The following is a 72,089-nucleotide window of genomic DNA, read 5'->3' as shown; positions in this document are numbered from 1 at the left end:
CAGTAGAATCCTAGAATCAACTGTCAAATGTTTGTAAATATTTAGTTAGGCCTTCACTTATGCGTGAGGGAATATATGGGCTGGTATACTGGGAAACAATTTTCTTGCTTAATTATTACAATAAGACACATGGAATTTCATATTCAAAAAGAAACAGGGAAGAGGAGGGAGCATACACAATTTGAATACTGCAACATCAACCTGTTTTTACCTATGCATAGATTCGTAGAGCCAAGGAGAAGTAATTGTGCATTCTGACTGATTTAACATCAATATTTCTAATCCTGAATCTTTTTAAACCTCAGTGACTCTAGAGTGCAGTATTTAAGATAAGATTATCTGAAGACTATAATAAGTGTTCATGCTAATATGCCTTGGCATCATTTCTTCTAGGAATCTTGAATTCATCCATTAAATCCTAAATTGTACAGTGCATTCAGAGAGACATGTGTTCCCTGATGTATGCCATTTACATGGCTATTTTGTAAATTCTCAAATGATGGTGACATAGTGGTATTCCCTAAATAAAAACATTATAATGTCAGTGTTTCCAGTAATAGTAGCTATAGTAAAAGTTCCTTTGGATTATTGATTTCTAACCTCACTGTGAAGAAGAGATATTAATCTCAATCCATAAAAATTTAGAAACTCAGTATCAGAAAGGTTTTACTATAGTGATGATATAATATTAATGAGTAGAATTAATATCAGTAACATTAAAAAGTATTCATTGAACATTTCTCATGTACCATGCACTGTGCTAAGCACTTTATTTAAGTTACCTAATTTAGGCTTCTTAAGAAAAAATTGGCTCTTACTCTTAATTTTCAGATGAAAAATTGGAAATATAAAAAACTTAAGTAACTTGTCTCAGCTCAGTAATTAGCTGAGTTCAAACATGACCTGTGTTTCCCTGAAACTGCTTTGCTGTTCTCCTCTTGGACATTTATTTCATTGAGTTTTGAATAGAACCTCTCTGCCATCTTTATGCCCATCCAAGACTGGACACTTAGGCCCTACTGCCACCATCTACTCTCATTTGATCTCAAGAGAAAAGGGGAAATCCTCTTTTTCAACAACCAATCTGGAGACTGATGCATGCCCACACTACACAACTGTCAAATTTATCTTTGTTTACCTACTCTTCTGAAATGCAAACCTATTTTAGCTAAGTGAAAAATAAGAAATGCTAATTTCATCTACCAAAGCTTAATAGTAAATGTAATAATTACTATTAGAAGTGTTTCAATAACTGATCTTTCCATCCTTTAAATAGAAAGCTAGGTTTTCAGGGGTGCCTAGGTGGCTCAGTTTGTTGAACGTTCAACTCTTGGTTTCAGCTCAGGTCATGATCTCGGGGTCCTGGGATTGGGTCCCACATTTGTCTTTGTGCTCAGTATAGAGTCTGCTTGAGGATTCTCTCCCTTCTCTCTCTCTGTCTCAAGTAAATAAATCTCTAAAAAAAGAATAAATATAGAGAAAAATAGGTTTTGAACCCATAGAAAAGAGATGCCCAAAGTTGTGTGCTATTCATATATGGAAGAATTGTTTTTCTTTCTTCATACAAAGATACAAAGCAGAACTATACTTCTTTCTTGAGCATGAGGCTCTTTCTTGAATGTTTCCATAAACACTAACTTATAATAGTACAGTTATTGGAGTGAAATAAAGAAATTTGAATCATTTAAATTTACTCTTTATTTAAAACTTGCTTTTCTTGCTAAGGCCATGTGTGTCAGGGGGCAGGGGCAGGGCCTCGGGAGAGAACCTTTCAAATGAGAGAAAAGAGCATGCTTAATAGGGATTTGGAGATGTTTACTTACATAACTGTTGTGCAAAACCACACAGCCAAACTTACACATGGCTTCAACAGAAGGAATAGGAGGTGATTCATTTAACAATAGGACTGTGAGAATTATGCGACTAGTGAAGAGTTCCAAGTGCTATAGGCAGAGAGCCAGGTGAAGAACTTTGGTTCCCATCAATGTGATGTGACATACTTAAACACATGCTCCCTAGGGTATCTAGCAGGCACAAAATGAATTCTGCCTGAAACAAAACAAGCAAACAAAAAAAGTGGGTGTAGGTCTCTAAACTCATAATATTGTAAAATGATCTGGGATTTATAACACGCACCAGAGAGTCTTTTATACTTGCCAATGTCTGTTTAGTTGATTCACAGCCTTTTTTTTTTTTTTATCATTTATTGTTGAGGTTACAGTAAACTTAGAAACATTTTATTTGGAGTAGTGCCTAAGATAGTGAACTAAGTATCTATCTTATTTCTGAAGAGAAGTTTTACTCCTGGATAACTATATAATTAGAAAGATGAAGAAAGTGAGTATGAATTTCTAACACTGTGCTGCCGTTTCCTGTTCAACTTCCAAGACAAGTGAATGAAATGTCAGCAATTTTGAGAATCCAACTCTTCCTGGGTGATAATTACAATAACAACTGCAATAACAGAATTCTGGGGTTAGTGTCACTGTTTCATTTCTTCTGTATCCAGGAAGCTAAGTCATATCACTTTTCTTTTTTTCTTTCTGTTATTGTTTTATAAAAAAATTTTTGCAAAAGGTATACATATACAAAAAAATATTATATGGAAAAGATAAAATTAAAGGTGTGATCTTTGTTGATGGCTTTATGTATCTGAAATGTGTACCATTTCAGGCCTATATTTTATTTTGTTATTATATGTATTTTGCAAAATAGTAATCATACTATTTATGTTTGCTTTTTGATGTAGCAATACATGGCAAGTATCACTTTATGTGAATGCGTCAAAATTTACTTCATTTTTTAAAGTACTACATATAATTTCATGATATGAATGTACTAAAATTTATTCAATTTCCCCCCTATTTTTGGACATTTAAGATGCCTCTAATTTTAGGGGCATTTACAGATAATCCTACATTAAGCTTCCATCTGCATCTGGGCCAGAACTGTTTAGTTTATTTACTATAGTTTCTTCATGTACATTTTTACATCTGGTAGAACAATCTCTATCCTTAGAATTTTCTCTTAAAATTTTTTTGATGATTTTGTTCCTATTTACTCCTCAGAAGAACTTTAAATGGATTTAAACAGGTCTAAAAATAATCTGATTAGATTATTCAGTACATTTGTAAAGATTCTGTATGAAATAAATTCTGGAAACTCAAATACAGTAATACTTATAGACATGAATTTTGCAAACGGGTATGAAAAAGTGAAAATAGTAGGCCTGAGCAGGTGAGTCCTTTCATATAGTGTGCTGTTAAATGAGGAAATCTCAGATTTGGTTTTGGATTTGGAAACTAGATAAAAATAAAGATCTATGCAAAGGATGGTTACTGAGGCTTCTTTCAATAAAAATGGCATGAACAAATAATTACTTAATATTGTCCAGGAGTCTTTCTGTTAAGACTTTTATATAAAATTTTAGTTTTGCATGGTATTTGACATGCTGAGCTCTGAAGACTATATTTCTCTTCACATCTTAATGTGCTTCAAAAGAGAAGGGAGTGTAACAACTTCAGAGTTAGCATGATTTTTCAAAGGGAAGGAATGATAAAATTGGGGATTACAATCGCAAATATTGGCAACACTTTTTCTACCTGTTCCCATATATTAGAGTAAAGGAACTGCTATACAGTTTAAACAAATTTAGTACTAAAATATTTGGGTTTTCTCTTACATTTTTCTGGTGACTCACAAGCTCTTCTCAAGGAAAGTGTTAGCCCTTCTACCATTTGTTATTTTTTTCCCCTTTTGTTTTTATTTATTGCTCACACAAAATCACACACTTATTTTAAAAATAGGCAAATTATTTCTTGTGGATTCAGCTAATTCTGAAATTGAAAAGTAACTTTTTTTTTTAATTTATTTGTCACAGAGAGAGAGAACACTAGTAGAGAGACAGGGGGAAGATAGCCAAATTTTGTAATGGATTTTTTTTTTTTTTTAATTTATGGGGCCTTCCATGAGTGTATAAATGGGAGATAGATGCTGTTTTGTCTGGGGATAGGGCTTGTATTTGCGTCCTCTTTAAGCCTTTGACAAAGGCTTCTAAACCTTGACTGACCTTCCCCAACCATGTTCTTCCAAAGCCACAAGGCAGTTCTCCTGAATTCGCTTTCTTGGGAGCCTGACAAAAATTTCTCCAGGCACTGAAATCATGATTTAAACATATGGCTGTCAGACTAACTTAGGACAGTTCAATCCCTAAAATAGCTAGTTTTCCTAGAGGTATCAAGTCTCTCAAGGTCACCCAAAGAGTAACTATAATATTTTAACATGGTTCACAGAACTAATAATGAAGGAAAAGAACAGAACAGCAATCTAGTGAAGTTGCTTTTCAAACACTTTTTTTTTTAATTCTGCCTTTATTCCACTTTGGCAGTTTAGAAAAGCATACTTCTAACTGAAATTAACTTATAGAAAGAATTGTAAAACAAACAAAATGTGGTGCATGATTTTTAATTCAGGAGTAGTTGATATTTGTGTTTAATTTGAATTCTAAAATATTGATATGATTCAAATGGTCTGTTATGGAGTGAACCTCCCTGATAAAATAAAATATTCCCACACAAATAAATAAAATCAAAAGCATGATATAAAAAAATGAATCTCTACAAGCTAAATGAAAATGAAATGAAAAAATGAATCTCTACAAGACTTTTCCCTGACCCATTCTTTGTCTAGTATAAGTTACTTTTCGGGGCACCTGGGTGGCTCAGTGGGTTGGGCCTCTGCCTTCGGCTCGGGTCATGGTTTCAGAGTCCTGGGATCAAGCCCCGCATCAGGCTCTCTGCTTGGCGGGGAGCCTGCTTCCCCCTCTCTCTCTGCCTGCCTCTCTGCCTACTTGTGTTCTCTCTCTCTCTGTGTCAAATAAATTTTTTTTAAAAAGTTACTTTTCAATTTCAGGATTTGCTGAATCCACAAGAAATAATTTGCCTTTTGGTGCTCTCTTCTAGAATTTCTGAACTGCTTAGTCCTTCAGGGGTATCTATCTCCTCTGATTGTCAGAAAAAGAGTAAAACATAGAACGAGTAGAGCTTTTTTCTTAACTTCTAATTTGTTCATTGATTTTAATCCCATCTATTTTGTATTCCATTTTATCTGATTTTAATACTAAGCCATGCTATATTTTGACTAAACCCACATCATCTTATTGGCAAAATAGTTGAGCAGAAGTTGGACAGAGAGAATTTTTCACCTCCTGTTGTGGGGTTATGCTTGAGTCTTGCAGTTGCTTCCGCCTTGAGCATTTTATGTCTTATGTTCTACCACCTGCTGAGTCGAATTTCTCTGAAATAATGAATTCACTTTCCTTCTAAAAGCCAGAGCTTCGTTTGCTTCAGGCAATAACTATATGATGAAAAAAAAAATCAAATGGTCAATCTGATATTTGATAAATTTTGGCTGAGTGAGTTGGTCCAACTGCAAAGCCATAATTTAATTGGTTGCTGTGTATAAAAACTTAATTTCAATATTTGAAAAGCTAAGAAATGTTCTAGGGAAAGTTACACATTATCGCAATTGTTAAGGATTGTGTTAATAATAACCATAGTTACCAACTGCTGAAAATATTTTAATGTATTACCTACTTTGTAACTATTATCTCATGAATATTCCATGTAAAATGAAATTATTAATCCTCTATTATTAAAAAAGAAATACAAATTCAGAGAAATTAAGTGGCTGAACAGTAAGTAATTGACAGAGAAAGAAAATATCCAACTCCAAATTCCACTTTCTTAAATATATTATTCTGCTTCCCCATACTAAATATTTTTAAAAAATTTTATTCATATAATTACATTTCTTCACAAATTGCAAATCTGTGATCGGAAATATTTTCATGAGTCTCTCATGACAGTTCCATTCCCAGCCAACAAGGAAGAGAGACTTACCTTCATTTACTTTATAATCACGAGTTTTTGGAAGCCACAAAATCAGTATCTTCCTCAGGTTCAAATCTGGGCTCTAAATTATGAACCAGGTGTGTCTAGGAAAGTCCACTATTCTTTTGAACCTAGGTTCTCTGTAAACAACATTACTGCAAGAATGCAATGGCAAATATTATGTGGGGGAGAAAAATATATATAGTTTCTGGTATACTTTAGCTACTAAATAGGAGATAATCTCTTTTATGGGGAGAGGGAGAGGCATTTAAGAGTTCATTCTCTCACGTCCTTAAATGAAATTTAAGAATGGCCCACTTTATGTCGAGATTCTAACACTAAATGCGAGTAGCGATGAACTGTAAGCCTGCTCTGTTGTTTTCAGAAGCACTTCACCTCTTTCAAAGGCAATTATGTCCTGTCATCTTTATAAGCAGATGATGTGTGGAACAAGTAAATCTGTCTTCACTTGTCTTCTTGATCCTTTATGTTAAGTTGATATTGGTCTGCAGGATTTCTGATGTTTTATCTCTTTACCCATCCAATGCAATGCTTTCTGGGCTAACTCTCTAGTTCTCATGCGCAACAGTCCACATTCCTGAGATTTGCATGGGCTGATTGTTTCATAAATGAAATTACTCAAGAGTAATTATCACTCATCTTTAAAACTCTTTTGTTGGGGCGCCTGGGTGGCTCAGTGGGTTAAGCCGCTGCCTTCTGCTCAGGTCATGATCTCAGGGTCCTGGGATCGAGTCCCGCATCGGGCTCTCTGCTCAGCAGGGAGCCTGCTTCCTCCTCTCTCTCTCTGCCTGCCTCTCTGCCTACTTGTGATCTCTCTCTGTCAAATAAATAAATAAAATCTTTAAAAAAAAAAAAAAACTCTTTTGTTACCCCCTACCCCTGCCCAAGGTCATATATGTAATGAAAATGGAAGTCGTAGAATTTTCTCCAAGAGAAAGTATGGTGAATGTTATTATAAGCAAAATTGGAAGTGAGTTAGGTTGAGATTGTTTAGCTGTAAATTATGGTGAAAAAAATTAATTGGTTCTGTGTTCTCCATTTAACACAGGGACATTAGATAATTTGGGATATATTTATGATCAACAATAATAAAAAATTCATCCATATCTACAAACTCATTTTCATTTCACTCCACAGAACACAATTATTGTAAACATCAAGAATTGGGAGCTACTGAACAGATGGGGCATTAGTGTCTTAATTCTTGATCTTTGTTCTAGTAAATCCTTCCATTTCATATCCTTTCCACAAATCCTATGGCCATTCAGGGCATGATGAATGATTTTTTAAATGCTGCTTTAACGTTTGTGTCACTTTCTGTGTTTTATGATGGCGAACAGATATGTAAATGAAGCTGCCCAGCAGGGTAATGAGACCACATTAAAATCCTCAAATATTCTAAACTAGGTGTATCCTTATCATTTCAGAAGATACTGAATAAACTACATGCAATTTCTTGGTACCAACATGCCTATTTTTTTAATATTTTTTTTTTTTTACTGTTTCTGATAAGTGATCTTTCTAAATTGATTCTGCAACTCAGATCTTTATTTTTCCTTTCTGTATGCTAGACACTTAACAATTGATATTGACTGAAATATCTATTTATTATGTTCTTAACAGAGAAAAATAAGGGGAAATATGCATTCTAATAGGTTAGAGGAGTTTACCCAGAGACTATGTGCACATATATACACTTGAAGTTTACTGAAGAAAACATATCCTGAATGGCTGAAAGTTACCATAAAAATAGCAAATGCATGTTTCCTCAAGTCAAGTTATAAAGGATATACCATTTTAAAATACCCAATCTAGAGTTGGGACAACATTCTGCTCATTTTCTTACCTCCCTCCTGACTTGCATTGCAGTCTTCACATTGCTAATGGAATCTACAGTCTAAAATCTTCTCAAAGTTTTGAAAATTATTGATACTTGTTATTTGAAAATAAGTAATTCTTACAACTATCAGCTTATTATCATTCCTCTGAACTCTGAATAAATCTGCGTTTTCCTGCCTGGGTTGATGTGTTTGACATCTGTGAAAAGAAAAGACTGAAAGAAAATGGGTGAATCTGGGTTACACGTGAGCTGCTGATAAACTGAAAACTGCCACAAAAGAAAACTGGATACTGTCCTACTTATGTAACTATTAAAAAGAGTCTGGCTCTCATATACATGTTTTATTCCTAAAGGGTATTTGTTGCATTTTTCTTAAATCTTATGGGAAAATGTTGTATAATGTCTCTTGGAGGAGGGGGTGTGTAGCTGACTGTAGAAGCTGTGGTTGGAGCATGTGATATGGTTGCTTCTATCTTGGAACTGTCTTCAAAACTCCTGGTTGAGAATACATGTAAAATACTCAGTGCCGGGGCGCCTGGGTGGCTCAGTGGGCTGGGCCTCTGCCTTCTGCTCACGTCATGATCTCGGGGTCCTGGAATCGAGCCCTTTGCCACGCTCTCTGCTTGGCAGGGAGCCTGCTTCCCCCTCTCTCTCCTGCCTGCCTGCCTACTTGTGATCTCTCTCTGTCAAATAAATAAATAAAATCTTAAAAAAAAAAAAATACTCAGTGCCTAAGGCAGGTGTAGTGAGAACCATTCTTGTCAGAGCACCTTAGAGATGAGTATGGGTCTAGGATTAAGCCTCGCAAGTAAGCCAGCTTGTCGTGGTATCTTGTCTAATAACTGGGGGTTTTATGTTTCAGTTAAATCTAATGTGTAATAGGGATAATAGAATTGTTGTGCTATATGAATATGCTGTTAAGAGTGTACTATAGTGCTTGAAAAATAGTGAATTTGTATTGAGATAGAACAGAGAGAAGGAACGTGGCTTTCATTGGGCACCTACTAGGGGTATACAGGAAGACTATGTGATTTGCATTTGTGTTCCCATATAATGCCACAATCAGCAAATGAGGCAGCATTACTTCATTTTATTTATTTTTTAAAAATATTTATTTATTTATTTTAGAGAGTGAGACCATGAATGAGAGGAGCAGAAGGAGAGAATCTGAAGCAGACTCTGAATATTAAGCCCCATGTGGGGCTTGATTTCACGACCCTGAGATCACGACCTGAGCTGAAACCAAGGTCAGTCACTTAACCTTCTGTGCCACCCAGGTGCCCCTAACATTACCTCATCTCAGAACTTCAGAAAATAAGGTTCAGAAAAGTTCAGCAACATATCAGTGGTCATGAAGCTGTTAGATACCAGTAACTTCAGATATCTATCCATGCACGACAGTCACTGTGCCATGCTAACCCGAGCTCTACTTCTACAAAGATCACAGGAAAAATTACATCATCTTTGATCTGCTAAATTGGTTGGGGCAGACAATCTTTAAATCCCTCTAGAGTGCCAAATATGAGAAAATTTTGATTTTATTTCTATTATACATACTCTGTTTCTCATATGCTGAGATGTCAAACTAGCATTCTAGCATGGGAAAAAAGAATTTGTCTAAGTAACCCAGATGACAAAGGTGTCTAGGTGAAAGTACAAAAAGTGCTCTTTTACTGAAATCACAATTCTTTTTCCCACTGAGCTATTATTTCAGTACCAACTAGAATAGAAGGTATAGCCCTCTGGATGTGCTCATATAGTTCATTAGCGAGATGGTCTGTATGATAAATAGGAGTATTAGAAAAGGGGGACTAATTTAGTGAGTGTAAAAACTTCATTTTAATATCCAACTGTATATATAAATAAATGTAGGTGGCATTATGTTTAACTGCAACCTGTAGATTATTGTTGCAGATTGATAACCAGGCTTCCCACATGTTAAAATGTACTTGCAGCACCCATATCTAAGCTATGCAAAGACATTTAAAAAGACCACTTTATTCTAGATTTCAGTTGCTGCTTATTTGTTATTTCATTATTTTTGCTTCTTCTTCTCCCTCACCCCAAATTATTTTATAAATGATAAAAAGCCACACTGAATTAATAAGAATACTCTTGCTATTTTTTTTTTTTCTCATTTGGTTCACATTTAGTTGGGGAAAGTAAAAACATTTCTGTTGAAAAGAATCAGTACCACTTCTTCAATTAGGTCAGGGCTTCCTGCCATTTAAAATTGACAGAAAAAGCAAAATGTACCAGACTGCAACACTGGAAATAGAGCTGTTAGGCCTCCCCAGGATCTGTGGCCCTAGGTTTGACATCAAATCCCTTCTGCCTACAACCAGTGAGGGTTTGGAGGTTCTTTGAGAGAGTGGCCTTGTAAGAAGGAAAATAGCAGAAACCTCCAAAACACTGAAGTAAACCTGACCCTGTGTTGCAGTTTGAAGCACTAGACCAGCAAAAGAAGAATCATGTCCTGAACAAATTTTTTTTTAAAGATTTTATTTATTTGAGAGAGGAAGAGAGAGAGAGAGCATGAGAGGGGAGAAGGTCAGAGGGAGAAGCAGATTCCCCACAGAGCTGGGAAACTGATGTGGGACTCGATCCTGGAACTCCAGGATCATGACCTGAGCCAGAGGCAGTGGTTTAACCAACTTGAGCCACGCAGGCATCCCCTGAACAAATATTTTTTAAAAAATGTTCAGAGGTAGGTTTTATGTAACTGATACGAAGATGGTAAGTATAGATGTAAGATGAATAAAACAGATTTTAACGTGAATTTACAACTTACAGTAATTAAGGAAATAAAGTAATGTAGAAGGATGGTCAAAAAAATAAGCTTTGAAGTCAGAAAATCTGGGTGTGCATAGCACGAATATTCACTACCTATGTGACCTTTGGCATATCTCACTCTCTCTAACCCACAATTTATTGGATGATTAGTAAAACAGGTGTATTAAGACTATCTCTCACAGACATGTTTTATGAATTAAATTGAATTGGTTTATGCAAGTTTGTTAGCACATTATTTGGCACCAAGTAAACACTTTAAGAATACTAAATATCATGTTACTACTATTATAAAAACTTACTTTATCAGATATAAGTTGCACACACAGTTTGAAGGAATTTATTCCCCTAGGTAGAGGAAAAAACAAGAGTGTCGCCAATGATCTTAAAGATTCAATATAACAAGACAATATAAAGTAATTATTTCCTTGTCATTAATTTTTTATATTTTTTTCTTATATTTATTCGTTGTGCATATGTTAATGTGCATATGTTAATGATACCTTGATGGGGGGCACCTGGGTGGCTCAGTGGGTTAAAGCCTCTGCCTTCAGCTCAGGTCATGATCCCAGGGTTCTGGGATCGAGCCCCACGTCGGGCTCTCTGCTCAGCGGGGAGCCTGTTTTCTCCCCTCTCTCTACTTGCCTCTCTGCCTGCCTCTCTGCCTACTTGTGATTTCTCTTTCTCTGTCAAATAAAATCTTTAAAAAAAAAATGATACCTTGATGGGAAATAATAAACACACTGATAATTTAAAGTTGCAATTGCTGTTTTTGGAGTAGTCAAATTATCAATGTTTTAAATGGCCACTATTTATTAAATTCATTTATTTAAAACATATGTCTAAACAAATCATACATAGATCATCTAGTAAAAACTGCCTTGTTTTACTTAGAAAATCAGTATGGACCTTTCCATTTCTGTAGTTTTAACTGTAGTTTTAAGATAAATCCAATCTTATTTATAAATATTTGTCTTAAAATGTATGGAAATGCTGTGCAGTTGCATCCTATTGGATAGTCACATAGTATTTAATCTGAAGAAAGATGTGATTGGCATTGTTTTCAGAGATTATGGTGCAAATGATAACATTTCAGTAACTGATTGAAAAAAACATAATCAGTAGAGTGATTTGATTGTATGGCATTAGATATAGGATATAAAGTTATTTCCATTTGCGGAGGAGAGTAGAAGGAGCTGTGACAGTTTTACCAGGAGGAAAAAAGAAGATGAAAAGATTACATTCCTAGGACTATCTAGAAATAGTCTTTGTTGAATAGTCTTTGTTGAATCAAAGGAAAACAATGGAATTACATTTTAAATAGATAAGAAAACAATATTTTTAAATTGTTAACTCAGGGTTTCAGAATATTGTTGAAGTGAGTTTTAATTCTCAGAACTGCTCAAGAAGTAAGTGATTAATGGATAAGTACATAAGTAAATAAAAATTGAGGACTCTCATATAGGGAAGATATGATGATCCTCAATGGATATCTTTAAGAATGCATTGATCTTTGTCCTATCTGAACAGAGTAGGCAACATAAGATGGTCTTCAAATCTGTCTTCCTTGAAGATTTATTTCTAAAATAATTTTCCAGTAACATTTCCCTTTCAAAACTCATGATAACCAAGCCCAAATCTGAATGTGGTTATCATTTTTATTTTCCTTCATTTTTTCCAATAAGATACGTTTATTTTCAATTACCTGTCCTATGTTTTAACCACCTAAGCTGATTGCATTGCAGCACAACGTCAAGGAAGGCTTCCAGCATCAAAAACCAGTGAGTGGTATAGACTTGCCATTTAGGGTTTTTTTCCTTCTCCTTGCCAAGCTCCGCCCCTATTTAAAAAAAAAAAAAAAAGTCTCCTCTGCTAGAAGTCTTCGTGGTCAAAATGACTAGGGAGCTCAAAGTTCGGACCTTGCTGACCAGAAGAAATACCTGACGGCACCCTATCTTTCAGCGCCTCCTATCTAGTCTGGCGCAAGTACAGAAGGGACAGTTTCCAGAGCTTCGGGTCATTTCAGAAACACCCATTTCTTCTGTGCTACAAACACCCATTCACAAAATCCGAAGAGAGAACTCAGTCGCCCCTGGCTCGTTGAAAATTTAGTTAGATTGATGTTGAAATACACCCTCCTTCCCTAAGTGCATAGTTTATTCGTGGGTGGAGAGCCACCAGGGAGGGTAACAGAAGAGGGCAGGGAGGGGGGGGGGTAGAAGACGGTTTTGTCTTGACTTCTAAAAATCTTTCTGTTAATCTTCTCTCCTCCCCCTCTCCCTTTTTCCTAATCCGGAGGATGATGGAGTTCGAGGCGAGGGAATGATTCCGGAAATGGAGCTATGACTCTCAAACCTAGAAATGATCTGGGTGCTTTATTTAAAGTTAAATACTCCTCGTCCTGGGGACCCAGCACAATTCTTACTTAAAGGAGCCCGTGTTTTCTCCTTCATAACGTAAACAGACAAACAGTGGCCTCCAGAGATTAAAAACGCGGTTCCGGAGCGCGTTTATTGCTGCCCTCTAAGCTCCAGACCAAGGTGGGGTGAAAAGCGCTCACAACCTGTGAAAGTGCGAAAGCCTCGAAACCCGGTGGCCAGTGCCCTCCCGGCCAGAACTCTTCCCGGCCAACCTCTCATTATTCGTGACTCCGCAAGACACAGGGACTCAGACATGTGTGTGGGAGTGCGTGTGAGGGAGACAGGCGAGAGGACAGTGGCTTTCCACACGTGCAACCCTGCAGCTCCCTGCATTCATTCATATGCATGCACGGGTTGAATCTTTGATCAAAGGATTAGTTACACTGATGAGTGTTTTTTGTTTTTGTTTGTTTGTTTGTTTTGTTTTTGTTTTTTTAATGGGCACACCTTAAAATAGTGTTCATAAATTGAAAGTATGAAAAGGTTCTGAGTGGAGTCCCTGGGTCTCTAATCCTGTCTACCCTTTGCTCCCCCATTCCTACTCCCCAACAAAAAAAAAAAAAAAAAGGGAAAGCTTGCAGCAGATTGTAGAAGGATTTGAGTCTGCAGCCAGAGAGAAGGGGATTAGGGCCAGAGCGGTGCAAGTTAAATTGTGCTGCATATAAAAAATGGGCGGATTGGTCTCCAGATCCAGAGGCTGGTACCACCTTCCTTTCTAAAATAAAATCTCTCTGGCATGAAGTCACCGCCTATTTCACATCCGGTTTGCCCTGGGACGTATTACTACTGTCTTGGTAAAGAGAAATCTTTTGTTGTATAGCTGCAGATCGGATACTGGGTAGCGGATTTGGGTGTGAAATCTTCAGCAAAGGAGCACACAGAGTCCATGATGGCTCAGACCGAGTGAGTGAGAGGCAGAGCGAGGACGCCCCTCCGCTCCCGGCGCGCCCGGACTCGCGGACTCGCGCTGGTTCCAGGCTCTCCGCGATTTTCTCTTGCACACTTTTCCCGGGTCTTGAGCGATCCTGTGCCCAGAGGGGGCCCGAGGTAAGTGCGGCTTCAGACCGCTACACACTGAGCTTTGAACGTTGCTTTTCCTAGCTGGAGAGACAGGAATGCTGGAGAAAAAAGAGAAAGAGGAACAGGACAAGAGCCCGATCCCATAGCAGGTAGAAACAACGAATGTTTTTCTTTCAGGGTGAAAACCGCAGCGATAGAGAAGCATTATTTTTGCCCCTCTGTATCTCTTCTTTCCTTTCTCCCTTTCTTAGGCAGATATGAATTTATTCCGTGGGGTGGGTGGTGACATGTTGTTTTGATTTTTTTTTTTTTTTCAAGAGGGTGCTGGGTTGAGCTGGGGAGGGGCTTTGGGGGGCATCATCTAAAGTTAAGACGCTGGGACAGAAAACCTGTCTTAATGCTCTGTCCTATGGAAGGCACTCTCACATTCTGTCTGCAAAAATGCCTCTTTTCTCCTTTCCAGTGGACGCTGCTAAAATGCCCTCTGGTGTAGGGGTCTCTCTGGTTCTGAACATGAAAAACTCAACTTATCATTTGATATGAGTGGCATGGGATATGGGTGTTTGGAGGGTGTGCGTTTGGTGGGGGAAGATGGAAAAGGGTAAGGAGGCATCTTAGCATTTCTTTTAAACTATTATGTTTGTATTTGCAAGAAACTTTCTTACTCAACAACTCGAGTACCATGATAGGTTTGTTTTTCTCTTTAAAATGCCAGAGGAGGACAAAAAGCTATGGTACCTTGTCTTGGGATTTTGTTTCATTTACCCCTTCAGGAATACCCCCCCCCTTTTTTTATAAAGACCAATAATTATTAATAGGGCAAGAGAAGTTGCTTTTCTTTCATATTATGTTGAAGATTAATGCAGGGTGAATTATAAATGTGCAATTTAGATGCAGTATTTTAATAGAATGATATTTATCCAATATTTCTTCTCATCCGTGCCAAAACCAGTGACTAAATTAAGTAAAAACTATGAAGCTCACTGCTCTTATCTGTAGATCTAGACCATTTTACTCCAAACACATTAATTATGTTTCATTGCTAACATGCCTGTTTGTAATGGTTTTTACTGATATAAATGATCCCCAAGAGTGTGGAAAGCATTTGTGTAGATGTACTTAAAGGCATATCACATTCAATCATAGAGTGGTTAATGAAAAACATGCTTTAAAAGACATGCAATCCATTAATCACTGTCTATACTAAGGAGTATAGATTCAGGGAAGTGCTAAAAAATACCTTTAACATTCTCATGTTATAACTGCCTTTAATTGTAGCACATGAAATAAAGTGTTACCATATCTGCTCCTTAACCAGGTAGTGCACTAATTTTTAAAAATTGACTCCACAAATAGATCATAATTTTTTGAAATATTTAAGCTTTCCATACTCCTCCTTTCCTCCAGCATCCCACTATCAAGTCTAAAATTCAACAATCAGATAGTGATTGATTGCACTTTACCTAAGAGGGAAAAAAGATTCCCGTATTCATGTAAAGCAAAGCACTCCAGCTTCCATCTGTTTGAGATGAAACATTTTCTAGCAGCAACCTGGCAGAATTCAAGAGGGCTTAAAAGATATGTGTGGGCATGTTTGTATGCATTTATGTGAGTGTGGTTTGTGTGTATGAGAGAGATCAGCACATGGTTTGACTGTAAAGTATGTCCTTTAGCCTCACAGAAGCATTAGTGAGCATATTTAATAAGGCAATCACAGGCAGAGAACATAAGCACGACTTCGGCATTCAACAGTGTGTTTCCTTTTTTTTTTTTTTTTTTTTTTAAGATAAATACAGTTGCTTCTGAAATCAAGGTGCATCCAGAATTCAAAGATGAATTCAGTCATTGAAGCCTATTAACCTACCCCATCTCAGCTCCAAAACATTTCTCCCCGTTACAGACACCAGCTTAAAAATTTCAATTCACAGTTCAGGCATAGAAACTCCAATCACAAAGGTCAATATTTTCAGATCATAAACAACAAGAAGAGAGTAATTCACACTATATTGGAAATATAAAACCTAAAGGGAAAAAAAAAAACAGTTTTTATGTTGGGCAGTATTGGCACTTGAAAGCATTTCAACTTGGATTTTTTTACAGGAGAAATTAAGACACTGATATATTTCTGAATGGAGAAATGGAAGGGATAGTGGAGAATGGATGGTCCAGGTTTCCATTGCTTCCAATGAGGTGTCATATCCCAGTGAGGTCATTTCCTGACTTCAAAGCATTCATCTGAACTGCCTCAGTCAGCCCTAGTGGTTATAACCTGATGTTTCTTGCGAGAGACATTGATCTCTACTTGTTCTACTTTTCAGCTGCACAAGCCCGCAATGAAGAAAAGTCCGGGTTTCTCTGAGTATCTTTGGGCCTGGACCCTCCTTCTGAGCACATTGACTGGAAGAAGGTGGGGGCACTTTATTTTAAATCTGCATGATAATTTCTGTAACTTTTCATTTATTCTTTCAGGGGGAAGAAAATTGTCCTTGGATGAATTCATGACTAAGGGAATTCAAAAAACTTAACGGCAATAAAATCCCAACTAAGAATAAAGAAGAGCAGTATGAAAAAATAGCCATCCTATTTGCATGATGGTTAGAATACACTTAACACGCTTTTGTTAAAGGAATGTATTAATTCAACATTTAAGTCTTAAATCGAACTTTTCACTGTTCAGTTGTAACTGAATGAAATATGTAGTTTCCAAATTCATAGAGAAAGTTACCCCAATTAATGTCTGCATACTCTATGAGTTGATTTTCCAACAAGAAAATTTCTAGCCAACTGTAAAGATCATAGAGTAACTTGTGACTGCATGAAAGTGGAAAGTTTAAAATAATATTCGTAATTTGAAAGTCCTAAGTCTCTATAAATGTGTGTGCATATTATGTTTTGAAACCATTCTTTGTATAATCAATAGAGGTAGAATATACTAAACAAATATTTAAGAACATTACATAAAATTGAACTTCTCTATTTAAGCGTGACTAATGTGGGAAAAGTTATGAGAAAAATTTAAACATATGTTTAACCATATTTGAAAATTTGCTGATGATCCAATCAAGCATATAAACATATTGTAGTAGCAGTGATGTAAGTGACCAAAAATTTCAGATTCTTCTTTATCTGCTTTTATACTTCTTGCGTGGTCTATTCCTGTCGCCCTTAAGACAGTCTTAGACATAAAAACCCAAGGTTCTTCGAGATGTAATGGAAGGTAAACTCTTAAAAAGTTAAGGTGGAGAGAAGGAATAATCTGGAAAGATGCGAATTTGGGAATTTTTTTTTTAATTAAGAAGTTGTCTGTTTTTATTTTTTGCTATTGTGTGTGGTAAGTGATGACTATCAGATGAAGAGGAGATCCACTATTGCCAGATACTCTTAATCCGAGGAGTTAAATGTTTTCCATTTCTTTTGAAAAATTATATGAAGTGTTACTATTGTAATGACCTGTAGATGGAGTTAGTGCACAGTGTTTTATTACAGAGTGGTTCATTCGGAATCAAAATCAGGTACTGTAACTGACATTTCTCTTCAAATTATATATTCTGTTTAGGAAACCTTACATTGGCATAAGTGTTTAAGAGCAATAAACAATCTTGATCTCTATTCTGGGGTTATTCTTTGACAGTTATAACTGGACATGGTAAATTAGACGTGGAGATGAGAAATACCCTCATTAGAAAATCACAGGAAATAAAGATTACTATTCCAGCTGGGATAGTAGAACTAGTTTTCTGGGAGGGATGGAAAAGTCTCCTTTGGCATTTGCATTCTGTGCATACAATTGGTGGAAAAGGCACTTATAAGATAAAACCAGGGATGAAAGTTTTTCCTCAATTTGGTATAAGCTTCAACACGCAGAAAATGCAGGAAAAGGTAATAGACAACTGCATATTCTAGGAATTGTATCCAGAATCGAATTGTGCTCTGTCACTTACCCCATCTCACCTTACCCTTCTTATTTTGCTGCTTTCCTCCTTAGACTACTTGATCAGGCCCTCCTCACAATTTAAAGTGGACTAGCATTTCTTTTCCACCTTTATCAAGATGACCTTCCAGTATCCTTGAAAGATGCATGCATGTGTGACAGTTCGTTTTGTGAAGACTTTTTATAAGTAATTACATTTAGACAACTATTTTTGCTTTACTGGTATCATCTGCTAATGAGACATCCTGGAAAGCTCAGTGAAAATTTGATTTAAAAAACTAGTAAGATGTTTAATTTTGCCAAGGGAGAATAAACTGTCAAGCTGTATGATATTACTGTTGAATTTAGGAGAATGGGAAATTGTTCCATACAGTTGAATTTCATGTATTTAGCATCATGAAGAGCCTTTAGTTATAATAGTTTCAGTTATTAAATTAAAATTCTATCAGAAAAATGGCCATTGAATTTTGACAATATAAAACTAATTACCTTTTTAAAAATAGTGTTTGTTTTTGAAATGATACTTTCTTTATATTTCTTATTCCTGTCAAATAAGTGAATCCTGGTTTCGGATGTTACTATTTTTTTCATTGATCAGTAATATTAACACACAAGAGTGAAGCCAAAAGCATATTAAACAGAGTATGAAAGTGATATTTTTGTGGCATTTCTTAGTTTACACTCTCCATTTTTTTTTTTTTTTACTCAAGGTCAGAGCTGTCATTGGAATGTATCAGTGAGTGTGATCCACTGAGATAAAAAAAAATTCTCTCAAAGGATTTTGGAGGTGTCATCCTAATCATTACATAAAGTATGATTCAACAACCATAAATGATAATGTGATTGTTATAAGAAATGCGCAGTATTTGAACTATGGTCACTATGTGGTTGAAACTCAAAGACTAGTAATGATAAGGGGTAGAAATGATTCCTGAAGCTAGAAAGATTTAAATAGGAACAATTAATCCATTATAGAAGAATAGAACTAAAGTTTTAGACTAAAAGTTGAAGAAAACAGGGTTCTAGTTCAAGCTCTGCTCACAGATTGCTATGTTTTCTTAAAACACTAATCCCACACTACAGTTCAATAAACCATAAATTAAGAATATTGGATCATATCTTTTCCGAGGTATCTTTTACTTTAAGACAGAAATGACAAAAATTCATTTAATTAGAGATTTGAATAGGCACATTATAGAAATCAGTTCATAAAACTTGAGGGGAATGGAAATTACACACTGATTTGAAATGTAAATTATCCTAAGAAACAAGTTTTAACTTTTTTTCTCATCTAAATATCCTAAAAGAACATCAAAAGAATAAATACAGATATATGTAGATATTTCTACCTCTATATCTATATACTTATATAAAGTGGATGAAAGAAGTAAATGTTGGTAGGTGAAATCTTAGGCTAATGCTATACGTTACGTTAAATGAAAGCAAAACTACTAATCTGATAGCTCATAAATACGTTTGTTGTTTTTTTTTTTTTTTGGAAGAAGTTTGCCAGATTTTATTTCTCCTTAGCATGCATTAGCCTTCTTGCCCAGGGAAACATGCATTATAGCATTGTATACATGCTGAGATTTATACAGGCAAAGAGAACTCATTTCCTATAATTTTTCTTCCATAGTTAGAAATATTAGAATAAAGAGTTTATCATGTGTGATAACAAATATGAGAAAATGGTAAAAATTAAAATGACTTTTTTTTTTAACTTTGCCGGAAGGAATTTTCAAATTAAGATTCAATAGGAAAGAAAATAGGAAAATCTAGGGAAGGCTTTATTTGGAAAAAAGGTTTTAATAGAATTACGTAATTTAGATTGTTACCTGCCTTTATGTCTTTTTCAGCTATGGACAACCCTCATTACAAGATGAACTTAAAGACAACACTACTGTCTTCACCAGAATTTTGGACCGACTCCTAGATGGTTATGACAATCGTCTGAGACCAGGGTTGGGAGGTGGGTTGCATTATTGTGTTTTTATTTTAGAGAACAGTATCAAATCTTTACTAATGAAGCCTTGCTTTCCTTCTAAATGTAAAGTAGTAAGAATAGTAGCATGTAGTTTAAGGACTAATCCTATTTTTAATAGATTGCTCAATGTTAGTTCAATTTACTATGGTATTTCTGTGCACATACCTATATGTAGAAAAAGACAGATACAAACATCTCATAATTACATTAAGAAATGTTACATTTACTTGGAAATCATAATGTTTTCTGTGTAATGATTTTATTATCCGGGGAAAATATGAAGTTAATATTCTCCCTGCTAGTCCAAAGAGTACAGCTACTTCATTTGGCATTGCTATATTTACATTGAATTCAAATAGATGATCTCTGAGCCTAATGCTCTAAACATTTATTTTGAATTTTACGTATTGATCCACTGTTTTGCATTAGATTAGTACCAACTCTGGGATAAAAGGTGAATGAGATAGATGGTAATTTTTTTAACCATGAATTTGAACTTAAACCTTAATTTTCTATTGTAAAAATTTACCAATTAATATACTAGTAGATTTCTACTTAGGAAGAAAAAAGCGCTAAATAATACAATATTTATTACAATAAGAATAAATAGTGCTAGATATTACTCACATATTTGAATAACGTTTGAATAAGATAATCCACCAATCTTATTTAGTTAAGCAGAGACTAATGAAGCCAAAACAAAATATTGATCTCAGACTAAAACAAGGGAAGCAAGGAAATAAATTATTGTTTAAAGTTACACAGGAAACCAAGGTGAGAATCTCTGATTCCCAACTATAGCTAATGCTGCACCTTCTCTGAAGCATGTGTTAAAAACTATTTGATAGCAATATTTAAATTCCAATTAGATGGCAATATTAAGAAAGTCATCTCTCCTTCACTGAGGTAGCAAATATATACAAAAAATAAGAAGCTTATGAATCCAAATTTTTATTTTAAAATGGAACGGTAGCATGAATTTAGTCTTTATATATATAGAGAGAGAGTAGTGTAATCTCATGGAATGTGGATCATAGGTCTGTTTTGAGGCTAACAAACACCATTCGTGTCTGAGAGGTTTAAGAGGAACTGCTTTGTCAAAGACACAATTCAAATATACATCAGAGGCCTTACCAGGTGTTCTTTCTTGTCAATTTCAAACATCCATTCTTGGACATGCTATACAAATTCTTTCAGGTTTGAATTCCACCTAGTGTTCCTTTACTACATTCTGAGAAAAAAAAGTCTCAAGGAACAATGTTTTGATCATTAAATGGAATGCATAATTGGGTATGCGATGTATTGCAATGATATTTGTGTATATCTAAATGTTTAAACTGGCTTCAAGAAAATTGTTCTTAATTCATAACATTTGAAATAAGTTGCAAAGATTTCAGGTAGGGAAGGAATGTATAAAAGGAAGAAACAGGATAGTGATACAACTTTTAAAAAGTAAGGCTTTCCAAAGTACTAATGGGCATGCATCTGATTCCTTTACTTCCTGCTCCATGATATCAGTCCTTACTAATCAACAGAATTTTATAATGCATCTATGAAACACTGTTTCCAGTCTAGTTTAGGAAATCCCTTTTAATACTTTAACATGTGAATATGAGTAACCTCTATAAGCTTTATACATAATTTTCAGTTTGTTGAAGAATTCTAAACACACACACACACAGGTACCTTTAATGATCAGCTGTCTTGTTTGGAGTGTAAATAACAAACCCAGAACTGCTCCTTGACATTTAATTATATATAATAATTCTTAAATAAATGTGTATGTTAACTCTTTAAACAGAGTGTAAACAGGAAGCATTTTACCTACTTTTCATCTGCATACCTGGACCTTAGAGAGCCACAGAACTTGGGGATGTATAATGTAGGCTAAGAATGAATTGAAAAGCTAATTTTCAAGAAATGAGATAATGCTAGATATGTCAGCAGAAACAACTGCATTGATTGAGCCTGCAACATTACTGTTTTGGTAGAATCTACTTTTAATATCTATTTAGTCCCTCCAAGTAAGAAAAAATAGACATGTGTTTAAAGAACAGAAATAGTAGTTGGCCAAATATAGTCGAAGTATATTCTTTTAAATTGAAATGGATATAATGCTATAATAATAGTTAATCCAAGGACTCAAGAAAATTTAAAGGAATGGTTGTGCTTTAATCTTTGCTAAAGATGACTTATCTGATATCTGTGACTCCTAGAAACATTGATTTTGAGGATTTGGTAGACAAAACAAATTAAAAAGTAGCTCAAATATTTACCTCTGTTTCTATTTTATGTATCATCCTGGAATGTACTACAATTAAATCTGATAAATTTGACAGTTATGAGGAAGCTTTAATACTAACTTAATCTTCATTAAATTCTTTTGGAGTGCATCTTATTACCTTAAGGGATATACTAACATGTTTATTACATGTATCTCCAGAGTCATCAGAACTTTTATGTACATTTTGAGAATGTCTCTCTATCTTTAGAACACTATACCTTAAAATATTAAATACAGTTTTTAATTTATAATTTAATTATAAATTATTTTCTGAAGCATCATCAGCTATAGAATTAGAAAAATATTACCACAATGCTTTCTGAGTGCTATAAACTGAAATTACTGAATAAATATTTCTCTGTAGTTATTTAATTTCATTTCTTTACCATAGATTTCTCTTAAGTATGATATACATTCCAGTAGATCTCCATTGCAGAAATGTACCTTTCTTATTTTTGTTGTTACAAGATCCATTTTCTTTTTTATCTATCTATTTTCATAGATGAAAAGCCCATGTAGAGCAAATACTTGAAATATTATTATTAGTTTATAAGAGGGTAAAAGTTTCCTTTCAATTGCTTCATCATCACCACTGAGTTAATCTTCTCTTATGAGAGAAATGGACCCACTCTCTTCTCTATTATGACAAAAGTCTGTTTTTGTTTTTGTTTTTTTAAGAATAATGTTATGCAGAAGGCAGGGATATTTTGTTCTGAATGTTCTCAGAAGGTATAGAAATATGATAAGCTGAGACTCGAAACTAATGGAAGAAACTCTTTATGTGCAAATTCATCATGACCTGTTTTTCAGAAAAACATACTGCCACCCGAAGGCATAGCAATACTCTTTGGAGATATACATCCTGGGTCCAATAACTAAGAAACAAAATATATTAACTTGGTTCATCTAGTTGATAGAAACCAGTTTGCAGATTGTCTACCTTTTCAGAGCCCAGAGAGCAATCCTGAGAAGGTGAAAATGCAAGGGTAACGTAAAGAGAGCTATCTGGGAAGGGACTTTTTTTTCTTTTTTTCTTTTTTTCTTTTTCCTTTTTCTTTTTCATTTTCTTTTTTCTTTTCTTTCTTTCTCTCTTTCTTTCTAGATAGGAGAGGTGAAAAGGAATACAATGTGTGGAATTCTAATGATGTAATGTCCTCTATTCAAGAACAAAAGAGAACAATAATTTGGCCATGTTCATATTTTAAATACAAAGTTAATGAAGGAACCTTGAAATAGACTTGAATTTAAATAATCAGTAGCCAGAAAATACAAATCAAAATTGTCAGAAGTTGTGGAATTCATTCTCATTTAAAAGTCTCTTTTTTTGAGGGTAGGGTGTCGAGGGCTACTTCTCCCTTGCAACCAGGAACTAAAGAATGTTTTTGAAAGGCTTTTGCCTAAAGCCTGGTCAGTACAGAGGAATAAAATGGTAGGAGGAGGGGAAAAGGTAAAAGCCAGAAAGAGGCAAGATGGGAAAGAGCAGGTTAGTGAAGAACAGAGAAGGAAAGGGGGCAGTGAAGATAAGGAGAGGGAAGTGAGAGGGATAGAGAATGTGAATGGAGAGCAACACAAAGAAACTGGTAAAGGAGAGGATCTGTGTTCTAAAGATGAGTAGACTCAGGTGTTCCTTGATTAATCAAGATTCCTCTTCTCATTTTAAATCAGGACCAAACCAAGCACATTCTGAAACAATTCATCTTCTGAAGGCTTCTCCTCATTAACTGAATTTTCTTGAACTTCCTAAAAAGTTAAATGATACAGCCCCTGCACTGCAACACCTAACTTACATTTTGGCCACCATCACATTGGTTCCCCCTGCGCTCTAGGTGGGGGCAAAAACAGCCTATAAACACAGATCCCAAATTTAATTCTGAAGGGAGGTTTCAGGTTTTTAAGGATAAGTAATTCCTTTCCAGTGACATCTTACCCTTTCCTTTTGCCCAGCTTTATGTACACGCTACATTTAATCAATGATATGACACAATCCCAGGGTGAATCGGGTTGATATGTACAGTTTATTGTCTGGAACATACCACCAAGCTGAGGGGTTACTGTCCCTCCTGTTCATAGGCTTCTTCTTAAACATCTTTCTTCTATAAACAATTTTATTTCATTCCTTGGAAAACTGATTAGGGTAAAACCATTTTTAAATAGAAATCAACCAGAGTAGTGTCAAAGGAATGAGATCTTGGTTGAGCCACATTTTCAAGGGACTACAGAACATTTCACTTGCTCTCTCCCTGCTAATGATAGTTTCTGGAAATATTTTTCTAAATTTCTAAATATTGCCTTAGGTTTAATCTCAGTTATTAATATATAGGATGATGGATGCCTCTCAAAGATTGTATCATCAAACCATAAAGATGAAGATGGTAAAGTTAAGAGAGTGAATGCATAATCATCATGTGACAAACCCAGGGGATGAGCGGAAAAGTAAATCAGTAAATGAGTAGATAGAAATGTAGGTAGATAATGGACTTTATTTATCCCTACCATACCCTTAACAGATATTTAGTTAAGATTTTCTTCTTTTTCCTGTAAGTCATACAGAGTTAGGATTTTTATTTATTTGTGTCATTTTTTACTCAAATGTATCAGTTAGATGAATAATTGTAAGGAGTATAATTGGGGTTTTCTCTCTAGTTATTTTAGCACTAACTAATGTTCAAAAAACAATCATACTTCAAAGCAGACTTTCTCCTTATCTTCCTAATTTTCCCAATTTGGGATTTGTAGCTCAATGATTGCAAGAGATCTTAGCGTTAAGATGTAAACATCTCCAGCTAAGCAGGGTGACTGGGTTGGATATGCATACAGTTGGCAAAGTGGTGTTGACTCCTGGGGGATCTTTGGTTATGGGTTTTTGGTCTTTTGGTTTTGGGGTTTTTTTTTTTACATCAAAAGAAGTAAAGGTGGAAAATTAATCACTCTGGATAAAAGCAGATTAACTTTTGGGAAGTTTTTTGTGGCTTTGTAAAGTTTAGGTGACTAGGGGCTAGAGAAAGAAGCATAATTTAATTCTTTTTCAAAGTTCAACTTTGTTCTATCTCAGGATTCCAACGCATCCAATATTCATGTAATTTTTAAAATTATTAATTTATAATTTATATAGTTATCCTATCATTATTATTATTATTCTTTGTATCCTGTGTGATTCTGAGATCAGAGACAACCATTTTATTCATGTTCAACTGAATTTTACACATACATTTTATATTTCTATTAAACAGCCAGAATTTCAAAAATTAAGAGGATGAGATATTAAGAGGACAATGTGATGGCTTTTGACAGAATGAAAAGATTCTAAATTAATAACAACATCCAAAAATTTAAAAGATTAGATTCATCTAATATTTTTTGTTGGTGAAAGTGGTGTTATTTTTCCTTTACCAGATCATGGCTTTAGTATTACCTTTTAAAATGTGACTCTGGAATCCTTCATTCTGAATTTGCTGTAGCCTTATCTGGTGCATTTAATGTGAGCTGTGGAGCAGATACTCAGACTCTGGCATAATGTAATCCATTTTCACAGAAATATTATATCTAGACATTCCCAAATTCAGTTGAAGTTTTGAGAAAAAGCAGTTACTAAAAACCCAAGAGGAACTGTTAAAATGAACAGAGAGCACCTTTTAACCTTCACTGGCTGGGATCTCTAGTCAGCTCCTAAAGCCAGCTTGTCTAATGAATCCAAGCTAGATACCCAAAGGAATGTTGTAGCATGTTTAGAAACTTTCTACTCTCATCGTTTTCTGTTGTGTATAAATCATCGACAGATCATTGCCAAGAATTTCCTGAATTAAAATGTAGCCACTGAGGCTATGCTCAAGTTATAAAGTCCAAATTATTAGTAACAGCTGCAGTTTATTTTCTGTGCAATTACTTTTGAACTTTTTATAGTTGTCATTTCCCATCTTGATTCTAGAAACAATGTAGAATATTTTTTAAAAAGTTTTCTGTTGGTGATTTTTTTTTTTTCCGGGTGAAATCTCAATTCCTTACTTGAAAAATAATGTTGTAGTGTTTCTGAGATGGGAAACTCTGCCATTTTGGAAAACTTAAGAGAAAACACATCCTAAATAGATCCCATATTCCTCCAAAGATTGCTATAGTGTTCGTCTTATGTAACTAAAATGCTGTGATGGGAACAGGAAGTATGATGCCTCAAAGCTTTTACAGGTTATACATTTTTTTAAAATATTTTATTTATTTATTTGACAGAGAGCAAGATCACAAGTGGGCAGAGAGGCAGACAGAGAGAGATGGGGAAGCAGGCTCTCCACTGAGCAGAGAGCTCAATGTGGGGCTTGACCCCAAGACCTGGAGATCATGACCCAAGCCAAAGGCAGATGCCTAACCAACTGAGCCATCAGGTGCCCCAGTTATATAATTTTGATCAAGACTTACATAGACCAAAAGAAACCCATTCTTCCAACACAGCCAACTCTCTACAGGTTACCCCCTCTCAATAGAAATTGCCTATAACATAAGGAGGGAAGGAGGGAAATTCTCAATGGAAATGAGATTCATCTCTGCCATAGTAAACTTGCCCTTTTTTCCCCCCAGAAGATGTTTGTATCATTTGAGTACTTAGAATCTGAAAACACAAAAGGATCAGGGATTGGTTAGTTACCTCGAAATGTGGGTTTCTACCCCATATCCAGATTTAGTAGCTGAACACAGCCACAATTAAGTAGCTCTACATATCAGCTAGAGAAAGTTGCCAATTATTTTAAAGAATTTAGGGAACAGAAATGAAGGACATGGAGCAAAAATGTTGCCCCAGGTAGATTGGCAGGGAGCTGAAACGTTGTCCAATCCAGGAGTACACACTGACGGTTATGTAGGGAGCCCAGAACATTTTCAATTTCCAAACAGGACCATTTCCAAGTGGGATTTTAAGATATACTTTATTATGATGACTAATGTTAGTCCATTTAGTCTCCATACAGTGACTGCTTCTGTGAATTAACAGATAGAAAATAACATAAAGGAGACAATAAACCCCCTTCATAAACTGTAAGTCTACAGAATAGGGCCTAGTGAATATTACTCTGAGTTCCTCAGTAGACAGCATTTCCAGTGAAAATATGGCCAATACCATATTAAATAAATTGTTGTGATAGGCATTCTTAATAAAAACACCATCTTTAATTCTTCATTGTTGATTCCCTATTCCATTTTTTATGACACTCTTAGAACGCATTATTCACACAGCATCAGCTATCTTCTTAAATCACAAGTAACATCATTTCACTTCATTACCCAAAGGCTCTTTATTGCATTAGAATAAAGGTCAGCTGCTTAGTGAAATGCAGAAAGCTCTTTAGGTGTGGTCCCACTCCCACCACAGTGTCCTCTTGTACCATGATCACTGGCATAACCAGGCTCCAGATGTATTATCAGACTTTCTGTTTCTTTTTTTAAGATTTTATTTATTTGAGAGAGAGGCAGAGCACAAATGAGTGAAGGGATAGAGGGAGAAACAGGCTTTCTACTGAACAGGGAGACCAATACAGGGCTCAATCCCAGGACCCTGGAATTATGACCTGAGCCAAAGGAAGATGCTTATCTGACTGAGCCACCCAGGTGCCCCCGGGCTTTTTGTGTCTTAAACATCACACATTTGCTCTCACCTCAGATCTTGTTCTTTCTTCTCCTCCTTTAATAATCTTTCTCTTTCTGCTCCTCCCTGAATTTTTTTCATCATTGAGGTCTCAGTTCAAAGTTATCTCTTCAAAAGACACCCTTTCAGAGTACTTACAGTGATCCGAAATGAATTTGTATAATTCGTGTATGTGTTTGGATATAATTATATATGTAATTATATCTGTCACCTTCCTGTCATCTACTACCAATTCGTGCATCTAATCTATCATCTATTTATCTTTCCTATTTATGTTTCTAACCTATCTAAAATAGGTTTTCCCCAAGACTGTAAGATGTGCTACAGAATAGGAACATTTGCACTTTTGTTCACCAACCCAGTATTATTACTTAGAACAGTGCCTGTGTGGCGTATAGAAAATGCTCAGTAAACATTTGTTGGTTAAACTAATATACTCAACAAATGTATTTCACAGTGTTTTTAGCATCTAATCTTATTCCGCCCTTACTCTAGCGTGATGTACTCAACTGTGCAGGTGTTATTTCTTCACTGAAAAGGGGAAGAAACAGGCTCAGAAAGATTAAAGGCTTGTACCTAAAATCACACAGCTTGTTCTCCAGGAGAATCAGAGTTAAAATCTGAGTGTTTTGACTTTTAATCGAGTGTGCTTACTACTTACTATACTATACTGCTTTTCTCATTTCTGCCTCAAGCACTAATCATCTTTTTGAATTATCACTTCAAAACATCTGTTATTTCAATACTTATCAGCAGGATATCAACATTGTAAGAAATCTCTGTTAAAAACAGATTTACTACTGTCTAACAGCTATAGAGTATATAACACAGTATGTGTATGTGTTTGTATATATAGATATACATTTGTGTGTATATAAATAACAAATATACACAAATCATATATATAAAGCTTTTATATATGTATATAAAGTATATGTTTGAAGGATATCTTCTTTAAAGACTGATTTTAATTGGTTTATTTATCATCAAAAATTTTGCTGACATTGATGTACTATTTTAAGGTATCCCAAATTACTATAATAATAATCACCAACATTATAATTTCATTTTACAGAACTATTCCATGATTATCCCTATGACAGTCTAACATGTATATAAATTTATACAAATTTTAAAGACTGTTGATTTTTTTTATAATGGACAGGGAAGGATTACTGTGAAGAAAATACTTTAAAAATTATTTGCTAATTAATCTGCTCTTTGAACATTTCCTCCAACTGGGTTATTTTAATTGTTTCCATTTTCAGACAATTTCCTAGTTTCATAAGGGGTTCATTGATGTTTACATTTGAATAACAGTAAAATCACTCTAGCTAAACTTCATTAGAAGTTCCTGACTCATGTTGTATGGTCTTAAATAAAATATTTTAGAACATTAAAGTATCTTCACTTTTCCTCATGTGATTTGTAGAAAGGCCTTGAGTACTTTCTAGGTATTTCTAATAACACTAGAGTCCAGTGCTGAATCAATAAAGTCTGGTATTAGAGCATAAAATTTGGATTTTAATGTTCTAATGTTCCTTCAATAATAAATAATTCCTTAAATAATAAATAACATCCTAAAATTATATATCTATATATTTCTCCCCTTAATGGGGATTTGTGGGAATTTCAAGTTGGAAAGGAGGGGGAAAAGATGACTAAATCTTCCCAGAATTGGAAAAAAGAAGATTCCTCAACAATTCTCTGAGATATAAGCCCAGGCACATACATAGGAGCATATCTTCCATTTAAGCCTGATCCTAGACCTAAATGGGTCTGGATTTCAAATCATCATTTCTTTACTGAAAAGGCAAGTTAACTTTTTATAATTTGACTAAAGTACATTCATAACGGTCCTCTATCTTGAACCTTTGCACTCTGAATTATAAATCTTCTGTCTAAAGAATGACTTCATGTATCACTAAGGAAATAGCCTGTGAGTTGTAAGGAAAAACATACTTTTGGTCAAAGGAACCTATTTCTTGTCACTGAAATGTACTCAACTGAATTAGAATGTGGTTTAAGGATAATCATTTGAATAGGGGGAAAATAAAGGAGGAAAGGAATACATCAAGATATTAGCAGTAGATGTATGTGAATGAAGATAATCTAAGGGGGTTAATTTTCTTCATATTTTTCTTTTTGAAATTTCTGAACATACTTTCAAGTTAAAAAAAGATTTAAATAAACAACATGATAAATAACATTAGCCTTATGTTTACCCAAGGCTTTTGTAACATTTTAGAGTAACATTCCCAGATAAGTTTGGGAAATACAGGGATAAAAAAGGTTGATGACATTTATTTAAAACATGATTTCTTAAAGACATTGACATGCTAATTTTCATGATGAATCTTCCAGAGACATACATAATAAGCAGAGTTTTTCAGCAGTGGAAACTGGCCACTCACAAACAGCTGATGACAAATCAAAGAAAACCGTTTGGGTATGTGGCAAGGAAAATATGTTAGAGGGAAAAATACAGAAAGTGTTGTTTCCTTTCTTTAATTACCGTATCCCAAGTTCCAGATGGTTTCCCGGATGTCGTAGCACCATCGTGCTTTCTCTTCTGGTGCATCACCCACCTCTTACATTTAGTAGTTGAGTGTCCCTGCACTCCTCCCAACCCCCACCAGGCAGTCTGCAGTTTGGAAATTTTGCTACCTTAACCTTAGGGTTTGTCAATATGTTTGGAGGGAAAACAGGATGAACAGAGAGCACAAATCAGAAACTCTTTAAGGATATCTGTATGATTAGAGTGCATAGTGAGAAGGTCATCTGGACTCAGGTGAGGGCTCTCAGTCAGGGTGCATGCCTTGGAATATTACAGTGGTGATGTTTGGAAGGTATCAGAGGGAGAGAACTAGTAGAAAATAAGGTCAAGCACTTGAAGATGATGAACTGGTATGGTAAAGATACTTAGGGGCAAGGATAGATAAAGGATTAAAGAAATAGATTTTTAAAGTGTGATTATAGCCATTTGTGTGAACTGCTTTGCATTTATTCCTAATCCTTCTATATGGCACACTAACAATTATGTTTGGCAATTAATGTGTATGAACTTAACCATGTTTTACATTCCATTTTATTGGTACAGTAATCTTTATAAATAGGCTTTTTGGTCTTTATAATTTGTTAGTTATATGGCAACATCATTTACTAACAATTTAAAAACATCAGAGGGAAATAGCCCATATATTTGGCAAGTGGATATCTCATTTCTTTAGAGCGCTTTATCATGCTAGATAAAACAGATTGGTTGCTCCTAAAACATCTGCTGAGCCAATTTTTGTAAAGCTAGCTACCTTGGAGAGTTACCTTGAAGTATAAAAATTATGCCCTCCCTACATGCAAGAAATAGATAATGGTGATAAAGGAGTTCAGGAAAGCTGTCCCAAACTGCAAAGCACTTGCAAGTATGCTGATAGGGATTCATACATATTTCCCAAATGAACATGCATTTAATAGTAGATCCCTACCACAAAAAAAAAAAGGAAGAATGAACATAATTTTAATTCTGTAGATGTTACCCAGATCTGTAAGATATTCACCATAAGTCTTACAGTTTATATAAACTCAACCTTAGAAACAAAATTAGGTTGAATCAACCACTCAGAAAAATAAATAAAATAACAAGAGGATCCAACTATTTGAAGATTTTTGTAAAAAGAAAATATAAATATTAATTCTCCTTGATCACATAATATAGGGTACTTTTAAAAGAAATAAATTAATCTATATAAGTAACAAGAAATAAAATTATTACCAATAAGGAGCATACCTGGGATACTAGTAATTAGGAAGAAAATGTGCCCAATTCTCTATTACCTGATATCTTTCTTTTTGTACTATTTTCATGGCAATAAGTGCATTTTTTTTTTCATATCAAAGGCTCCTTTGCTTAAACTAGAAAGGAAAATGCTGAAAAAGAAAGGACAATAATGAGCTCAGTTAATAAAATAAATTCCAGCTTTTGGGAATAGATAACATGCATTTTCTTTTTATTATTGTTTTAATTGAAAGTCAGTCCTGGTATTCTAATAAAGTGTGAGCTCTAGATGGAGTCTTAAGAAATAACAGATGTTTAAACTAAGAAAAAGAGTTAATTGAGTAAAGAATACATATGGAAAGAGGGTGCAGGAGAGAAAAAGAGATGGAAGCACTGGGCAAATGCAGACAGAAAGAGGATGGAAACAGCCCGAACAGGCCAGTGGTTACTCCAGCTAAGACATTGCTGATGGCTGTTCCTTTCAAGCTCTTTAGTTGCTGTAGAAGGTTAACACTGACTTTGGAAGGAAGTGAGTTCTAAAGTTTTTTTTTAAGTTTTCTTTATTTATTTGACAGAGATCACAAGTAGGCAGAGGGGCAGGCAGAGAGAGAGGGGAAAGCAGGCTCCCTGTTGAGCAGAGAGCCCATGTAGGGCTGGATCCCAGGACCCTGGGATCATGACATGAGGGAAGGCAGAGGCTTAAGCCATTGAGCCACCCAGGTGCCCTAGGAAGTGAGTTCTAAAAACACAGCTCTGTTTTTTTTGTCTCAAACTATATCCTCCATTTTCAAGTTTTTTAAAGAGTAAATCTCAGATAATTCTTACGTCAGGGGGCCCATTTAAACATTTTGGAGCCAATGAAATTGTTAGGCAGAAAAAAGGAAGAAAAGAAAGAAAGGGGGGAAGGGAAAGGAGCCAAAAAGTATTATATTGGTTATTGGAGGGATTATCTCTACCTCCCAAGTTATATTCTCATTTGTGGTACACATTATGTACAGTATACAACATGACCTTCTTGAGAGAAATTTATACTGAAAGTATTAACTGTTTACAAGTGAATTGCTGAGAGATAAAATTCTTGATTTTCAGAAGAATTCATTACTGCTTATATTGGATCACCTTTTTAATGTCCTACCTCAGAGATATAAATGTCCTGATAAATAAAATGAATTGCTTAAGATACTGGACCATTATTTCTCAGAGCTACAGTTTAAAATTACAAAGCCATATTTTTCACTCTCACCTCTAAACAAATTGTGTCCTTTTATGAAAGCAGCATTTTTCTATCATTTTTTTTGGGGGGGTGGCTGAATTTCCTTGAAAATGCCTGTGTTGAGTTGTCACCAGACTATAATGAATATGTTTTATTGGTTGATATATATGCCTCAGAGACTAATAAAATAAAATTGCATTGAACTTGAAATGGAATCTACTAAACGAACTTTTTCCGTGCCATAATATATTCTTCTTGTCCTCAAAATTGCAAATATTGATATAGGTTGTCAGTTTTTCCTGGGGAGTAATTTGGATGATCCAGTTATGATTTAATGCCAGAAAGCATCATTTACAAAACATGCCCTTGAGCCCTTAAGGAGTTAATAAAGCTTGCTACAGTATACTGTATACTTCCCAGAAGTATCTGAAATAGCTAAAGGATCTGGTGAGCTCTGTAAGAGTATTTAAGCTTAAATGACACCCATATGCCAACATGTTTTTTTATTACAATGTGAAATGGCTTGGTATCATTAGGAAAATGTGCCCATTCTTGAGGAATTTGTTAAGCAGCAGCTGACTTTTCCATAAAGTCTGCCTCCCAAAGTGGCATATTTAGGCTTCATTCTCCATTGAAAAATATTAACTGTGAAATTTCGTGTGTAAGCAGTAAATTATCAGGACTACACAGTGGACCAATTTTAGAAATAGCTAATCAAAGCCAATAAATTTCCCATTTGGGTATGAGTATGTGGTAGTGAGATCTAATAAAGACTGTTGATAGACATTCACTGTCCCAATTTCCTGCTTCATCAGAGCGTGTAACTGAAGTGAAGACTGACATCTTCGTCACCAGTTTCGGACCTGTTTCAGACCATGATATGGTAAGTGACACTGCATTTTTGGTTTTCTTGGTGTATTTCCTAAGTTTAACTTTTGAAAGGAAAATATAAACCAAGTACTTAGAGAATAACTTGAAATAGCTTAGCTATATCTTTGTGTTTTTCTGTATGCTTATATAATATATAACATATACTAATATATAATATTTATATCATAGAAAATACCCACTTACTTTCCAGACCAAACCCATTTATGATATCAACCATTGCAGTCTTCTTTTTTTCCATCCCTGAAATGATTGCTTTGACTTGGGTTATGTTCTGTAAGCCAACTAGTGTAATCTGCCTTACATTTTATTTAGGAGGGCATGTTGATTGAAAGATGCTATGTCTCTAGATAGCCAGCATTCTTATACAGTAGCCATGAACATCATGATTTCCGAATTATTCTTGGCTAGAAAGGGGATGTGAGTGTAAAAGCTGAGTGAATAGTTGATCAGAATTAGACAGAGAAATAGTTCAAATAAAACACATTGGTGGGAAATGTTTAGCTTCACTGCAAAAGAAATTCATTAATTATTACCAAGAATAAAAATAAAATTAATGCATACCTGTTCTTTCTTTTCCCAACCTAATAAGTTAACATGAATTTCTCTTCTATCTCATGGGAATTGGTTTAAGAGTAGAACTCTGATGTAATATTTGCATACTCATAATAGCCACACTCCTATGTAATAAAAAAAATCATAAAGAGCCCATGAAGACACACTGTTATGAAATATTTCAAAGATAGACTTATTGAATATTATTTTCAAAATGCCTTTCTATTGATACCATCTTTACATAAAAGTTCTTTGATTTCATAATAGTTCAAGTGATTGAGAATAAAAGTTATAAAAAATATCAGTTAAAACCAGCAATTTTCCAAAGTGTGGAAATTCACAAGTGTACCCACTTTGGCAGCTCTGACAAGTCCTGAAGTAAGGAAACCTGTTTAACTACATTTAATCTAGTGTTTTCCAGTCATATTTGTCTAAACCTTTAATGTGGTAACTGTTGACATTCTGTAGAGGTAATACTCTGTGAGCCAAAAACTGGGAAATGCTGGCTCAGGATAATTAGATAGGTTAGATCTTAACACAGGTTATGAAATGTACCAACTATGCAAATCAGAGTCACTGAGCATAAGAGTGTTAGGTAAGAATATAGATTTCTGAACCAGAATGCTGTCTGGGTTTATATTCCCAACTTCTGTGCTTATAAGTGTGTGTTAAGTTCCTTAACATCTCTTTGCCTCAGTTTCTTCATGTGTAACATGGGAGTGATGATAATACCTCATGGGATTATCATAAATATTAAATGAATTCATACATGCAAGAAATAGAAATATAATAATTAGCACAAGTGTGTATTTATTTCTTTGTCAACTTTTTATAGTGGTTGATCTATAGACCACTTTCTTGAAATACTATTATACACTATTTTTTGCTGAACTCTTCACCCCGAGGACCTCTTGTGATTCCCCCATGTTGGAACTCTGTCTTAAAGCATTATTCTCTTGTGCTACTTTTCTAATTAAGAACATTTAATAGATCCTAGTCAGGTTTAAGGTCAAATTTACCCTCCTCTGCCTGTATTCCGTACAGTTCACAGATGATGTTACCATCCGTCCTCTCTTGTTCCTAATATTGACAATTTACTTCAGTCATTTGCTTAAATATTACTTTCTGTGAGGCCATAGCACTTGGGGGTGAGCTGAACTTGTCTAGGATCCAGGCTGGCTGAATTTACATCTCACCACTGCCAATAGCATGACTTTGGGCAAATCACTAAAGTGCATAAGCCTCAAAGTCTCTACAATGGGTGTATTATTGTAATAGCCTCTCCTTGTAAAATAGTTAGGAATTTTAAATGAGCAATGTAAATAAAGTGTTTATAGATAGTGCTCAATAAACTCTCAGTAAACTAAATAGTTATTACTTTTGCCTCTGAACTCCTTATCATGCTGTGTATCCTTCATAGAAAATTCCCTCTGTTTCCCACCCATCTAAATTCTGCATTTCCACAAAGGCCCAAATCAAGACCCAAAAGCTTAGTAAAAACCTTTTTTTTTTTTTTTTTGATTAATCCGATAATGGATGAGGTTTACCTTTCTGTATTCTAGTCAGATTTGTTGACTATAAAATAATAGCTTAGCTTCTGATGTCATTTATAACACTGCTTTGCAAAGTTATTTCTCTTATATAAATGTCTTATTTTCCTAAAGTAATGCCAAAAAATGTAAATATACATTTGCCTCAAATCCCTCAGAGTATCAGCGCATGGTTGCCTCATAGTAAGTGTTGAATTCCTACTTATTTAATGGTAGGTTTAGTTGTCTCTATTGTCTTTACAACAAAGTTTTGTGAGACGCAACAAATAATACCCTCTTTCCTGAGTTCTGAACCTTTTGAGAAATAAGATAATAAGGGATTTGGAAATTGAGAATCATCATCTTCATTACTAATTATTAAGGTCCTGTGGAAGGTGCTTTATATCTGTAGACAAGTGAGTTTCCAGAGAGTAAACATCAGAATCGATCTGATTAACCCACCCAGTCACCTGGTAAGACTTTGGCCTACTCCGTTTGTTAGGGCAGAGACTGTCCATACAAAACTTCTAGCATGGAGAAACATAAGAATTTGTGAGTCTTGTGGAGAGAGCAGCAAGAAGAGGCTGAGATAGGCAAGATTGATTTCTCCTTCCAGATTTACCCATCAAATGAAATTATTCTTCCCTCTCCCCCTCCCTAAATAAAGGAGTATGAGGGATTGGAGAGCATTCAGAAGTTTTGCACCGGTGAAGCTCTCTTCTCATAAATGGAAACATCAAGAGGGGATGAAGCATTACAAACATCACACACTGATAATGATATTATTCCTCCTCCTCATTATCATTATTATCATTACCATCATCATAATTAAAAATGAATATTCTCTATCGCTGGCATCTTTCATAATGCCTCACAAAGATTAGATGCTCAATACGAGTTGTTACAGGACGGTGCTCAAATAAAGGCATATTTTCTTTTCAAAATATTTGGCATACCTTTGAGTTATTTGCTTAGATTGTCATTTAAGGAAACACTGATTTTTTTTTTTTTTTTTTGTTTGGACTAAAGGTGTATGTTGGGGTTTTCGATACACCATTAAGTCTATGACTTATGCATTACTTTTCATAAATGGCCTTTGGTCAAAAATCAGATAGGAAGAAGGAACAGAGTGTCTAAGCCGGTTATACTTCCTGTTGCCTAAAATTTCTGAACAAGATAATGTTTGAATTGTTCTGTCAGAGGACCAAATTACCCAGGTCTACAACTGATATGCTAAGAGGCTACCTGGCCAATTCATTGGAGATTACTCATTTAAACCACATTATGGGTGAATTACAAATAAAGAGCAGTATGACTTAGAGTCTATCAAAATTAGAAGGCCAATGACAAAGCTATTTTCAAGACAAGAAAAGCTTTGTAGTTTTTAAAGTGATAACTAATAAAATATCTAATAAGGATAACTGTAATAACAATTCAACAGTAATGAATGCTTATAATATGTCAAGCACCATGCTAATAGGTTTATAGATCATATTTCATCTAGTACTCATGATTTTACCTAGGCATTATTATTATCCACAGTTTCCAGAGGAGGAAAGTGACCTAGCTAAGTAGCAACTTGAACTCAGGCTGTGTGCCCCTAGAGGTTCCATAGCTCCCAAGGCATCTGACTTCATCTGGAATAGAAAACAAAATTAGGGCAACTCCTTAACTTTATTTTAAAAACCATTAATTGGCAATCAAATGGCACAATCCCAGGGCACTAGGTTCTGACAGAAATATCCAGGCAGCACAGTTGCAGAGCCCTGTTTTCCATAGTGGTGAAAACGTATGAAGTCAAAGCACACACAGATGGTAGTAGATGATGCAAGTGGGAACACTTCAAAACAATATTTATGTAGGAACATAATGGATGTTCTGTCCAGTCTTCAGAGTAAGACTCACATTCTCCAGCAACCTACACTATTGAGCAGGGTAACGTGGAGAGAGACTTGTCACTTGAATGGTGGCAGCTAGAACACTGAACCTTGAGCAGCATCTTTGTCAGAACTTCCTACTTGTTCAGTCTTCTGTAGAGTCTTTTCCTTTGCCTTCATATTTTACTCTACTTGGTTATGACCTCCTCACTTTCCTGAGGTTTCCTATCCTGCTACCAGTCCAAACAAAGAGCACTTTTTTCATTCTCAGCGACATTGAAATCTAATATAAATTTGTGTTGATGAGCAAAGAAATGGGGAGACAAATAACTTCTAATGTTTACTGAGAACTTCCTCTGTTTCAGACATTCTTGTAAACTGTTCACTTCCATCATTAACTCACTTCTTACAATAGGCAAGTGAAATCGCTACGGTATGATCCCCACTTTATAGAGTGGAATCTGGAGTATAGAGAATGACCTACAGTCACACATCGGGCAGACAGACAATTTAGTTCTAGTTAAAAAGTTTAGAACTTACATCCATAACCATTATGCTGTGGGTTCTGCCTCTCCTCCCTCATATTCCAGCTTCCTAAAGAAGGAGCTCCGGCCCATCCTGGTCTAGTGCACTGTGACCCCAAGGGTGAGGTCATGCTGAGAACCTCCTGCTGCTACCATGGCAATGTTGCAAGGGCAGTTCTTAGAAAATGGGACACTAAATTTTTACACTCTTGCTTAGATAGGATCTCATTGTTACCAAGCGTTTTTATTTCACTTTTCATTTCCACTTCCAGCTGAAGGGAACACTTAAATGAAAGCTTATCCAGTTAGTTTTGCAGTGTGTGTGTGTGCATGCTTGTGTGGCCAGTATAGTATTTGGAGGGAGAATATCATATGAATTTGGGAATTTCAGTGTCTGCCATTAGCCATGTAAGTAAAGCTGGTTGTAAACATGACAAATATGTAAACATGAGGAATTTGGCAAGTTTTGATATAATTTTTGGAATCACTGACTTTGGGATGTATCTTATCAAAGATTTGATAATAAATCTATTTTAAAGTTTTTAAGATATTTAACATTTATTTCATTTCATTTTCAAAAATATCCTTGGAGCAAATGAACAAATCAACTAAATAAAATTTTTGGATTCATAGGAATATGGTCAGTTGGACATCTTGATTTAACAAGTGACTGTTCTTCTACTATTTGACAGGCTAAAGTAGTTCAGTTGGATAGAAAATAGAGCTTATGTGGCTGATTCCTGAGTAATAGAAATGTCCTGACTATCATACCCATATCTCATAAGCCTATCGTGCAGAAAAGAGAACATACAGAGCTCAGGGTAAATCCATCCCTTTGCTTCCTGGCAAGCACTGCTCCTGTGTATCATTTCCCAGTGTTGTCCATAGGTTCCCACCCCATCTCTTTCCTCATGGAAAATACCATTGGATGCCCAACCTACTCCATGAGTTTTCTTTACAGCATCCAAGTTTAAGCAATTTCTCCCTCTGCTAAATTTAAAGATGCTTAACAAATGTTTCCTGGTGAGAAAATTCCCATGTCATGTGACTCAGTGCCTTTTCATGTCACACTTCCAGACACAAGACACTTCCTAAGCAACAAACAAGGTAGTTTGTCTTCCCACAAACATAAACTGACATCATGTTACACTTCCTTGTTGCTGTTTCAGTCAAGATATAGCACTATGCCCGGTCCTCTGTAAACTATCCCATAATTATTAATTACTTGATCAGAAGGTCTTAGCTATACCATATGTGTGGCAGAAGGATAAACCTTTCTTCAGTCTTTACCCGATCTTACTTAAAGCTTGAGGGAAAAAGCAGATAGTTAAATTCATGCAAAATATGCTTAGACACAGACATTTTTTCTGCATGTTCTAAAGATGATATGTATAAGATTTGAAAAAAAAAAAAAAACAGCTTTCTCTAATACATTAGAGTTTAGGGGATTAAGAAAATGTAGCATGATGTTTTCAAGTTAGTCTTCCTTCCAGTTTGGAGCATGCTAAGATTAATGGAGAATGTGGTAATCTTTATTTCAAACCATTAAGTTCCAAATTTAGTGTCAGTGTAGCAAGTGCTGCAAGGAAGATGGATATTACCCTTTTCAGTTTTAGGAGCTGGTAAGTCACATTGCTTGTTTTCAGATTAGCAGATGTTTGTCTCTGGGTATTGCCATAAGGAATGCTGTGTTTATTCAAATAAATAGATTCCCTGGCTGTGAATGATGATGAGCTTCACACATTTCTCATGTGTCTTCTACACACATATACTCAGATACACACTCACACACACCCTCATATTCTGCATTTTTTTTTTGCAAAGATTCCCAATTAACAGTGAAACAGATTATTTTCATAATCTTCTTTGTTGTGGAAAATTGAAAGACTATAAACATTATCTGTAAAAAAAAAATTGTTTTTGCTTATCCATAAAAGAGATGGGGATTACCAGGCTAGTATTAGAACCACGGATGATTTGAAATTGACTGTGAGGTTTCAGACTAAGGAAGGACCCCCCAAAATACTGTATGTAAGTAGCTGTCATTATCTAATTTAAACAGTAAGCTCCAGCATGAGTTTTGTTTTTATGTGTACTGTATTCTATTTTTTTGAGTGCTGGTGTGGTAGAGGTATAGGGAGAAGGGCATGATTTTCTTTTCACATACTTGAGGAGATAATTGTGAATTTTTTCTGACCAAGCAATATTTCTGGCATTTTAGATATTTTAAAAAATGATTCACTGGAAACCACTATGTACAGACCACCACAAATTTACTTTTGAAAACGTCACCTAGCTCATATTTTGCCTTTAAAGTTGTAAAAATTATGCATTGTCTGAGTATTTGCATTGCAAAATACAGCTCCCTGAACTCTTTGCCATTTTCCAAAATTATCTAGGAATATACAATAGATGTATTTTTCCGTCAAAGCTGGAAGGATGAAAGATTAAAATTTAAAGGACCAATGACAGTTCTCCGGTTAAATAACCTAATGGCAAGTAAGATTTGGACTCCGGATACCTTTTTTCACAATGGAAAGAAGTCAGTAGCACACAACATGACCATGCCCAACAAACTCCTGAGGATCACAGAGGATGGCACCTTGTTATACACCATGAGGTAAGGGTGACTGTGTTTCTCTCTGTGATTCTTTCTGTACTTCTCTTCCATATATATGTGATCATGAAGCTGATGGGCCATGGTGGAGCCTCTGGTTTCCTCTTTGCCCTCTTTTTTCAACCTTAATAATTATTCCGCTATAAAAAAAAATAAACAGACTGTTTAATGCAGGTATTAAAGCATTAAGTAAAATGATTAGGTAAAGTGGGGGAGGCTTATAATGTATATTAAGTAATATGTCACAAGTATCTCTCCAACTTGCTATAATTCAATATGAGGAACTTCTATTCCTACTAACCTCATATATTGCTGCCTCCCAATAAGTTCTAGATCATATTTCTAGAAGCAATCTCAAGGTATGTATCCAAAAATGTTTCTACTTAAAAAAGGAGGGGAAAAAAAAAAGAACAGTTCAACTATCTTAAAAACTGTAGATTCATGTGGAAGTATGCACTTAGAAGAAGTATCTGAATTTATAGTGTTATTATTAGACTGAGAATATAAATATTCTTAATTTTGCTTACATTGAAGAATATTTACATATATGAAGAACATACGTGTGTGTGTGTGTGTGTGTGTAAAATTCCTGCTTAATAAACATTTCTCCATTTTGAGATTATTGGAAAACCTGGCAGCTAGATATCTTTATTCATTTATGGTTCAATGAAGAAAATATGAAACAAAAAACATTGTGAATACTTTTAAAGAAAAAAATGTTTAAAATATTCCTAATTTGTAAGCAATTAAAAACTGTCCAGAACTCATTCTTAAGGGAAGTAGTTATTTCATACCCAAGTGACTTGTTAGAGTGTTGTTTTTATAGACCTGGACAGTACTTGGTAATTCAGACCGTCCCAAGTGTTCCTCTGGCACAAAAAGGTAATGGAGACAAAATCCTAGACTTGGTGGATTTTGTTTAATGTGGGAATAAAGTGATTCTTGCTTTTGAAGAAAGCTGCCAGAATTTCTACGTTTTTATACAAAATATCCAAATGAAAAAGAAAGGGAAAAAAATGCTTCAAGAGACGCTTTAGATGTTAGACTCAACTAGTAAACATGTAATAGAATTAAAGAATGACAATTTTCTAAAAAAGAGAGAGAGAAAAAAAAAATGGAGGATCAGTGGACAGACGTGCTGAGACCTTTTCAGATCATCCAAGTAGGATCTATTTATAATTGAGACTTGAAATATTCTCCTCTTACAAAACACCCTACACTTGTTTTTGAGCCTAAGTTCCATATTTATTCCTCGCAGCTGACAATTTTCTGGGGCAAGATTTGTACCTACTGAAAAGTTGCCCAAATCATACTACCTGGAGAGTGCTGTGTTCTTCGTCAATAACTAGCCTGTTACTGTCCATCTCCTAAACTTTTAAACTCCTAAACCACCTTTGCTAATATGTCATAACTTTCCTTAATATTTTGATTTTAAGATGCAAGTTTGATCATTAATTTATACATTTCATATTTGCGTTAATCAACATTGCAACTTAATGAGTTTACTGACTATAAAGCCATCCCTACCACATTTCTTGAGCTACTTACTAATATGAGTGAATATATTTTATAAGAACCATGTGAGGAATTTGACATAAATTCCCTCATAATTCCACCAAACAAAATCAAGTATATTTCAGTGAAATATATTTTTCAAATGTAAATAGAACTGAAGATAGGGACTAAAGAGAAGCCAAGCAGAGTCCTGGCTTCCATTAGACAGTAAATTTGTATAAAACGAAATGGTGGGAATATAGTGAGATCACCAACAACTCTCCTTTGCCTATTTCCTTTGTTGGTTTATCCCATTTGTGCTGTTTTAAAGAAGGAGATAGGGAGAGCTGCCCTGAGCAGAGGAGACATCCTCTTCTCTTCCTAGATATCCATGTCTTCTTCTCCACCAAGTCTTTATCCAAGTATTTATTTGCTTACATCTAGTTTTAGTCCTGAGAGATTTTCTGGGTCTGGGTGGATTAAGTAATGAAGCTGGTCCTCGGAAACATAACAAATGCTTGCCCATCATACAAAATCTGATGTCAATGTTTTTCTCAAAACAAAAACAAAATCCAATCGTTGTTGGAAATAATTCCTTTTAGATACTTTGGCTAAGAGCTCAGTATCATGCTGCTGTTGTGCCTGCCTCGCTTGCTTTTCTTAATATATTTGCTATAGTTAATAACATCGAGTCGTATTTATCAGTAAGTGCCCAATCTATAGGGCTCTTGTTTATATCCTCTGTTTTCCTCAACTGATAAGGCTGACGGTGAGAGCTGAGTGTCCAATGCATTTGGAGGACTTCCCGATGGATGCACATGCCTGCCCACTAAAATTTGGAAGCTGTGAGTAAATTTTTAATTTTAATTTTTTTTTTATTCTTATGAGAAACCTAAGTATTTCTTTTAAGATTTTTTTTATTCATTTACTTATCTGAGACAGAGAGCAGGGGGAGGAATAGAGGGAGAGGGACAAACAGATTCCATACTAAGTGCAGAGCCTGATGCGGGGCTCAATCTCACAACCCTGATTTCATGACCTGAGCCAAAAGCAAGAGTAGGATGCTTAACTGACTGAGCCACCTAAGCACCCCTGAGAAACCTAAGTCTTTAAGCAAGAAACCTCCAATTAGTAAAACCTGTTAGAAAACAGATAAAGATAAAAATGAAGAAAGTTCAGTGATTTGCTGCAAATACTTTCTAGGGGTGCCTGGATGACTTGGTACGTTAAGATTGTCTGCCCTCAGTTCAGGTCATGACCTCCAAGTCCTAGGATCAAGCCTTAATCAGGATTCCTGCTCAGTCTTTTTCTCCCCGCTCCCACCCCACATCTCCCTCCTCGTTCTCTCTCTCTCCTTCTCTTTCTCAAATAAATACATAAAAACTTTTAAAAAATACATTCTATAAGTAATAATCTTTAATTTCATTTTTAATGTTATTTCAGGAAGAGATTATTATAAGAAAGAGTGGATTTAATTAATTAGGGAAAAAAATCTACTTTTGTTAAAGCTGTATTCATGGAAAAACAAGTGGAGTATGGATGCTTTTACCACATAGATAATAACTCCCTGCCAATAGATGGAGATCACTGTGCTTATTTTGTATCATTGCTGACATTTGTTTGACTTTAAGAATATTGCAAGTTGTTTATCAGATGAAAATATTGGTAGGTGACAGCAGTGGATGATAATTGTTTCTTCATAATGAAGCCTACACCTAACAAATATTGCCTGATGAGAATTTACCCTAATCGTAGCCTTTTGAAAAGTTCTAGATCTGTTTGGATATCCCGTGAAATTTATGTGTATATTAATGCTTTTGAAGGTATCCTAGATACCTTTATGATAACTGTTAAGGCTTCTGCTATTTGAAACTATGCAGGCACACATTAGAGGAGCCAAGAGAACAGAACTCTGCCCAGCAGAGTCAGGTTCTCTTGTCTTCCTCTAGCCTTCTGCTTTTGACTAGTATGCATATGTAAAGGGAGTAAGAAGTAAGAACAATGTATTCCTGGTTTCCTGCAGGAGAGTTACTTTTAGACTGAGTCAGCTCCTGGACTACCTAACCATCTTTCTGTTCCCACTAGACAGACAGTCTAAGCAACTATTTTGGTGAAGATATGATTCATAGAAAAAAAAAATAGTGGTGGTGTAGGAAGACAGCAAGCAAAGAAAATAGCAAAGGGCCTTCAGGCTCCTAGCAGCTCTAGTCATGGAAAGACAAGTTTATTTATAAATCGAATTCTATACTGAAACCCAAGGACAAACTACTTCAAAAATTGTCAGCCAAACAGGCCTTTGGTGATAACTCCCTCCTCCTCACTCTTTTCCCAATTTAATGTATATTCTATGTTTCAGACTACTATATTTTCTCCTGATTACCACCTCCATTTTTAACAATATTATGTATTATGTGTTACTGGTATGCCAGGCAGTATTTTAAACATTTGTATATGTATCAGCTCATCTAATCCACAAAATCTTATACTTAGGAAGATCATGCGTTATAGGTTGCCTGGGGCAGTACTTACTTTTGCCTTATATCCTGGTATAACTACTAGTAGTGCCCCCTTTTACCTTCAGAAATACCTTGTTTTGAACAACAAATTACTTGTTTAGTGTACTAGTCAGGAATGCTTTCAAGCCGTGAGTATAGCTAGCTGAAAAAGAAGAGGGGTTTATATTTTTATATAAGATGAATGGTGGTAAGTGATTGTTGGTTGATTGTTGTTTTGTCAGCATCTTAAAAATGATGATGTGTTAAGATGCCCTTAGATGTTCTTCCTGATCACAAAATGGTTGCTGCAACTCCAGCCATTCCATCTGCTTTCAAAATAAAGAATAGTGGACAAAGAAGAAAGAACGAACACCTGTATTGAAGAGATAAAAGCTTTCCCTAAAATCCTAGCAGACATTTATGTGTATCTCATTAACCAAAGATGTGTCTCATTGCCAATGCTGACTACAAATGAGGCTGGGAAGAAATATTCTTAACTAAGCACATTGTTAGCCTGAAGAAAATAGGAGGTATTTTAGGAAGGAGGAAACGGATAGCAAGTAGAAAACACATAATGTCTCATGTAAGAAAACTGAAGTTAAATAAAAATCTGCTTTCTACCTCAGAGCCTTTATACATGCTCTTTTCTCTACTTGGGTTACTCTTCCCTTGGTTCTTTATGTAAGTGGCTTCTTTTATTTTTCACTTCTCAGCATAAATGTCATCTTCTGGGGCTTCCCTAATGACCTTATCTAAATTTACATACAGTCCCACCCATCTTCTTATAATACATGTTTAATTTACATGTGTTATAGCAATAATTATTAGTTTTATTTATTGGTTGACATTTTTATTGTCTGGAGACTGTAAAACTCCCATGAAAGCACAACCTATTTTATTCAGCATTTCCTAGTACAGAGCCTAATATGATGTAGACACACAAAAAATATTTATTGAATAGATAAAAATTATAGTAATCGGGTTTTAAATGCCCCTTTAATGTTTAAGTCTCAGAGAAGATTGCTTCAGAAAAGGGTTTAAGACCTGTGGGTAATTAAACAGAGAAGATTTGAAATTGGAAAATAAGCATCTGAGCTCAGTGGGAGAGTGCCATGACTAATTACCATCACCTGCCATTGACTTGAGAAGGAGTGGTGGTTGATTTATTGTATAGTTAGTTCTCTGTCCTGGCCTAATTAGCATACTTCTGAAATGAAGAAACTGAGGCAAAAGTGGGCTAAAAATGCATTGACCCAGTTTTTGAAGCAAACATCTTGCCAGAATCACACAGAAGAAAATAATCAAGAGATAAGCTAGAAGATTTTGTAATAATTTAATAGAATACTATGTAATAAATGTTAATGAAGCAAAATCATCCATATGTTGATAGGAACTAACCTCTGAAAAGCAGATGTTTTCCACTTTCCATTACCACTTCCATTCGACCCTGATTGTCAGTGCTATATCACTCTTTTTGCTTATTGGGGATAAAGCCATCTTCCTAAGGCCATATAACCAGAAGACAATGTGCATGATTTAGTTGACATCTTTTAACAGCTTTTGAAGAAAATACATAGAAGGCTTTGATTCTAAATGAAGAGATTCAGATGATATTCTGACAATAAGATCTAGGCAAGTGCTAGATCTAGTTATGGACTCAATAAATGATGGTTTCCTGGCTGATTATCAAGCATAGTGCCTTGTAAATAAGGAGAGAGGGATAAGTAGAAATTTAAACAAATTCTGAATAATAAAAAACTTTGGAAATTATTTAGTGTGCCTGCTTCATACACATGAAAAGACAAAGGCCTGTAAAAGTGAAGAGATAGTGTCTATAGCAGATGCTCTTCTTCTTTTTTTTTTAAATTTTTTTTTATTATAAACATATATTTTTATACCCAGGGGTACAGGTCTATGAATCGCCAGGTTTACACACTTCACAGCACTCACTCTTCTGATACCAAGTCTATGCTCCCAGTGTTGTAGCACCGCAGAGTTCTTTCACAAGCCCAAAGTTTTTTGTCTTCTTTTTAAAATTTTTCTGAGGTAATCTGCTAATTTTTTTTAAATCTGAGCTCAACATTTTGACTAAGTAGCTGAAGACTCTTTTTAACCTTATCTTCTTTATGCTGACTAGTCTCAAATGAAGAAAGCAGTCATAGGACCTCCTTTCTAAGTACTAAAATAAAGAAATAAGGTATATCACCTATTGTGATGCCTTATATCATGAAACACAAACTTTCTTTTTTTTTTTAAGTTTTTATTTAAAATTCATTTAGTTTGTTGGGGCACCTAGGTGGCTCAGTCTGTTGAGTGTCTGCCTTCAGCTCAAGTCATGATCCCGGGGTCTTGGGATCAAGCCCCACATTGGGTTCCCTGCTCAGTCGGAAGTCTGCTTCTCCCTCTGCCCCTCCCTCTGCTTGTGCTCTCTCATGCTCTCTCTCTCTCTCCCCCCCTAAATATTTTTTTAAATCTTTAAAAAAATAAATTCCAGTTAGTTAGCATACAGTGTAATATTCTTTTCAGGTGTACAATGTAGTCAGTCCACTCTTCCATAAAACACCTAGTACTCCTCACAAGTGCGCTCCTTTATCCCCATCCCCTGTTTAGCCTTGTGGGTCCACTCTGCATTTTGGGAGATTTCCATTGAGAGACATGGACAATATGTCATCTCCACTTTCACAACAACGCTGAGTTTATTGTAGGTTTCATACACAGTGGAGTTTCTAAGAGATTGCAAGTGTGAGACATTGAATTATATGAAGTTTAAAGGGGATGGTAACAATTTTTTTCGTCTAAAACTATATTGGCAGCCTATCAGCAACACATGATGTTCAAAAAAGTAGAGTTCAGGCACTACTGCTAATGATAGTGCAATACAGTAGCAAGAGTTTTTTTATTTGTTACAAAAATGACACGAGGTTTAGAATTGGTTTCATCCCAAATTACTTGACCACTAAGTATCCCCTTGCTTGGATGTTGAGCATATAATATACAGTTTTTGCCTAGGAAATCCTTATTAATAACAGTAGGGTAGAAAGAATGTCATTCTATGCTCTTACCTCTGTTTTTTTTTTCCACTAAATAGCTATTTAAATATTTAAGCCCCTAAATAAGCCATTCAATGTTTCTGTGCTTTATTTAGTTTGTCATCTGTAAAATGAGACAAACTATATAACCTCTAAAGTCCTTCCATGTTAACAATCAATGACTCTGTGTTACCATAAACTTGAGATGTGTTCTTAGGTTAGACCTTTCCATTTAAAAAAGAAAAATTTACCATGATGGGAAAAATATTTTACTGAATATAAGTTCCTACAAACTGTGAGCAATATGGTTCTTCTCAACTAGTGCTCTGCACTTCTTTGAGGGATTTTTAAAAATAAACATGTTTTAGATGCTAACAAATGCAGTCCTCCTCCTTAAGAATTGCAATGCTGAAATGATTCAAAATTTAAGTTAATGGGACATGTTGGCTCAATGGTAGGAATTATTTCACAGTGTATATGTATATCAAATCTTTATGTTGTATACTTTAAATACCTTATCATTTTATTTTCAATTTTACCTTGATAAAGCCGTGTGTGTGTGTAAAAATCTAACAGCATATACTGTCATATACTGTCATTCCACCCCATGTGTTGTACCCACAACTATCTGTTGTACCCAACTTTCTATCTGTGACTAGAAACCAGAAAAGCTATGGAATCCCTTCTTCTCCTTCTCACCCGTTCTGTACAGCTCTCCCACCAACCTTCCTGAACTACGGATCAGGATTATGACCTCATCTCTCATGTAGAAGGATGGCTAGGTTAAAAGTAACATGGAGAATGAAAATGATTGAGAAGTGCAATGAGCTAAATGGTGTAACTCATCAACATCATCATCGTGATAGTAAACATCCATAAAAAGGAGAATTAATTAAAAGAAAGTAAAGTTACACTTCTTTTAAAAATGGGTGCTTGGTAGAATTTCTGGTGTTATATTTCACATGTATCATGACCTTCCCTTGGCCTGACATAATCCAGACCCAGGCTTCTGCCTCTAACTGTATTCCATCTCTCATGTACACAGATTTAGTCACATTGGTATTCCTGCTCTAACTCAAACATATCAAGCTTTTACCTGGACCAGAGGAAGAAACTTCTTTGTTGACCTATCCAGCAAACTCTTCCCCAAGACATACCCTACTCTCATTTCTGTCATGCATTTAACTGTCATTTCCTCAAGGACCCTCTCTGAGTCCTTCATCTAAAATAGGCCCACATCCTTCATTCTCTACTCCCTTAGCCTCTTGTGTGTGGTTTTATGGCATTTAACACTACTTGAAATTATGTGTTTATTAGCTTGTCTGTTTTTGTCCCCATTACTCCTGTGCATATTCCACAACATCAGGGAAACTTGTTTGTTACAGATTTTTTCAGCAAGGTCCTTTGTCTTTTGTAGATGCTTAATAACCATTTGTTGTAAAAGTGAACAGATGACTGAACAAATCAGGAAAACGTGTTTTAATTTTCCTAAGCTAAGGGACATGGGCTCTTTATTTCCTGCTCTCTGGAACCATGCAATTGAAAATAGGAAACTAATAGCACTTACTAGCTGGTGAGGAGTATCAAAGTAACATGACACATGGACATTTTCCTTCCTTTCCTTTCAGATGCCTATACCAGAGCAGAAGTTGTTTATGAGTGGACCAGAGAGCCAGCACGCTCAGTGGTTGTAGCAGAAGATGGGTCACGCCTAAACCAGTATGATCTTCTTGGGCAAACAGTAGACTCAGGAATTGTTCAGTCTAGTACAGGTAAGTGCCAGTTGATTATTCCAGATGTGTCAGAAGAAATATAAACAGTTTTTGTGAGAATGTGACAAATCAGTAAGTTCTTCAATAACACAAGTAGAGACAGAGAGAAAATTTCACTAACCTGCGACCAGCTAAGCTAGGAACTAGTGTAAACTCTATAGATTTGTGCCCTTGTATTCCTCACTTAATGTCTTCTGGCCTCTGTTTCTTGGTTTGCAACATAAGATGCTAGTTCTATGTGATCAGGGTAGCAGAGTATTTAGAAATGTGAACTTTGGGGAAGAATGTATGGATTAAATTCTTACTCTTCCACTCTGTCTGTTGATTGTGGTCACCTCACAAGGTTGTTAGAAGGTATAAATTAAATCCATGAAGAGTACCTTAATAGCTTCTGGCATATAAAAAAACTCTCAAAAAATGTTAGCTATTAATATTATCTAGGCCTGATCTATTATAAGGAGTCAGTGAATCTTGGTGAATTTGTAGCAGTGATCATTATACATGAGAACTAGAGCATATACTATTAAGCGGCTAGACCCAAATTTTAAATTTTGAAGTTGCTTCAAGAAATAAGAGTTTAGTTATGCAAATATCCATTTGTGACTAAATGTAATGTGATTGTTGGGCTGGAAAACTATAAAAATTTGGATTTTAACCCTCCCTCAATCCCAATAATTTTAATTATGTTCAATTAATGAAAGCTTAACAAGAGCCAGAAGTTTTTATAGCTGTCTTTAAAATTTTAAATTAGTTCACCCACTTTGGTAATTTCTTTAAAAATATGCAGTTTGGTAATATATAAGGGCAGATGTGCTATTCTTGTCAGAAAAAATTTCTTCCTTAAATTTCAGGTTTTATAGTTTTATATTAGAACCCTGATAATTCTAACAAGTTCAAGTAATAGGTCAATATATCTTATTCTGGCTATTGGAAAATCCTTGTTTAATGGGATTTGCATTTTGCTTATTTTGTCACTACCATGGCTACTCTGGAAGCCCAAATATTTATGTTTCTTCTTTTGAAAAATGGAGAAGATTGTTGCTCAGTTTTGCCCATGTTAAAAATGCATGTGGCATAGTGGAAAGATTTTAGGCTTTGTAGTGAGAAAGATATGCCCTCAAGTCCTGGTCCTGCCACATAGAAGTCTTGTGACTTTGGCAAAGTCATTTATCCAACTAGAAACTCTGGTTTCCTCTAAAATGTGGGCATTTTGTTTTGCAATAAAGATGAGATGATGTAAAACACTAAGCAGAACATACATATGGTAAGTGCCCAAAATGGTATGTAGTCTGAGATCCCAGAACATGGAAAAATACTGAAAATTTCTCTCACTCATAAGTTATGTGGGAAAACATTCTAAAATGAGGAGTGTTCACCTTTAAAAATCAAATGCTATTATAAACTGGATATTGTGGTAGATACCGGAGAGTCAATCATAGGCAAGGCAGAGAGCTTGCTGTCATGGAATCTAAAGTCTAAGGGAAGACAAACACATAAACTATAATTATCAAAATGGGTGGTAAATGCTGTGATTAACATTTTTGTGAGGGCAGGAACCATATCTATCTTCTGTATCCCTATCATTTACTATAGTAGCTAAAACAGAAGAGGCACTAAATAAATATTGTGAACTAATGAATAAAACAATAAATGTACCCAGCCTAGAATAATCAAGGAGGAATTGCTGCAGGGGTTGACTTTCATGTTGTTAATCTGTATTTGTTGGAAACCAAATAATCACTGTTTTAGGTCCAGAACATTGAAAATAATAAACATAGAACTTTCCCTCAAGAAATTCTCCATTATCATTAGAATAAAGGCGGAGGGATGTGAAAGCAACAATAACTCAACCCCAGTGGCATGCATTCAATAGCAGAAGTAGACACAAGCCAGGAGGGTTACCCAAAGAAAGGAGTGCCTCCACTCTAGTTGTAGTGCTAGTGACCTTGACATGTCATTTCATCCCTCTTTATGACCAATTTCCATGTCAGCAAAGTGAGTGGCTCATTCTGATAAACTTGGAGATGTTTCTGGCTTCATCAAGATTTAGCCTACATACACCGTAGTTATTCAGAAATGATATACAGGCATACGTGGAGCTAGGAGATGAGAGGCAGTGGCCCAACCCCCCATCACCAAACTGGCTGTACCTCATACTCTGGGTCTGTTGAAAGTACGTGTTCTGTGCTAAAGCAGCAAGTTTATCTGTACAAATAAGAGCTGTTTCTTGTCATTCCCATAATTGATTTTGGTGGGGAGGAAGGGAAGGGAGGTGAGGAAAATAGTGAGCAAATTCTCAGATGCAGGGGTTCAGTTTGGTGTACCCTTTCAACCTCACAATAAAACACTGAACTAAACACTTCCTCTGGGTCCACTTTACCTCATCAAAAGTCCACCCTGATAGATTTCTGTGGGAAGAAACAAAGATCTTTTTAAGGTCTTCAATTCCATATTTCACATATCCTTGTGGAGTCCTAAAAATATTAAGATAAATGGCATTGAGTGCTTTACCTCCCTATTTTTGCCAGAAGACTAGGAATGATAGCAAGAAAGAGCACCACACGGAGAATGATTAGGTAAAAAACCATCTTCCTCTATCTTAAAATTCTCTGCAGGGAGAGAAGCAATTCAAATCACCTCTTAGAAGGGGTTTCCCTACTTGCCTGAACCAACTTACATGTGAACACACATTCATAGGTACTACCAGTAATCTCTTTCAGGTCAAATACCTCTAGATCACTTCAGTGACATAGGAGTGGGGTGGAATATGAGGCTCCATCCAATGCTTGGATTTTTTAAATTCAGTACAAAACCATTAAAGTCCCAGTATCTTTCCTGAGGTCTGCCACCAGATTTGGGAGAAGACAGTAAGTTGGAGAGTTAGTTTGAAGTACACCTACTCACCTGGCAGAGAAAAACCTTTAAAGTCACGTGGAAGGAAGAGTCCAGTGAGCTCGCAAATCCAACACAATTCTATGTTATCCAATACAATTTATTCACTAATTCCTTCAACCATTTACTCACTTTCTGTTGTTTGACATTGTAATTGGGCCTGGGAAAGATAGATGAAGGACATTTAGTTCCTGCCCTCAGCAAATTCATAATTGATTGCTGTAAGTAGCTAACATGCTCACGGCATTGTTCTAATACGACAATCCCAGGATATAGGTATTAACGTTATTATATCCATATTGCAGATGGGACATAATTGAAGCCAGAGAGATTTAACTGCTTTTCCTAGATCACACAGCGAGGAAATGGCAGAGCTGAGATTTGAACCTGGGGGTAGTCTAGCTGCAGAGTGTTCAACCACATGACTAGTAACAGGCAACATAGACATGTGTGAAATGCAAGGCTGTGGTACAGCATGGATTTAAGAGTGTGGACTCTGGAATTATACTGTGAAGGTTTAAATGCTGGTTATACTACTTATTAACTGTCTGACCTTTGGCAAGACATTTCTCTGTTCATCTTTCTCTTGCACAATTTGTAGATGATAAAAGGATCTACTTCATGAGCTGCTCTGAGATTGGAATAAGAAAAATGCATGTAACCTGCTTAGCAGAGTGTCTGACATATAAAAATTATGTAATAAATATTAGATATTACTATTAATAATGATGATAGAGTTAGTGCAAGGGAGTGACATAACATAAAGAAGTCATTTCTGCTTGAAGTATCAGAGAAGGCAGTTTGGAACTGGACCCCAGACATTGCCCCTTATCTCATCTATCTTACCTTATCTATACTGCATTATGTTTCCTAAGTAATTTTTTAAGGAGAGCCTATACAAAAATTATAACAATGACTAAAGAGCATGAAAATATGACTTATACAAAGAAATATAATAATTAAATCAGTGACCAGGCATAATGATAAAATCATGGCCAGAAAATAATAAGAATATAATAATGCACAATGCCTTTTTAAAATACATAATGGTGCCTTAAAACCTTCATATTTACCAAAGTCAAAGACAGATTTGATCAAAGGAATTTTAGGTTAGCCTTGCTGAATAAGAATGTTTCTTCTTTATGAGTGGCTGTCATTTATCCTTAGAACAAATGACCAAGAGAAATTGTGAGATCCCCTTTCTTAAAGAAAGTCTTTCCTGGATGTGTTGATTTAAGGATGACACTGCAGGCTCAAAATGAATGTGGAAAACAAGCATTTTCCCTGACCAGGGCAATAAGAGTGATCGGCATTCATCCAAGGATCCTTAGAGCCCCCATTTACAAAGCCTAGTACATGATCTCCAGAGAAATAACTATAGCCATAAAATGTAAAAAGTAGGGATTGGAGGTAGGGCAAAGAGACTTCTGCAGTTATCTAGTCAATTCATATTTCAGATGAAGAGACAGGTCTAGATTCAGTAGCCTAGAACTCTAGCCATTTTTTTTTCTTATTTCTATTCCAGAACTCTTTGACACAGATATTAAAGTACCAGTTCCTCCCTCAATGATATTTTTGATTTCTCATTCTTATTAAAAAGCAGCATAAAAACTTGGGAAATACATAGCTTAGAAAACACAAAGTTAAGAATACTTGGAAGGAAAGTGATCTATTAAGGATCTGTTATCTATTAGGGACCGATTTATAGGAACCTAATGTTCATTACAACTTTGTTGACATGAATGGTTGCTTTCTAGAGCTGGAGAGAATATATTTCTATCGTTTCTATCTTGCACTCTCAATTTGCACATGACTCAATTTTTTTTTAATGACTTTTATATCTATCATTTTATTGTATCCTCCCAGCATCCTAGGAAATAGTTACGTAAAGCACTATTATTTTAATCGAGCAAATTAGGAAACTGAAGTCAAATAAAGTTAAGCAAAGTATTTACTCTTCAAGTAAATGAAAGCCATTTACTAAACAAACCCTCCAAGCTCCTTTATAGAATTCTATCCCTGCTTCTTTTCTTTCTTCTCCTTAATTTTGTATGGTAATGTATCAGAAATATTGTCACATCTAATTTACAAGCTTCCCTGAGGGTTACATGATATGCAAGGATATTTGAATTACAATTCTTCTAGACTGTTGAATTAGAGGAAAAGAATTTGCCATGCTTAGTGTATAAGCACTTGATGTCTAGAGATTTCTTTCAATTCAATTTAGGAGATTGATTTCTTTGTTGTTGTGCTCTTCTTTTATTTTTAAACTATTACAACATGATTCTGATTTTGCTGCCTTTTTTCTCCTTACTTACATGTTCTGTGCCAAAACTTATTAGATTTTTTTTTTTTAATTTAGGAAAATGATTTCAATAGATTTGAAATCCTCCTATTCTTTCTCTAACTTGTTAGTGAGGAAGTGGTTTATAGAACAAATATAATGTGGAATAATAGCTCCTCCAAAATAATATTCTCTGTAGAATCTTCCTAAAATGTCACATTGCAAACAACAAAAGATGATAATGGAATATGTATAGACACTCATCTTTCTGACATTATATGAAAGATGGAATTTTTTCTTTGAGCTGATGACATTTTGTAAGCCAGAGTTGAATGAATGGTTAGGAATAATAATGCATACTCCTGAGAGGGTGAAATGTAACATGGCCATGTCCACACAAGACTACATTTTAGTAATCCTGGAAAAATTGGTTTTCTGCCTTTTTCTGAAATTTGAATCACTCATTTCTTTCAGATGACCTTGGAGTCATCACCCAGGGTATCTACAGAAACCAAGAAGAAATTAGTAAACATTTAAAAAAAAAAAAAAAGAAAGAAATTAGTAAACATTGTATTTACCCTCCCAAAGAGAGAGTCTCATGGATGTTAATTTAAGTGAGTGCCCTTACACCTCAATGCGTCCCTTTTCACCATGCACAGATGTTGAATACTTAAAGTATGTAAAACCATGCTATATTCAAAGAACTGTCCTCTTCCAAATTAACTGTCAGTTTGATGAAAGGGATAGAAGGATATAAGTTAGCTAAAATAAAAAGTGTGAGATTTTATCATAAATGTAAACAGAAGCTATGAATAAATTTGAAGTTACTTACTAGTGATCAGTCAATGGCAATTGTTATTAACAATTAGCAGTGAAAGCATACTTGTGTGTGTGAATGATTTTCTCCTATAAAGAGTAAATGCATTTATTTTACCAATATTTTTACCAATTCTGATTGGAGGGAAAAGAGAAGAAAATGGAGAAGGGAGCCAAAATTTATTTTGAAACTCTTACATAGCATTATCTTAATTAGAGCCCTTATTCTTTATTCTCCCCACAATATACTTCTCACCTTTTTTTTTTTTTTAAGATTTTATTTATTTATTTGACAGAGAGAGATCACAAGTAGATAGAGAGGCAGGCAGAGTGAGAGGGAAGCAGACTCCCTGCCGAGCAGAGAGCCCGATGCGGGACTTGATTCCGGGACCCTGAGATCATGACCCGAGCTGAAGGCAGCAGCTTAACCCACTGAGCCACTCAGGCGCCCATACTTCTCACTTTTTTATAGAATAGGAAACTGAGGATTAGAAACTGTAAGCAAGTTACCCATGGCTATCCAGAAAGAAAATAGCATATCTAAGTTTTGAACCCAAATCCATTTGCTTCCAAAGCTAATAAACTTTCCTTTACAGCACATTTCTTCCTATTCCGCTATGGACTGAACCCAACCCAAAGATGAACAAAATACTCAGCAATAATAGATGTGAAGTAGAGAATTTTGTTGGTCATGATACTGAGATGTGAAATGCATGGTAAGGCAAGAAACATGGCACTGAAATGCTTATTAGAGTATGATATGGAGAGTCTTAAATGCAGGTAATAGAGTTTGCTTGTCAGTAGGAACACTAGAGACTGTTGATTGTCACACTGGAGAAGGGTGGGACATTTGCTAGTATCATCTAGTGAGTAGAGGTCAAATAATCCCAAAACATATGGGACATCCCCCACAACAAACAATTACCTGGTCTGAAATGTCAATAGTGCTGAGGCTGAGAAATCTTAATGTAGATAATGGAATCTATTAAGGTATTTTAAGACTTTATGTATGCTTTAAAAAGATTACTCTGACATCAAAATTTAGGGAAAACTCGAATGAGGAAGTGATTGGAGATAAACAAGGCAGTTAATAGATCTACAAAAGAGATAAGAGCAGTGACCATGAGATAAGAGATAGACTGAAAGATACTGCACAGGAGAAATTAAAATTGTAATGATCAACTGATTCCTTCCTCTCTCTCTCAGAAGCCGTACTTAACATCCAAGGTTTGATCCCAGGATTTTAGTCTGAGTGAACAGACAGATGAGAAAGTATCATGAATTTTAGAGATAGATTTTAAATGGGAAAGCAGCACAGATATATGCTGGTCATTTTTTTTTTTATGGGAAAGGTTAACTAAAGTGAGTTGTTTAACATATTTAGTTGGTGATGTCAATGAAAAATCAGTATTTCTGAAATGTCCAGTAGATATTTGGGAATACAGGTTGATTTTGAAAGCAGTGTCACTTAGGGCTGTGGATTTGGCAGCCCTTTAGATACAAATGAGTCTAGGGGCAGGAAGAGAAGGGAAATTCCTGGTTAGAGTCCCCCCCCCCCGAAAAAAAAGTGGAAGAAACCTAAAAGCAGAACTACACCAGGAACCTCTATGATTACTTTGCAGAAGGATGAAGAGTGGGATATTAAAAGGTCGTGAACAGTTTTAGCTACATTTGTAGGAGCTGAAGCTAGATGTTCATGGGCTGAGACATAAATCACAGGTTGCATAGGGCAAAATTTGGAGTTGAAAGGAAGGAGAAAGGTGAGATAATTTGAATGCCAAAGAAAGCTATGTTTTCTTAGTAAGAATACACCTATTTCTCTCCCCCCCCCCAATAGCTAAGTATATACTCAAGTGGATAAAACTAAAATTTTCTAAGATTTGTAATGGAAAAAATATAACATCAGTTTAGGAAAAAAAAAATCCTATAATTTGGGTTGCATGTCAATTGCTTTGGTAAATGAAACTGCTTTTCTGAATGAAATCAGACTTTGATATATACAAAGACATTAAGTGTGCCCAGCTAGTCCATTGTTTCCTAGCCCAGGCTATGAATTGGAACAGTTCAAAAGCTAGATTGAAGTGGATTTTCCTCTGCCTCCCTTAAAGAATGGTTTGTTTATCTAGGTTGGACCGGAAGAAATGAATGTTTCAAAACCTTCCCAGGTGATTCTGGTGGAGGTATTCCTCAAAATAAATTTTGAGAAATCATGGATTATATCCCACTTTCCTCATTCCAAAGATCAGACTAAGCTAAATGAGTTACCCAGGGCCACAGAGCAGCTGAAAGGAAGTGCTGGCATTAGAACGGGAATTCCCCCAAAGTTGGACACCAAAGCTCCTTCATGAGACAGTCTGAATGTCCTCCACAGTGGTAAACTGGGAATTTGATATGTTCTAACCCATTACTCTGTGTCATCAGGATCTTACACTTTGCCTTCATGGTCATTAAAGTCATTCTGTAAATAGATACTCTATGTCTCTTACATGTTTGATACACCAGGATAAGGGTGTAGCAATATCCATAAGATCTCTGGCACCTCAGTCTTATCCTCAACCCCATTTTGGTGTTTTAATAATGTCTCTGTTCTTTCCTGGATAAACGTTTTCTTTTCTGGAACCAGATGTCACATGGGACATGTTTTAAGTCTAAGATTTTGCTGTTGATGGAAAAAATCCAGAGATAATTTATTTTCAGGGTCAAATTGCTCACTTTACTGTATGTTTCACCCTCTAGGAGAATATGTTGTTATGACCACTCATTTCCACCTGAAGAGAAAAATTGGCTATTTTGTTATTCAAACGTACCTGCCATGCATAATGACAGTTATTCTCTCCCAAGTTTCATTCTGGCTCAACAGAGAGTCTGTACCAGCGAGGACTGTCTTTGGTAAGTGCCAATCAAGACATACAGGCAAGGGTCTGGAGGGCAAGTTATATTATTCTGGTGATGTTGCAAGTAGAATAAAAAAATAATTATACATTAAAATCTGAAGTTAGCACAATAGAAAGGTTCAAAGAATTACCATTCTCATTGTGGTTTGATTTAAAAAACAAACAAAAAAAACCAAAAACCTCTTTCTTTAAATAGAAAGCTGTTTTAATGTATGTAGATAAATGCATGTGAATATCAACTAGGCATGTGCTATGTTTAAGACTCTACTATGGAATAAAAAGCCTTAAGATGTTTATAATCTAATCTGAAGATTATTCATGTGCAGAGATCCCTATAGTATCATTCTTCAAGAATAGGCAAGAATGGAAAATCAGTTATCTCAGGAAAAAAGCAAGACTTTGCTACAAGTGCCCCAAAGAGAGTCTTTTCTTCTGAATTTATCAAAGTGCTTCCAGGTTGAACCTGCCAAACCTTTGCTCTGACAGTAGCCTAGGAACACAGGTATATTAAGATCCAGAATGTTTTCAGTTGCAGAGCACAAGAGTAGTTCATTTCAAACTTTTTAAAAAATTATCATCTGTTAATATTAGCTAGTGTTGAAGCCATTTACTAGCACTAAATACTGAACTCTTGTCAAGATGTTTATTTCTATATGTATATTCAGTTTGAGCCCTTTATTCACTGAAAATTAAGAAAAATAGCATATGTTTTAATTTTATTTTTTAAGAATGAACAATAACACTATAGTGAAAAAGATTTTTTTAAATGTTCACACTTCCCCCTTCTTACCCTAATAAATCTTACTCTTCCTTTTTGAAAATTCTCTAAAGCATTTGAAATGTTTAATAAGTCAAAAACCTTGCTCTTAACATTTTCAACAATCTGATGTCTCAGCCAACTCATGCCCTTTCGGTGAGCATAACTACATATCTGTAAACTCAAATATGGCAAGTATTTCTGTGTATCAAGTTATATATTTCTAAGGTTTTAAGTTCAGTACAATCACAAATACAATTTCCCAAGACTTTTAGCCTTTTAACATTTACTTAGAACACATGTTTCTATTGTTTTTAGTCTCAACTCAGCACTTTCCTCTGTGCTGAATGAGAAGTCTGAGAGGGTCACAGATATTTAAAGAAACAATACACAAAGGGAAAAGGAAAAGGTACAAAAGTTGTACTTTGTAACAGTTTAGTATAAGGCATCCAGAATGCAGCAAAGCTGAAGCCTGTTTTATGTCTTCAAAAGTCATCTTGCTGCTCCATGCTCTCTGTCATTTAGAGGCAATGTGGTCATGTAATTTTGCTGCCAGATAGATCCAAGTTTTAGGTTCCATCTTCATTTGTGTAAGATTCAGTTGCCTAAAAGTAAGGAGTTTGGGGGGTAGGGAAGGAAAGATGGGATGGGGAGGGAGACAAATCATAAGAGACTCTCTTAATTTCACAAAACAAACTGAGGGTTGCCAAGGGGAGGAAGGTAGGGAGGGGGTGGTTGGACATTGGGAAGGATATGTGCTATGGTGAGTGCTGTGAAGTGTGTAAGCCTGACGATTCACAGACCTGTACCCCTGGGGCTAATAATACATTATATGTTAATTTAAAAATTAAAAAAAAAAGATTCAGTTGACTATAAAATGATAGTACAGTTAAAGTAAAATAGTGCTGTTTAAAAGATTGAGAAGAATAAAATAAAGTATGTAAATTATCAGGTTGAATTCTTGGAACTCAGTAGATGCTCAACACTTTTTTGTCACACACACGCACATGTACGTGTACACACACACCCTCTCTTTATGTCCTTAATTTATGGATACATTTAGTTTAAGAGCATACATTTCCAAATTAGCTTCTGACAGTTGCCTACATGAACCAAATTTTGAAAAAAAAAAATGGAATTCACTCTAGCAGAGATTTATTAACAAGGACTGAAGTTGTCAGTTAACATTGTTCAACATTGTATCAACAAGTTGATAGCCATTAACTTTGTTCGTGGTATCAGGTTCAATGCTAAACACTATTACAGTAGTTTATTTAATACCCATAATAGCCCTCTGAGTTAGACTTATTAATTTATAAAGAAATAATTTTTTGAAAGATTTTATTTATTTATTTGACAGATAGATCACTAGCAGGCAGAGAGGCAGGCAGAGGGAGGAAGGGAAGCAGGCTCCCTGTTGAACAGAGAGCCTGATGCTGGGCTCAATTCCAGGACCCTGGGATCATGACCTGAGCCGAAGGCAGAGGCTTTAACCCACTGAGCCACCCAGGCGCCCCAAGAAATAATTTAAAAAAAAAAAACAACAGAAGTTCAGAATTGTGAGGCAATTTTCCCAAGGTCATTCAGCAATTAAAGAACTGGGATTTGAAAACTGGGTTGTTCTGTTCCTCAAATACTGACATTTAATTACCTTGCTCTTTGCTCATGTTAACATTGATAGGTAAATTTAAGGGCTGTTTACCAGTCACTATTTCTTAAACCATTTGTTGGTTATATAATATAGGTAATGCTCCAGAACTTTCTGTAACATCTCCAAAGTTTAAAGTAAGTCCATTCCTACATCTGTGATCATGTATCAAAAATGTGATTTAATAGAAGTCTCTGTTTCTTCTTTATTTTTTTAATTTTAAAAAAAATTTTTTATAGACATATAATATATTTTTATCCCCAGGGGTACAGGTCTGTGAATCGCCAGGTTTACACACTTCACAGCACTCACCATAGGACATACCCTCCCCAATGTCCATAACCCCACCCCTTCTCCCAACCTCTGTGTTTCTTCTTAATCTTCTAACTTCCTAATGTAGGAAGTGTTGCAAAGATCATCTACCTTAAAATTCACAGAAAACTAGGGAATATTGGATGGTTTAAAAAAGGGGCACCTGGGTGGCTCAGTGGGTTAAAGCTTCTGCCTTCAGCTCAGGTGATGATCCCAGGGTCCTGGGATCAAGCCCTGCATCAGGCTCTCGGCTCAGCAGGGAGCCTGCTTCCCCCACTCTCTCTGCCTGTCTCTCTGCCTACTTGTGATCTCTGTCCGTCAAATAAATAAATAAAAGCTTTAAAAAAAAAATGCTATGAAAAATGAAATACCTACCAGCTTTGTTATACTACTGATTCTCTAAAAATTAATCAAAAAGTGTAATCATAGACACAAGTTTTATACATATCTGATGACAAAATCTTCCATAGCAATAATTTATCATCTTTAAAATGTTTTATATATTGTTACATTTAATCCTCAAATAATCTTGTGAATAACTGTGTAGAATTTTTTCTTAGAATTTCAGCAACGATAGGTAGTTGAGAGAATGAAATCTAAATGACCCCTCTTACAGATATGGAGACTGGGGTCCCTAGACCTGAATTTTCCTATGTGGCCATTGAGTTAGTAAGTGGTAAGTTTGGGACTAGTCAAGGGAAGAGGTGAGAAGTTTTTCCATACCATATAGCTTACTGGGTTACTGTGAATTTTTTTAATACTGTGAATTTTTTAATACCCTTTCAAATAGCTTGCAAGGTATCTTACAATATTCTATTCCTACTGCATCACATATACTAATTATCCAAATAAGCTAAAAGCAACTGACTTGAAAACTGCTTTGAATATTGGCAACTTTAATCACTAAGGATGGATGTGCAGACTGAGGGCAGATGAGGCAATATTAACAGAGAAAAAGAGTGCTCCAAGGTTTATTTTGTCACTTCTGTGCTGTGTGCCCTCAAGGAAGTGACATGCAACATATTTCAGGAGTTTCTTCAAAAGAGGAGCTATATCAGAATTAGGAGGGAAAGAGAGTGTAAAGCAGAAGAGTTTGTAACAAAATACTATCCTCAAATTATTAATTTTAAATAATGTAACAAGATATTATCCTAAAACAATTCAATTATCTATCAATGATTAACAAAAAGCTTTTGGCTTCTTGGTTTATACATTTAGGATATGCAGATAGAATATTAAACAGAGCTGAGGATCCAGCAATTTCTTGTGGGTCCGAGACAATGATGATCAGTGCTTTCAGTTTCAAGGAGTTGGGTGAGACAGTATTACTTCCTTTTCTACTGAGGATACCTAATTCAAGGCACCCATTTAAAGGAATTCATGATCTTATTAACTGCTTCTCGATAGCAGAACAGTTTATCCCTCCAACAGTTTATCCCTCAATCAAGCTGTACAGTGAACAGCCCACTACACTGGGGTTAAGTTAAAACTCATCCATCCCAAATCAAAATGGGATGAACTAAAAAAACACTGTATCTGTGGTCCTGCTGGTTTCCCTTTGCACAAGTAGACTGACCTTCAGTGATCAAATTTTGTGATGTGAACCCACAGATTCACTTAATTTCTTTCTTTACAGGAGTAACAACTGTACTCACCATGACAACTTTGAGTATCAGTGCCAGAAATTCCCTCCCTAAGGTGGCTTACGCCACTGCTATGGACTGGTTCATTGCAGTGTGCTATGCCTTTGTGTTCTCAGCTCTGATCGAGTTTGCCACAGTCAATTATTTCACCAAGAGAGGTTATGCATGGGATGGCAAAAGTGTGGTTCCAGAAAAGGTGAGTACTTTAATATCCCCTATGATCTGTCACTGGTATGTTTTATTCAACCTGTGAGATGGCATGCTTGGACTTTGGGAAATGGATGAAGAGTGCAGACACAGAGTAATGAGAATTCTCTGTTTCCTAAATCTTAAGTGACTGTCTGCTGTGGCAATTTTGGTACTGCTAAAGAGAGAGGTTATTTTAAGGGGGCCGATGTGCAGAGTAGAGTGAAGGAGATAAAAGAGAGACGAACATAAACATTTATTCTCAAATATGTTTTCCTGGGGTCTCTATTGATTTAAGAACAGTTTTAATCAACTTGACATTAGGTGCAAATAAATTTATACCATTGTAATTTGAACTTGAAAATAATAGTCTTTTTGTTGTTTTCAAAGCTTAATCACTTTGGTCATAAAAATTATTAACTCTAATGCCTCTGTTGAACTTAGTTTACAAAATGTATTATCTCCAATTTCAGTGAAGTAAAGGACAGGAAATATATTTCCTTTACAAATTAAAGGTTTGCTGTAAGGATCATACACAAATCACAGAAATATTCTTCATTATAGAAAATTATCAAGTCAAGCTCATTACTGTTTCTCTAAATTACAACCTAATTTGGAGTGTATTTTAAAGCACATGTGGTGAGGATATTTCTACCTCTATTGTTTGAAGGAAAAATATGTCAAAATGCAAGTGAGTCTTGGGATGGTAGAAAGAAGGTCAAAGTCAGAGACACAGAGATTCTAAGATGTCTAGAAATAATCTAGGAGGAATCACTCTATAGCAGCTTTTTCCCAAAATTCTATTCCTCAGATTACTAGTATCATGAGTTAGTCTCTAAGAATAAAGTCTGGTTGAATACTCCCAAATAATGCTGCGTTCTATATCATAGAGTCTCAAGATATTCAAGAATCTAAAAGGGTTTATAGTAAAGGGATTAACTGTGGTATTTTTCTCAGGGCTTCACAGATGTACTAGAAAGAGAATCCTTTGTGGTGGAAACATCTACCATATTTAAACTAATTTAAAGTGTTAGCTATTATAGGATGGGCCATTAATATATGCATAAGTAGGAAAGAAAAGATGCTGCCAAGTCAAAGCTCCTTTAGATTTACCCCTCAGGCACAGATGAATCAGCTGAACACCCCAGTGGTCTCCTACACAAGTAAAAGCAAAAAGAAAGTCTGTGTAGAATGCATTATGGCAGCCAACAGAACCTGAACCAGGCCCTCGAAATTCACTTGTCTTCAAACATGCTTGCTAAGTATGAAAAAAAAATTTTTTTTTTCTCTTAATTTGCAAACCAAGGACCTTGGCTCAGGTTCCATAGAGAGAAAGGACAAGACGAAGGGATTTGCATTTACCAGTTGGAGGGAGGAGAGAAAGCGTGAGGACAGAGTGACGGTCAGATCCGTACTTTAGCCATGGATGGTCTCCATTTGTTCTAGAACAGAAGGGCAGCCCAAAGGAGAGTGAGCCAAACATGGAAAATAGTTAATCACAAGATACTACCAAGTGTGAGACATAGCCCAGAGTCTCAAATGTGAACCTTTTTAAATGCACATCTCAGAATCGGGGAAATAGTCTGCTAAAGTGCTTCAGAATTAATGGTACGCAAACTTGGGTGATAGACAGCTGAAAAGTGATATGCCAACTGTGGGAAAGATTGCTTTTCTAGCTGAATACTTTCTTTGCTGCAAGAGGCCAGTGTCTTTCTGATTCTGTCTCATCAGTGTCAGTATCAGTATCATGAATTTCGTCTGAAAAACATACAATTTGGATTGAGGCATTGGTTGAGCTCACAGTCCACCTTATATTTATCTCTGTCTGACCCTGTATTTTTTTTTTCAAGTGCTATGTCTCATCGAAAATACTCTAATCTCCATCAATATACAGCCCATGTTTTTCAGCATATAAATATAGATGTAGGTAGTGTCATTATCCTATCTATATATATGCATATATATTTATCAGTAATTCATCTAAGCTCATCCCAATGAGAAAGATAACACTTTCTGTAAATTATCTATGCCTCTAAAATAATCTTCCCCCGGGCTTAGCCAGTTTCATTTGCTTATATCAGGGAGTGTGAGCACAGTGTGAACCAGGTCTCATTTTGACATTCAGAGAAGATGAATAAAATATGTTTTCTATGACCAGGTGAGTGTTTTCAGGAGAGTTAAATTTTCCGTCTTTAACATGGTATAACTTGAAATTAAAAAGCAACTTTCTGTAAGTCATCACATTATCAACAGAGGATTCAGGAGCCTGCTTAAAATCCATGTTCATATGGTAAATTGCTAAAAGAAATACCAATTTCTTAAAGAATATGGGGGAACTCAACATTCTCAAAAGTTTAGAAAGATAATCAAGTATTCTTTCCTGATAAGCCAACCACGTATTTCTCAATATTGTATTCAATATGATGTTGCAAAAAAAAAGTTCTTAACTTGAGAAGCGTTAGTATTGGAGTATTATAATAATTTGAGACTAGGAAAAATGAAATATATCAATAATATAAACTCTTCTCCAAGAATCATTCCTGCTACAGATTATTTGTTTCAGTTTATCTAACAGAATGTCTGTCACTCAACAAGTTTTGATTATATTGGAACCCATTGCCTCTCTTCCACAATAGAGTACATAACCATTTTATCTAAAGTACATGCATGGTTTTTTAATGTAGTCTGCAATGTTAGAACTTTTATTTTTAAGAAATGGACTAACACAAGTTCAGTTTGGCTGTTTAACTGTGTTGAAATAAACCATATCTATTCTTTCATTCCAGTAAAGATGATACAAAGTGTTACATTAATTTCAGGTGTACAACCTAGTGATTCCCCAACTGCATACACTAATGCTGTGCTCACCACAAGTGTAGCTACCAGTAGTCACCATACAATGCTGTTACAATACCATTGACTATATTCCCAATGCTGTGCCTTTTAATCCTATGATGTATTCATTCTGTAACTAGAAGCCTATATTTCTCACTTCCCTTCACCCATTTTGCCTATCCACCCCTGTGCCCTCCCCTCTGGGAACCAATAATTTGTTCTCTGTATTTATGGGTTTCTTTCTGCTTTGTGTTTATTTATTCATTTGTTTTGTTTATTAGATTCCACATATAAGTGAAATCATATGGTATTAGTCTTTCCCTGTGTGACATACTAAACCATATTTATTTTTGACCTGTAGTCACTTTGACATTGAAAGAAAGAATCACTTTTACTTGCATTATTATTGTACAAATAATTATGGAAATTTCTGTCACTCTTTATAAAGCTTAACCAAATCTGTCTTCACTATAAAATAGGAGTACATCTGAAGTAAGTGGCCTTACTTTTTTTTTTAAAGATTTATTTATTTCCTTGAGAGAGAAAGAGAGAGAGCGTGAGCACATGAGTGGGGGGAGGGGCAGAGAAAGGGAGAAAGAGAATCTCAAGCTGACTCCACACTGAGCAGGGAGCCTGATGTGGCGCTTGATCTCAGGACTCTTAGACTATGACCTGAGCCAAAACTGAGAGTTGGACTCTTAACTAACTGAGCCACCCAGTGCCCCTAAGTGGCCTTACTTTTAATGACGTTATACTAGAAAGAAAAAATTCTGGGCTTTTTGTCATGTCCTAATATAATTCTTAAGGATTTGTGGGGGGGAATAGCAGGTCACAGGGCTGGATAATTTAAAAAAAAAAAAAATTAAACTGTTAAAATTCCTGACTAGCGTGCCTTGTGAAAAGCAACAGGTCTTCTGGTAGTGATATTTTATTCTGATTCAATAATAAAAATACAAATTTTCCAGAGAGCATTGAGTCTGGTTGGTCAAGTTTAGAGGCTCATCAGTATTCTCTGTATACCCTTTTGCAGTTTCTGTAACCAGACTCTGCTCTTGAGGAATTCTGATTGAAAATATGAGATTGTGCACAAGAGATTTGCCCTTTAAAAATTTTTAACTAGTGGTTTAGTGTGCACAAAAGAAAGAGAACTACTCTGTTATGCCAGTGCTGTCCAGCAGAAATATGTGAGTCACAAATGTGAACCATATATATAATTTAAAATTTTCTAATTAGCCTTAATTAAAAAGTACAAACCAGTGCAACTAAATTTTCTTTTTTTTTCTTTCTCAAGTTTTTATTTGACTTCTAGTTAATGTACAGTATGATACTAATTTCAGGTGTAGAATTAGTGACTTATTAATATGCTTTAACCAATATACCAAAAATATTTTATTTATAATAGGCCTTCAGAATCCTATACATATTTTATACTTACACACTAGTCACATTTCAAGTTCTCAATAGTCGCAAGTGACTAGTGGCAACTGTATCAGACCACATAGCTGTAAACAATGATCTGCTTCAGTTTTTAGAAATTTCTTTATGACAGAAACCCCAAGAAATGTTTCAGTTGTGACTCATTGTACAGGTAACATGGACAAGCAGCTGACATGGAACAAGAACTGACTTCGGGATACCCTGAATAACTCTGCTTGATCACTTGCCCACTGGCAACATGGCGAGAAGGAGCTAACTAATAGTTCAGCACCTTACTATTGTAAAACAAACCACTCCAAAACTTAGTGCCTTAAACCACCACACTTTGGGGCTGGGAACAACTTGGTGGTAGTTCCATTAGTTGACTATGGGCTCAGCAACATGGTTGCAGTACACAAGAGGCTCCACCAGGGGGAGATCATCTGCAGTAGCCACTCATTCTTCTGGGGCCTGGTACTGGCTGGGCCTCTCCCTGCACGTGATGTCTGGTCACCCAGTTTTCCAGTCCAGACTTCTTCATGAGGCAGTAGTATGTCTCCAGAGGGTAAAGGCTGAGGCTACAAAGCTTCTTGAGAATAGGTTTCTACACTGGCGTCATCTCACTCTACCTCCTGATGGGAAAGCCAGGAAAGTACTGGGTACTTTTTTCCAGCTTTATTGAGATACGTGACATTGTGTAAGTTTGAGGTATACAGTGTGGTTCATATGATACACTTATGTATTGTGAAGCCATCACTACCATAGCATCAGTTACCATCTCCTTCCTGTCACAAAGTTACCATTTCTTTTTTGTGGTGAGAACATTTAAGACCTATTCTTATCAACATTCAAGTCTAGAATATGTATTATATTAGCTGTAAACACTGTGCTGTATGGTAGATGCCCAAACTTGTCCATTTTATAACTGGGAATTTGTGTCTGCTTTTTTAAATCATCTCCATAATATAGCCATATATCACATTTCTCACATTTTAAACAAATAATGGGTTTGGGTTCCAAAGTAAAGGTCACTTTGCTCAGCAACTTATAAACTTCCTTCCCACAGCTGACTGAACAAGATGCTTTTACTCTTTCCTTCTACAGCCAAAGAAAGTGAAGGATCCTCTCATTAAGAAAAACAACACTTATGCTCCAACAGCAACCAGCTACACCCCTAATTTGGCCAGGGGTGACCCTGGCTTAGCCACCATTGCTAAAAGTGCAACCATAGAACCAAAAGAAGTCAAGCCGGAAACAAAACCACCAGAACCCAAGAAAACCTTTAACAGCGTCAGCAAAATTGACCGACTGTCAAGAATAGCTTTCCCGCTGCTATTTGGAATCTTTAACTTGGTCTATTGGGCTACATATTTAAACAGAGAGCCTCAGCTAAAAGCCCCCACCCCACATCAATAGGTCCTTTCATTCACATTCTGTTGTTCAGTCCTCTGCACTGGGAATTGCTTTCTGTTCCCACGCAGTGATTCCCACCTGCTTTATTGCCTCTGTCTTAAAGAATTTGAAGGTTTCCTTATTTCCATAATTCATACAAGAACAACAGACCCCTGTCCAGCAGTCCTGAGCAAAGCAGAGCATACAGCTGAGAGACAGGATTCTGAGAGAGGAAGCAAGAGAGAAAAGTCATGACAGAAGGAGACAGAATGGAAGAGAGAGGAAAGGTGGGGGACTAGGTCCAAGCTAAGAGGAAAAGTGGAAGGAAAATAAAACTTTAACTCTATTAACTCCAGGTCATTTGTAGATATATATTTCCAAGTATTCTTAAAAAAAAAAAAAGAGAGAGAGAGAGAGAGAGAGATACTGTATATGTCAAAAAATATTTTTATGTGGAGGTGTTTCAAGGAATAAATTATAAATGTTTAATGAAATTTTAAAAATCTATGTCTTTATTGCACAAACTGCTGTGTGGTTTACATTTTGTTTTGTTTTTTAAGATGATGTATAGCTTTAACACTTTGTTTCCAAAGCTAAAGATCCCTGTTTAAAAATGGCTAATGCATTATTCTGTTGTTAAAGGCATTTTAAAATTCATGAAAATTGCATAGGCAAACATGTAGTTCCTTACCGTTCACCACATTTAATCCAAAAGAGAGAAAAGGTTTAATAAATAAGTTACTTCACCATCATCTGAGCTTTTATCACTAGATTCAATGAGGAATCATTTTAACAGAGACATGCACTCATTAAAACCAAAAACTAAAATAAATAAATAAATAAATAAAACAGTTAAAAAATACTCCCTTTGCCACCCTGTCTATATGCAGATAGCACATGGGTCCAATGATCACTTGATTCTCATTACGAAAAGATGTTTTCAGAGGGGCAAACATATTTTGCAAGCTCTAGAATTGTTGAATGTATTATTTTATATAACAATACATTAAAAGCTTTAGATTGAAATTTATGATTAGTAAATATAGATTATTATATAAATTATGTATGTAAATATACAGCATGAGATTGTACATTTTTTACTTTTTTAAAGTTGTGTTCTTACAATATTGTGTAGGACTCACCGCTCTTAGCTGTTAGAATGTTGTGAAGTGCTACGGAAATACCTTAGAGCCTGCATTAAAAACAGAACAGCCTGTGGGAATCTGATGGAATTTAAAATAGAAGGGTATAAAGCCCACTTATATAGAGAAAGCCTATAATTGTAAACTATCATCCAGTGTGCAGTAGTAAATCAGTTGCTCTCTGCTCAAGTCATGCCACATTTCCCTATTTGAGGCTCTTATAAAATAGAGAGAAAATGGAAAAGCATTAGTTGGAGCTAGAAAATCAGCTGTATAATATTGCTATAATTGCTGATACCAACTATCTCAATAGGTGTTGTACCATATGTAGCATTAAATATAAAAACACATGAAAGAATGTACAGGAAATAGCTTTTATTGAGTAACATTATTACATTTCATTTATACTGTAGCAATATATTTGTAGGTTTACTATGTAAGGGCTTTAACTACAAGAGGTCCATTAATACTCCCTATAAAAATTCTGGTCTGTTTCATTACTTCCCAGATGTTTTAGAAATGAATATTTATGCAGAAGGTATTTTTGAAGTCTCCTTTTGTCTGATAGAATTTCAGAGATGTTTAAAATTAGCATCCAGAATCCGCAGGTCATAGTCTAACCACATTTAGAATAAATACTACAACATAAACCTATCAGCATAATTGCCAAATAAGTCTGTTGGGATCTGTACCCAAGTTTTGAGCAATGTTTCTTTCAAAAAGCTGCTATCCAATGATATAGGAAAAAACAGTTTGTGTTTTCCTAAACAAACTCTGGTTTTCTTTTTTAAATGTGCTTTATTGTTTGATTTGGTCCTGCCTAAATTCAATGAGCTAGGCCAATAAAGACTGAACCAAGGACGTTTCATCCTCTGGTATCATGTGTAGATATCATGTATAGAAAATAAAATGAAATATGGCTCTAACCTCTGTGTTGCTGTTTATATGTTATTTTTCGGCGTTAACTCAGTGTGTTTTAAGAGCATTTTACCTTCCAGACTCCTCATGGCTAACATTTTGTCTGTATTTTGCTCATTAGATGTGAATATTTCTTATTAGTCTGCTTTCTGCTATGCAATGATTGCATTTCTATCATTTCTTAGTTTGTTAGTATGTGTGGATAGTATTCTATTGTATAAATTGATTGCACAATTTATCAAAGACAAATTATTCTATGTAGCTTTTCTACAGTGCTTTGCTAAACCATGTAATACTAGTTAAGTCTTCCTTGAAAATAAAGATACACTCTTATAGAGGACAGTTCCTGTTTACTCCCAGGAACATTTTTTAAAAGATGACACTGAATGTTTATTGCACCTTAGTGCAGTGAAGTGGCAATAAAACCTAACATGAATCGAGGTTGTTTATGGCAGATGCATGTATTGCTTTACAGAGTTTAGCAAAAGCTCTTAATTTTATGTCATACTGTATTCTATTCTAATAATAAAGCTAACATTATTCAATAACCAAATGGAATGCTTGACTCTCCTTTCATATTATCCTAGGACCTACCACTGACCTGCTTTAAACATTTTCACATGGGAGCACCTTAAAGTGCCAAGTGCTAACAAGAATCTAGGGTACAGAGAAGAGTTTTGAAGCTGTGTCAATATTCTGACCCTAAACTATGAATGAATCACTTTGTAAAGAGGAATTAGGACGGCCGTGTGGCTCAGTTGATTAAGCCACTGCCTTTCCCTCAGGTCTTGATCCTGGGATCCTGGTATTGAGTCCCACATCGAGCTCCCCGCTCAGCAGGAAGTCTGCTTCTCCCTCTGACCTTCTCCCCTGTCATGCTCTCTCTCACTCTCTCTCTCTCTCTCTCTCTCTCTCAAACAAATAAATAAAATCTTTAAAAAAAAAAAAAAGAGGAATTATTGTGCAACCAGTAGCACTTCAGCTCAAAATTTATAAAACATAAATAGAAGAGAATCAAAATGCTGAAATGATAGTAGAATATCTATTGTCAATACTGCAAATCTATTTTCTGATCTACTTCGCAGAGACTGCGGTTTAATTGTTTTGAGTGGGGCGTCTGAGCATTGTCATTTGAAAAGCTCCCTTGGGGCTATTCCATTCCTCAGTGTTTCTGTGATCATGAAATCAGATTAAAGTACAAAACACTTACAATCACTTGAAAGACAATAGAAAAATGATTTCAATGACAGGCATAAACCTGTACCAGGTTTCTACAGACAAGACTATGCAAGGCAAAATCTTTATGTGTCAGACGGTGGCCACGCAAAAACAAAATAAATTCTATCTCTACAAATAATCGCTAAAAAAAAATGATTGAGGAT

The 72,089-nt window shown here is 35.5% G+C and overlaps 1 protein-coding gene across 2 annotated transcripts; it reads left to right on the top strand.

The window, feature by feature from the left end:
* Window positions 1–13,587: 13,587 nt before the first annotated feature.
* Window positions 13,588–71,260, top strand: GABRA1 (gamma-aminobutyric acid type A receptor subunit alpha1). Of its 2 annotated transcripts, none has more exons than XM_004737672.3 (10): window positions 13,588–14,009; window positions 16,301–16,389; window positions 19,770–19,882; window positions 33,608–33,675; window positions 40,565–40,785; window positions 43,039–43,121; window positions 49,429–49,572; window positions 58,301–58,453; window positions 62,812–63,014; window positions 68,360–71,260. In XM_004737672.3, the coding sequence occupies exons 2-10, from the start codon at window positions 16,316–16,318 to the stop codon at window positions 68,669–68,671; spliced, it is 1,371 nt and encodes a 456-aa protein (XP_004737729.1). In that variant the 5' UTR covers window positions 13,588–14,009; window positions 16,301–16,315; the 3' UTR covers window positions 68,672–71,260. The 2 variants fall into 2 exon arrangements, with proteins under 2 accessions (XP_004737729.1, XP_004737730.1); XM_004737673.3 differs by having other exon boundaries at window positions 14,005–14,131.
* The last annotated feature ends 829 nt before the right edge of the window (window positions 71,261–72,089 follow it).

Source organism: Mustela putorius, unplaced genomic scaffold (assembly GCF_011764305.1).
Source record: "Mustela putorius furo isolate JIRA1106 unplaced genomic scaffold, ASM1176430v1.1 tig00000145_pilon_pilon_pilon, whole genome shotgun sequence".
In the NCBI taxonomy this organism is placed as follows: domain Eukaryota; kingdom Metazoa; phylum Chordata; class Mammalia; order Carnivora; family Mustelidae; genus Mustela; species Mustela putorius.
Note: the sequence above shows the minus strand (reverse complement) of the source record. Positions and strands in the feature narration are given on the sequence as shown.

Bases quoted from the DNA above. Each gene is read 5' to 3' on its own strand.
- GABRA1 (XM_004737672.3), top strand. From the start codon at position 16,316: ATGAAGAAAAGTCCGGGTTTCTCTGAGTATCTTTGGGCCTGGACCCTC. The intron at 40,786-43,038 runs GTAAGGGTGACT...TCAACTGATAAG, and splicing joins ACCTTGTTATACACCATGAG to GCTGACGGTGAGAGCTGAGT. The intron at 58,454-62,811 runs GTAAGTGCCAAT...CTTTCTTTACAG, and splicing joins ACCAGCGAGGACTGTCTTTG to GAGTAACAACTGTACTCACC.